This window comes from Heterocephalus glaber, unplaced genomic scaffold (assembly GCF_053883595.1).
Source record: "Heterocephalus glaber isolate CG9 unplaced genomic scaffold, H.glaber_assembly_v1.0 deba00001460, whole genome shotgun sequence".
Lineage (NCBI taxonomy): Eukaryota > Metazoa > Chordata > Mammalia > Rodentia > Bathyergidae > Heterocephalus > Heterocephalus glaber.
The window spans coordinates 498924-550296 of NW_028258307.1; the positions used below are offsets into that span (position 1 = coordinate 498924).

The 51373-nt window shown below is 38.2% G+C and overlaps 2 protein-coding genes and 2 pseudogenes across 2 annotated transcripts; 1 reads left to right on the top strand and 3 right to left on the bottom strand.

Annotated features, from left to right (window-relative positions):
* Positions 1 to 10256: 10256 nt before the first annotated feature.
* On the bottom strand, positions 10257 to 17503 carry LOC101711526 (beta-defensin 109-like; the record flags this gene model as incomplete). Its single annotated transcript, XM_021261130.2, has 1 exon — positions 10257 to 17503. A coding segment is annotated over one exon (234 nt), but the record flags the coding sequence as incomplete, so codon positions are not given.
* Positions 17504 to 23639: 6136 nt separating this feature from the next.
* LOC101711161 (cold shock domain-containing protein E1 pseudogene) lies at positions 23640 to 26579 on the top strand (annotated as a pseudogene).
* Positions 26580 to 30889: 4310 nt separating this feature from the next.
* Positions 30890 to 43109, bottom strand: Defb130b (defensin beta 130B). Its single transcript, XM_021261133.2, has 2 exons — positions 43047 to 43109; positions 30890 to 39632 (listed from the first exon to the last, which is right to left on the bottom strand). Exons 1-2 carry the CDS (start codon positions 43100 to 43102, stop codon positions 39449 to 39451), a joined length of 240 nt encoding a protein of 79 aa, XP_021116792.1. The 5' UTR covers positions 43103 to 43109; the 3' UTR covers positions 30890 to 39448.
* A 2518-nt stretch (positions 43110 to 45627) lies between these two features.
* LOC101710431 (mitochondrial Rho GTPase 1 pseudogene) lies at positions 45628 to 50276 on the bottom strand (annotated as a pseudogene).
* Between the last annotated feature and the right edge of the window lie 1097 nt (positions 50277 to 51373).

A 51373-nucleotide genomic window follows, 5' to 3' on the forward strand; every position in this document is an offset into this window, starting at 1 on the left:
ATATTTCCTCCAAGTTCTGGTCTCATGAATCATAAGCTATACACAGTAGATAACAAATGTTCTTATGAAATTTATGTGGCAAAAACATTAATCAAACTTTAAAACTTATACTACACGATTGGAAAAATATTCAGGAAAAAAACTTGTGAAAATTATCTGTGTTGTGAAGCCTACAACCATGAATCCCTGCATAGAAGAAACAAAATGACTGAATCTAGAATACATTCAAGCAAATGTCATCAAGGTGGTAAAAGCTTTCCAAGTTATGCTAAGCTTAGAGGTCACACCAAAACTAACATAGTAGAGAAGCCATATGAAGGTTGCATGTGCAGAAAAACTGTCAGTCCATCTTCTAAGTTTAGTCAGCAGGAGAGAACACAGACACATGAGAAACAGTATGAATGCCAGCAGTGTGGGAAAATTTTTAATAATTCATATAAATTCAGAAGACACAATCAAACACACACAGGAGAAAAACCATATGAATGCCATCTGTGTGGGAAAGCCTTCACTCAATAATCTACCCTTAAACAGCATAAAAGAACACACACAGGAGAGAAACCATATGCATGTTATCTGTGTGAGAAAGCCTTTACTTGATCCAGTCACCTTAGTGAACATGAGAGACCACACACTGGAGAAAAACCATATAAATGTCAACTGTGTGAGAAAGCCTTCACTCAATCATCTAGCCTTAGGAAACATGAGAAAACACACTCGAGAGAGAAATCATGAACATTCTCTTTTCTTTTTGGAAAACCTTAAGTAAATTATGTTACTTAGTCTTCCAGAGAGAACTCACACGAGAGAATATGTGAGTATCCTATGTGTGGGAAAAATTTCAATCAATGGTATAGACTTAATATTCATTAGAGAACACAGTAGACAAATCAATCATATGTCTTCTAATTAGAAAAGTCTTCATGTATTCATCTAACCTTAATGGGCATCAGAGAAATCTCACAGCACACAAATCATACTGAGAATATATGTGTGGGGAACAGTCATCTACTTGTAATAATGATGAGACAGTTCATATACCAAAGAAAATACATAAATGTCATCTGAGTGGAAAAGCTTTAGGCCAATCTTATACCTGATAGAAAAATCTCACAATGGAGATAAACTCACCATAGACATAAGAATCTCACCTGCATGAAAAAAGATTCTCCCATCATTCTGACCTTTGTTGTTGTGACAGACTGCTCACAAAGTACTACAATGAATGCCTGCAGCACACAGTCTCCCTTGTTGTGCAAAAATATAAATAAAATGAATAAGAAATCTACTTCAGTGTTACCTGCAAAATGTGAAACTCAACAAATACACAACCTCAGTTAATGATATGGAAAATTTTTCAGTGGATGTGCTCCTCCACCAACATAACTAAGGACTTGGGGAAAGTAATTATATATGTCATGCCATGATGCAACATCTCAGATATTTGTCTGACAAACAAGGCTTCTGATATTTCACTCTAGAAACTAACATTCATAGAATACTTCAATCATATATATCAGCTTAAGGCACAGTAGAAAATATGACTGGAAAATTTCTCTCTGTAATGAATGTTGCAAAAGTTCTGTTCATAATTTCTCTTTAAACGATAGTGGAAAACTTCACTTGCAAGAACTTCTAGATCTCCAGCCATCACTAAGGACCATTATTCTAAGTACAATGCTTAGTTGACACAAGAATATGTGTGAATAGATAACAACTTAATAGTTGATAGGTGGTTAAATATTTTTGAGGACTATCAAATCATTAACCTGAGGAACTGATTTCTTGCAAAAGAATGATCATCTTTTTACTCAACAGCATGTATGGAAATGTGAGCATGCACACAGGACCAGATGCTCCATGTCATGTATAAAGCAAAGTTCAAAATGAACACTTGCTCACATCACATGAAGGTTCTTGCCAAGAAAAGTTACCCGCTTTATAAGCCATTGGAAGAAATATTAGAGAGCTTTTACTTAGAAACTCTATGAAAATATACGTCCACTCTGAAGTACAAAACAAACTACAAGGCAGATATTTCAGAATACTGACATAATTATTTATGGACAATGATGCATATTAATATAGGGTAGTGTGATTACCTACAAATATCAAATATGGAAGTGTGGGAGAAAGCAATTAACTTTCCAAAACACAAATTCAATACATCTTACGTACAGAATAAAAAACTGTGATTTTAATTATTTAATAAAACATTAGGAAGAAATCTGGGAGTTCTTTTGTAATATTTAATGCAGTTTTGAATGAATGGATTTAGGCCCAAAAACCTTGTCATGGCCATAGTTATTGAGGGTCCCTTACTAATCTTAATTTTTAGAGAATTTCTTCCACCCAGGTGGCTTCACCACTCCATGGCTTCCTACCAATTTCAGCAGGTCACATACATGGCATGGGATGATATGACAGAGAGCTTGACTTTCCTCTCCATTTTCCTCAGGTTACCAAGGCACAAGATCCAGAGGCAATTACTGAAACAACTGATTGGAGCATTTTGCTGTCTTGTGACCCTAGTTTTTCCTATGAGTACACTGTGGGGATAGATGCAGGATCTCTCACTTGTTATCTAAAAATACCTGAAATTTCTCCCAAAGGTACAGAGTTGAATTAGTTTGTTCAAAGTCACATCCACAACCCTTTTCATCATATAAATTGAGCCAATTCTTTGATTATTGATATTCAATATCTCACAACATATTCTTTGCTACAATAAGAGCAAGCTGCAAATAAATAACTTACAAAACTTGAATATTCAGTATATTTTTTAAATGTAAAATAAGCACTTTAATGAATCAATTTTGTGCTTTATAAAACTTCATGTTTATTAGATTTCTGTAAGAAATATTACAACAAGTAATAATTTCTTTGGGAGCCTTCATTAAATGCGTTGTGTGCATCCTATATTTGAAGAATCCTTATTTTCATCACATTTGAATGTACAAATGGGAAAGACAACTTTAAGCCACCTGTGAGTGAAAGTAGAATTTAATTTTGTGAAGGACATCAACTTATCAAATTTTATAATACAGAAAAGCATTTAAAATATACATGGGTATATATTGGCCAGGATTCTGGATGAGGCAAGAAATAAATACATGAATAATATGAGAGAATTTAAATTTTTCTAATGACTTCAAATATTTCACTTGAATATCACCTGGGCTCAAGGAAGAAATTTCACAATGAAAGTGTGAGGTGGATCAAACGTGCTCACTTCGTGGCAGTAAGGGACAGAAGTGGGGAATAACTCCCATGAGGAATTCTCTACAAAGCTGTGTTTATATTGTTCCACACACACAAGTATGAATCAGCAAGTGCAATACAGTGTGCTGTGTGATTTATTCAGTAACTCCTCTAATCTGGCACACTGAAGCACTGTCATTCTTGCTAAGCTATTACATGAGGCCAGAACAAAAACACAGTAAGTTAATCTAGATCATGAAAAGTTATTTCACTCTGTATGGGAAAATCTTTCAGGAGAAGCTCAGCAAAGCCTCCATCTCAGGCTTCAGGACAGGAAGCAGAAGCAATTTCTAAGAATAAATGCTGTCCTAAGTCTTCCATAGTTCAAGAGGGAGCCGCCTTCAGAGGGGTCTTGTAGAAATCACATTCCTGTTTTCCCTGGGTCACCATGGCCCACTTACTGGCCCAGCTCCAAGCTTGTGGTTCAGAATGGTCTGAAAAGTGAAGTTCGCCTGCCTCCTGCTGTCCGCTGTGGGGAAGTGCAGGAGAGGGCTCCTGATGTGAGGGAGCTGAGGCTGGAAAGTAACAGGTGAGAGGTCAGAGAAGAGAGGATAGAGTGGTCCATGTGTTCATAGAGTTGGGGACCTTGGTGTGAAATACTCAGCTACATTCACCATAAAATAAACAGGTCCGCTTCAGTGCATTCGTCTATGTGACTGTCTTGATCTTTGTCTATCTATTGATAGAGATATCTGTCATCTGTGATAGCAAAGTGTGCATACTAAGGTTAGTTTAACTCAGTTTAACTCAGTCTCCTGAGTGAGTAGCAGGTAAAACAGTCCCCCTTGGGAACTGTAGGATGGGCAGTGCTGCTTTGCCAACAGGAACATGGTATTGAATGCTCTTCTGATCTGTATTGGCAATCACATTGGCCCTCCATCCCTCTTATGACATCAGTGGTGATGAATATGACACAAACCTGACATTCTCACCCATTGTGGGAAGGGAGGATTTTAACTTCTGTCCTAGAGGATGGTAAGTCCTAGGCAGGCCCATTCATCCCAATGCAGCTAAATGGCTTCACAGAGGGAGGGGAGAATAAAATCCTTACGATCCCCCCCTTCAGATTAGGCACCTGCTTGCTCCATTTTTCCTCTTCTGTGAAATAAATAAATAAATGGACCAGCCACCAGGACAGGCTTGCCACCAGTCACCCAGACAGGCTTGCCACCAGCCACCAGGACAGGGTGAGGAGGACACCCCTGGGCAGGCCCACCAGCTGATGGCCTGGCCATGCGAGTGCCTCCAACAACACTCCCCCACCTGGTCTTTAGGCTTTTGGTTGAGCAACTACTTGGTTACACACTGCAGAGGCACAGAGGGACATAAAAGCCATTGTCCTGAGCACCAGAATTGAACAACAGAGAGAGCACATGTCTCAGGCTCCCTGATGAAAACAAGCTCACTGGAAAAGTGAAGGGAATCTCTGCAATAAAGGTGGACCAGACCACCGTGATTGGTAATTTGGAGGGATCATCAGCTCCCATCGGAAACTGGACTTTCTTCAGGGGAAAGGCAGCTGAAACCTGCAGTAGAATCTTGCAGAGCGCAATGCTGCAGGCAGAGAGGGAGCTCAATTTGAGACTTGCAACCAAAAATCTGCCTGAATCTCATGGGTCTGGGACTAGCTTACTGAGACTCACTGACTTGTCACTGCACACTGCTGCCCACATTGTCTATTGAGACAGCAGAGACACATCTTGAAGGAGGCCTGTTATTTTTTAAAGGTGATAGATTTATATCTACCATAAATTGTCATTCTCTAAGTGGTATTTGATGCTATGGTGTTGCTGATTGTATGACTTGGGCTAAGGTCTCATGATTGATCTAAACAGTTTTCCTTCCTGGTATAATGAAAATGAGATAGCCTCAGAGGCATTAGAGACTCAAAACCTAAAGACCAGCTATGTCTGGAAGACACCTCCGAGAAGCAATCATTCCGTGAGGGTTTTAAATACATCAACAAAGATACTTACAATAAACTTCATAATATCAACCCAGGAACTAAACCAAGGACAGTACCAAAAGCAAAAATGAGAAGGCATTTAAGCAAGTCACAAACCCAGACTTCCACCCCACAAAAGGCAATTTCTGGGGGAAATGAGGTGGAATACTCTGATAATCAACCACCTGGACACCCTGAACTGATAGCACAGGAAGTAACAAAACAGATGAATGAGGCTCTAGAAAAATTCAAAGCAGAAATTATCTCCCAGATAACTACAGAGATGGTGAGCAGAGGGAAAGACATGATTAGAGGCCCTAGAACAGAAACTGAAAAAAAAAAAATAGATGAGCTCAGAAACATGCTGGAAGGCACTAAGGCCCAACATAAGAAAGAAATGGAAATCATGAAACAGATTCAAACAGATATTCAGGAGATTAAAAACTCCATTGAAAGCATGCATATCTGATTAAGAGAATCTGAAGGTAGAATATCAGATATAGAGGACAGGATTGTGGTGAAGGACCATGAAAACAGAGATTTCTTAAAAATAGTAAGGGACAATTAGAAATCAATTCAACAGCTGCTAGATGATGCAAAGAAGAATAACATAAGACTAATAGGAGTCCACGAAAAAAACAGGAGAAAGTACAATTGACATAAAAAAAAAGACTGTTCACAGAAGTAATAGTAGAAAACTTCCCAGACAGTGGTGGAGAATTGGACATACAGATAATTGAGGCATATAGAACTCCACCCAGCCATGATCAAAAAAAATCTGCACCTACACATATAATAGTCAAGATACCAGGAACCCAACAGAAAAACAAAATCCTACAGGCAGTTAGAGAAAAGAAACAAATCGCCTATAAAGATAAGCCCATCAGAATCATGGCAGACTTCTCAACACAAACCTCAAATCAAGGAGAGCCTGGAGTGAAGAATTTCAAGCCCTAAAAGAAAATAACTTCCAATCTAGACTGTTGTATCCTGAAAAGTTACCTTTCAAAATCGATGGGGAAATTAGATACTTCCATGACAAAGAACACCTGAGAAATTTCATGAACAAGAAACCAGCACTCCAAACAATTCTAAGCAATATCCTAGAAAAAGGCAATGAAGCTCACAACTCCATGAGGCTCAACAAAGGGAAGCTGCCAGACAAGGTAAGAAACTAAAGGGAAAGGAGAAAAAGAAATAAGAGCCAACAATAGTAAAACATCATGACAATGATGAGTCAATATCTCTCAATTATAACTATCAATGTTAATGGCCTCAATTCACCAATCAAAAGAAATAGACTGACAGAATGGACTAAGAAGCAAAACCCAGCAATATGCTGTATACAAGAAACACACCTAACTCAAAAAGAAATTCATAGACTGAAAATAAAAGGATGGAAAATGGCTCTCAATGTGACAGGAATCCAGAGAAAACAGGGGTAGCAATCTTATTTGCAGACAAAGTAGATTTCAAACCAAAACTAATTAAGAGAGACAAAAATGGTCACTACATCCTTGTGAAGGGAACAATCCAAGAAGAAGAGATGACAATCTTAAATATATATGCACCAAATACGAATGCCCCCAACTATACAAAACAAATAGTAATGGACATGAAAACCCATATAAGCACTAATACAGTTGTAGTGGGGGACCTCAATACCCCACTATCACAAATAGACAGATCATCTAGACAAGAAATTAATGAAATTCTAGAATTGAACCAAGCTATTGGACAAATGGACTTAATAGATATTTACAGAGTGTTCCACCTCACAAAAGCAGAATACACATTCTTTTCAGCTGCACATGGGTCATTCTCCAAATTAGATCACATTCTACCTCACAAGACATGTCCAGGTCAATGTAAAAGAACTGAAATTACCCCCAATATATTATCAGACTGTAGTGCAATAAAATGGAGATCAATAACATGAGAAACTGCAAAACTCCCACAAACACCTGGAAATTGAATAACACCCTCCTGAACAAACAATGGGTCACAGAGGAAATTAAAGAAGAAATTAGACAGTTTCTACAAGTAAATGATAATGCCAGTACAATGTACAAGAATCTATGGGACACAATGAAGGCAGTTCTAGATGGGAAATTCATAGCAGTGAATGCCCATATTAGGAAAACACAAAGAACTCAGATAAGTGACATAATGCGGAACCTCAAACTCTTAGAAAAAGAAGAGAATAACAAATCCAAAGCCTGCACAAGAGAGGAAATTATAAAAATCAGACAGAAATCAATGCAATGGAAACTAAGAGAATGACACAAAAAATTAATGAATCAAAGGGTTGGTTTTTTAAAGAATAAATAAAATAGATAAACCTTTAGCCAACCTTATCAAAAATAGGAAAGAAAAGACTGAAATCCATGCAAATAAGAATGAAAAAGGGGAAGTCACAACAGAACCAGCAGACATCCAGAGGATCATCAATACCTACTTCGAGAACCTGTACTCTAATAAAATGGAAAACACAGAAGAAATGGACAGATTCCTAGATACATATGAATTGCCAAAGTTAAATGAAGAAGATATAAAAATTCAAAACACCCCAATTACAATGAGTGAAATTGAAAATGTAATTTAAAAAATTTACCAACAAAGAAAAGCCCATGTCCTGAAGGGTTGACTGCTGAATTCTACAAGACATTTAAAGAAGAACTAACACTATTACTCTTTAAACTCATCAAGGAAACTGAAAGGGAAGCAAGGCATCCAAATTCATTCCTGGAAGCAAGTGTTACCTTGATTTCAAAACCAGGGAAAGACCCAACCCAAAAAGAGAACTACAGGCCAACCTCCCTAATGAACATAGATGCAAAAATCCTCAACAAGATACTGGCAAACAGAATACAGAGGGTCATCAAGAAGATCATACACCCTGACCAAGTTGGATTTATCCCAGGGATGTAAGGATGGTTCAACATACATAAATCAATAAATGTAATGCATTATATAAACAGAGTCAAGGACAAAAACCATATTATCATCTCAATAGATGCAGAAAAGGCATTTGACAAAATCCAACACCCATTCATGATAAAAACCATACAGAAAATTGGAATAGAAGGTCTTTATCTCAAATGGATTAAGGCTATCTATGAAAACCAACACCCAACATCATAGTAAATGGTCAAAACCTGAAAACTTTCACGGTAAAATCAGGAACAAGAGAAGAATGCCCACTATCACCACTCCTGTTCAATATAGTTTTGGAAACATTAGCCACAGCAATTACACAAGAAAAGAAATAAAAGGAATAAAGATAGTAAAGGAAAAAGTTAAACTCTCATTATTTGCTGATGATATGAACCTTACATAGAAGACCCAAAAATCTCTACCAAAACACTTCTAGACGTAATTGACAGATTCAGTAGAGTAGCTGGATGTAAGGTCAACACTCACAAAACAATAACCTTCTTATACAAAAATAGCAGACTCATTGAGAGAGAAATTAGAGAAACAATTCCTTTTACAATAGCATCCAAAAAAATGAAGTATCCAGGAATCAATCTTACAAAGGAAGAAAAAGATCTCTACACTGAAAACTACAGCACCCTGAAAAAGGAGATCAAGGAGGATATAAGAAAATGGAAAGACATCCCTTGTTCCTGGGTAAGAAGAGCCAATATAGTGAAAATGGCCATACTTCCAAAACTGCTGTATAGATCTAATGCAATGTCAATTAAAATTCCAACAATATACTTCACAGAACTAGAGAAAAAAATCCAAAAATTTATTTTGAACCAGAAGAGACCTAGAATAGCAAAAGCAATTCTGGGCAACAGAGACATGGCTGGGGGTATCACAATACCGAACTTGAAGCTATACTACAAAGCTACTGTGATTAAAACAGCATGGTACTGGCAAAGAAACAGACCTGAGGATCAGTGGAATAATTCGAAGATGCAGAAACAACTTCAGACATACTCAGCCACCTTATCTTTGATAAAGGAGCCAACCACCCTCATTGGAGGAAAGATAGCCTATTTAATAAATGGTGTTGAAAAAACTGGATTTCAACCTGCCATGGATTGAAACTAGACCCATGTCTATCACCATGCACTAAACTAAGATCTAAGTGGATTAAAGCTGTAAATATTAAGACAGAAACACTAAACTTGCTGGAAGATAAGTTAGGTAGAAATCTTGAAGGTATTGGCAAAGGAAAAGACTTTATGAACAAAACCTCAATAGCACGGGAACTAGCAGAAAGAATCAACAACTGGGATTTCATCGTATTAAAAAGCTTCTGTACTACAAGAGAAACCACCAACAGAGCTAAGAGACAACCTACAATGTGGGAAAAAATTTTAGCAGCAGTATCTCAGACAAAGGGCTACCATCTAGAATATATAAAGAACTGAAAAAAATCAGACCCCCTCAAATTCAAAGACCCAATTCAAAAATGGGCATCTGAAATGAACAGACATTGCTCAGACAAAGAAGTAAAAGCAGCAAATAAACCTATGAAAAAATGTTCAACATCACTCTTCATTCAAGAGATGCAGATGAAAACAACAGTATGATTCCACCTCACCCCAGAAAGACTGGTTGCTATCAAGAAATCAACCAGTAACAAATGCTGGTGGGGGTGTGGAGAGAAAGGAACCCTTCTCCATTGTTGGTGGGAGTGCAGACTGGTGCAACCACTATAGAAATCAGTATGGAGATACCTCAAAGAACTAGGGCTGGAGGTCCCATTTGACCCAGCTATGCCCCTGCTGGGTATTTTTCCAAAAGAAGTAAAAGAATCATACCACAGAGATATATGTGTACCCATGTTTATTGTGGCACAGTTTGTAATAGGTAAAGCTTGGAAACAGCCCAAGTGCCCATCAACTGGAAACTAGATAAAGAAGATGTGGATTTTTATAAAATGGAGTACTACTACTCAGCCATAAAGAATGAGAAACTAGAGACATTTATAGCTAAATGGATGCATATTGAGGCCAAACTCTTAAGTGAAACAAATAAGACACACATGTGTAAATACCAAATAGCTTCTCTAGTGTGAGAAACTGAGAGTGTAAATAAGGACTAAAAGGATTAATAACTAATAATTGATACTTTGAAATATGAAAATGTCCAAAGGGGTAGGGGTGGTGGGAGGAGATGGGGAAAGGAAAGAATGGAAAGGAAAAATTATGAGGAAAGGAAAAAAATGGAAATGAAGTATGTAAATAGGGAAGAGTGGAGGGGTGAAGGGTGCACAGGTAATGGGGAAACAATAAGAACCAAGATACATCATGTACAGGTACAAACACCCAATGGTAAATGTAAATGTATTGTATACCTAAAATGTACCAATAAAAGAATTTAAGCAAAAAAAATTAAATAAATAAATAAATAAATGTATGGAACAAACAATAACTTCAAAAACAAAAATCATATAAACATGGAGTGGCACTTCTCTAGACAACAAGTAGTTCAGTGGAGGAAATTGTGTAAATCCTCCATGATCAGAGAGAAACTCAAAAACTGCCCTGTCTGTCCATTCCACCCCCAGACAATGCCCCCAGCAGAGACTGTCCTCATTCTCCTGAGAGCCAGAATGGACTCATCCTGGCATGGGGGCCCTGTGTGTGGAGCAGTGTGGTCTGCTGCTGTCCCTATGTGTCTGTCCTGTGGAGCTCAGCTCATAATGCCCCTGGCCCAGGAGCCCTAAGAAGGAAATGCTTCAGACCTCTGCTGCCCACCTCTCACCTCCTCCCTGTCCTTCATCTGACCCTGCTACAGGACCTGAGGGGAACCAGCAGAAGGGCATTGTTTTATCCTTGATTGTGTTTTAGTGTGTTGAAATTATTCATGTATGGTATTTCTGGTAGATTGATTTTGGACCCCATATTATCTTTAACACATTTGTTGTATCAAAAAGATTTCCTCTCCTTTCATTTACATTTCCTACACAAACAAAATCCAGCTAGTAGCAAGTATTCATATTTTATTTCCTACCACATGTGGTGCAGTCAGAATTCTTCAATCAGTGCCCACACTCTGTGTATCACCTTGTCAGAATGACAGGGACATGTGTGCCCCTCATTCATTCCTCTGTCTACAGGCTCAGAGCAGTGATGGAGAAGCTTTTAGAAACCCAGTGCCCACACTGCAACCCCAAATCCCACTTACAGATCACAAAATGCCAACACTGCAATTGAACCTGAATCCTGAGGTTTAGTGCAGAAAAAGCAACTCACACATTAATATATTTTTTCATAAAAGAAAAAGACACAACACACATGCCATAGGTTCTCCATATGGCCTTAGAGTTTTTGCTTAAGAAATCTCTTGTGGTACAAGAACATACAGTGAGGAGTTTCCTTAGCCAACATTCCACCACTCCCAGGGCAGAGGAGGTGAACCAATCCGAGCACACAGGAGGAGGCTCTCTGGCCACCATTCCACCACTCCCAGGGCAGAGGAGGTGATCCAATCCCAGTGTCCAGGAGGAGACTCCCCGGCTGCCATTCCACCACTCCCAGGGCAGAGGAGGTGACCCAATCCCAGTGTCCAGGAGGAGACTCCCCGGCTGCCATTCCACCACTCCTAGGGCAGAGGAGGTGAGGCACGTGGGTGCTAGCAGCATCCCCACCCCTCAACGTGGAAATGAGAAGACTTGTAAACAACCCTCAAAAACAGACTTCCAAATCACATAAAACAACCCAAAGGGGAAATGAGATGGAAAACTCTGATACTCAACAACATGGACTCCCTGAACTGGCAACAAAAGAGGATTTGGAAAAAAAGGAAATCAGAAATAATTTCTCTAATGACAGCAAAGATTGCGCCCATAGTGCAAGACATGATCCTAGAGAGGCTACAGGCAAAAAAAAAAAAAAAAAATAGAGAAGCTGAAGAACATGATGGAATTCCAAAATAGGAAACAAATGGAATCCATACAACACATACAAACAGATTTTCAGGAGATTAAAAACTCCATTGAAAGTCTACACAGCAGAATGAACCAATGTGAAGACAGAATTTCAGACATAGAAGATAAAATTGCAATTAGTGACCAGGAAAAGAAAAATTGCTTTAAAATTGTAAGGGACCATGAGAAATCAATCCAGCAGCTGCTACACGCTGCAAAGAAGAATAACATAAGACAGATTGGAGTCAATGAAGAAGCAGGAGAGAGTGCAGATGACATAAAAAAATAACTTCACAGAAGTGATGGCAGAAAACTTCCCAAGCAGGGGGAAAGAACTAGACATACAGATAAGTGAGGCATATGGGACTCCAACTAGCCTCGATAAAAAAAATCTACACATAGGCATATAATAGTTAGGAATCCAGAAACTCAACAAAAGAACAAAGTTCTACAATCAGTGAGAGAGAAGAAACAAATCACATACAAAGAAAATCCCATCAGAATCACAGCAGACTTCTCAATGCAAACCCTCAAGGCAAGTAGAGCTTGGAGCAACAAAGGAAAACCACCTCCAACCCAGACTGATGTACCCTGCAAAACTATCTTTCAAAATTGATGGAGAAAGAAGATACTTTCATGAGAGCACCTTAGGAACTTCGTGAATACCAAACCAGGACCCCAAAACATTTTAGACAACATTCTAGGAAAAGACAATGAGGATCACAACCCCAGGAAACCCAGCAGAATGAATCCGTTGGGCATGACAAATTAAACACAAAAAGGGAGAATCCAACGAAAAGAAAAAGACATGACAAGGCTTTTAAAACTTTTAACTTCATCTCCCTAATGACTGTATAATTCAATCTTGTTATTGTACTGATTAGTATTTTTCTGATTCTAGTGTTGCACACCATTCCTTGTGCTGTATTGGCTGTTTATCATCTTCTTGTGTCTACTTTTTAATTGGGTTGTCTATTAATGAGCTGTAAGAGTACTATATATATTCCAGTCATAGGTTATGTGCATTGTAAATATGGTGTGTTTAAGGACTACTTTTCATTTTGATGATGTCATTTAAACTTCTAAATTTTGATGGAATTGCTTTTGTCAATGTTTTTCTTTTATACATTATGTCTTTTGTATTCTAGGAAGTTCTTGCCTACCCTAAATTCATAAATATTTTCCTCATAAATTCTTCTTAAAGATTTATAGTTTTAGTCTTTCATGTTTAGTTTCATAGATCCTTTCAAGTTACTTTTATTTATAGAAATAAAGGGTTGAGATTAATTTTTTATATACAGATACCAGGTGTTCTAGTGCCATTTGCTGAAAACATTATCTTTTCCTCTGCTCTTGAATTGAGTTTATGTTCTATAAAATGTTAATGTTTAATAATATTTCAAGACTCAGTGGACCATATATATGTGGTTCTATTTCTAGATTCTCTGTGTTATTCCAATGATCTATATGTCTTCCCTTACACCAACACAGCCTTGATTACTGAAGCTTTTGAGGAAGTCTTAAAATTAGGTACTAAACATCCTCCAACACTATTTTTCTTTTTTTTTTCTTTTAACTTTTCTAGTTCTTTTGTATTCCTATGTAACTTTTAAATTTCAATATCCAATTCTTCATTTATAGCAAGTATATATAGGCCTGAATTTTTATATATACCTTGTGTTTTCTAATCCTGTTAAATTCAAATACAAGTTCTAGGGGCTCCTAGAGATTTTTTTTAGTATTTTCTCTGTATATGATCATATAAAGATTTTGCACATATAAAGATTTTGCTTCTGCCTTGCCAATCCTATCCTAATTCTGTCATTTTATTGCCAGACTATTTTGGTTTAGGCCTATGTTTCAAAGTTTAATGGATAGATGAAGAATATGCATATCTTCCCTTGTCCCCATTTCCCTTTGGGGTTGCTGTAGGTGATCTGGAAGTCTGGTTTTGAGACTTATTTAAGTGTTTTCTCATTTTGACTGGTGGGGGGGGCTGTTGGCACCTGCATGGATTACCTCCTCTGAACTGGGAGAGGTGGGATGGGGCTGGGAGCGGCGGTAGGGATGGTGGCCCAAAAGCCCTTTCCTGTGGGCTGGGAGCAGCAGGAGGGATGGTGGCCGGGAAGCCCCTTCCTCTGGTCCAGGAGCAGTGGGATGGTGGCTCCGAAGCCCCTGCCTCTAGGCTTGGAGCAGTGGGAGGGATGGTGGCCCAGAAGCCCCTTCCTCTGGGCCAGGAGCGGCAGAACAGAACATGGCCCAAAAGCCCTTTCCTCTGGGCTGGGAGCAGTGGGAGGGATGGTGGCCGGGAAGCCCCTTCTTCTGGACCATGTGCAGTGGGACAGTGGCTCAGAAGCCCCTACCTCTGGGCTAGGAGCAGTGGGACTCAGTACCATGGTCTCATGGTCTGGTGACCTCTCCATCTTTGTAGTGTGGAACCAGGTGGCTGTACAGAGGAGTGAGGGTGGCAGTCCAGTGGATTGTTGCCAGGGTGCTGGCTGATTCGGTGTGTTCCACATGACTTGGGACCTCGGTAGGGCATGCGCAGACCTGCCTGTCTGCAGCTGGCTGATTCGGTGTGTTCCAAGTGACTCGGGACCTTGGTAGGGCATGCGCAGATCTGCCTGTCTGCAGTGGGCTAATTCGGCATGTTCTGCATGACTTGGGACCTCTGTGGGGTGTGTGCAGACCTGCCTGTCTGCAGCAGGCTGATTCAGCATCTTCTGTGCAACTCTCTAGATATTTCTTAACAGTAGGACAGAAATCCTCCCTGATCCCCTCAATGAAAAGTACCCTTGTTACCCAGGCTTTTGCATTAGATCTCCACATCTAGCCTATTCTTCATGACTTTATGTTTTCTGAACACTTTGGGGGTTCAGAGGGCTAAACCAAGAGAGGCTTTATCTTGAGGTCACCACACGTATTGGCAAATGGCAATAAGGTTAGCCTATCCTTCATAGGCTTGTAGCCTGGCATTTTCTTCTCTTCCTGGGTAATGTATGTTCTCCTGGGCATTTTCTTCCAGAAAAGACCAGCTTCATCTCAGTTGAAAATTTAATGAGAGAAAAAGCCATTTCTCTGTGTCACTGTCTTGAGGTGGTGTATGTAATTTTCAGCAGCCCTTTTATTAGCACTGGCTGCTTCATCATTCCTTGTTATGCTATGAACTCCAATTACTTTAAAATAGTGAAACCACCCCTTAAAGGCCCAAAAGGTTCACCAGTATCACTTGTTGATATATTATTCTTTACAAGATCTGCATTTATAGCCCTAGCTTTTTCAAAAATTATAGATGCAGATAGGCTGTAACCTGCCACCTTCCTTCAATTTATCCACACTGATAATAGCCTTTCTACATTGACTATCACTGTTCATTGTTACTCAGTAATTTGAGTAACACTTTTAGCAACACTAGTTTCCTCATACCAATCTTTTCTCTGTAAGATTGTCAAAGATGGTAGGTTTCAACATGCTGTACATATTAGCAAGATAGGTCACATGAACACCACGCTCATATTTCTCCTCAATTTCCCTCTTCTTTTTTATTGTGATTGCTTTCTTTACTTTATCTTCCTTCCTTAGCTTCTTTTCTAGCTTTTTTGGAGGTCATTTTGATAGCAGTAATTGTAGCGATTATATAAAGCACTAACTGAAATCACATCCACAAATATGCACATCTGGGCTCAGGTTGATGCTCACATACACTTTTATGGCATTGTGAGTCCTTGTTTACAACTACACAAGCAACTGGTATTTGGGTCATAACTCAAGATGTTGGTCATGAGTTAAAACTAAAATTCCAGTCATAACCTAAATTGTTTGCATATGATCCCAGTCATAAATTGAGGGTCCACTGTAGTTTGTCCAGAGTAAGCCTCTGTTCTTTAGCCTTCAACTCAGAGGAATTCACGGGAAGTTAGTCTAGTTGAGCCCCCAATTATGTACAGTCCAAATATTGATAAGCAATGAGAAGCTGGAAAGTACTCAGTTTATAGCCTCTGTCTGAAGGAGAGAGGTGACCTTGTGAAATAAGAGCATCTAAGGTGTGGGCCTTGGCCATGTCCTCTGCTGGGAGGGCAGAGGGAAGCAGTGAGGAATGAGAGAAAATCACTAAGGTCACTCCACATGTACACACTTAGTCTTGTTCTGTGACATACTCCCAATATCTTTAAGCATTCTTTCCCCAACTCTAGTCAAGGCTGTTCTAAATTAATGTGGAAAATAACTACACTCTGATAATTTAAAAATAAATTAGATGCTTCATAAACATTGCACTCTAGGCAGAAAGAACGTGACTCCTCAGTGTCCAATCATTTTTATAGTCCTCAAAATCTTACTGACGATGTAAACTAAGACTTGTCCCAAGAATAGGTTTGAGTCATGATGTACAGTTGAAGTCTTGTCACTTTCAGCAAAGGAAAATGGGACTTCCTTATAAAAAGAAGAGAATGAGCCTGCAGTCTGGATTAACAGAAAGTCAGAACTTGTAGTGGATATTGACAGCATGTACTTCAATAGGTGACTGTATTTTTACTCTAAAATGTCTCATTTCATTGGAGGGTAATATTTTGTCTACTCTAGTAAAATAGAGATTATCTCTAAATGATTACAGTGTTTGGTCACATGAGGAAAGCTTGGTTGGGTTTGAACTTTTACAGCACCTAACACTCATTATATTGATCACAGAGGCTACTCTCTTCTTCAGCCTCTCTCCCTCTCTCTCCTCATTTTCATCTCTTTCTGATTAAGTCTTGGAGTTAAAATTTTTTGTATACTATCCCAAATTTTGTTGGCTTTATCTCATCTTTTCCTTCTTTCTCCCTACATTTCTCCCTCTACTCTGATATATCCCAGAACACTTCTACATTTTTGTTATTTTCCCATGCTTTCTTCTCTGTACATTTAATTGTTTTGTATAATTTTACATTCATTATTATAACTTTTTGTTTGCATTTGGGTCTTTCTGTGATAGTAGGGAAACACTTTCTTAATGATTGTGTTACAATCTTTGTAAAATTCATAAAGAAATATCATCTGGTTATATTTCAAATCAAAATTTATTTATTGTTGTTGATGTCAGCAAATGAAAGCTGGCAAAAGAGCTGGAAATGTTTCACCTGCATGTTTATTGTTCTTAGAGACATGGAACTTTCCTTTTGATGGTTTTGATGGTTTCATTTTATCCTAGGCTTAACAGGTTCTTGATAGTCTGAAAAGATAACCGGTGTTGGAATAGGTATAAGAATCCACCATGGTCTACAGCATTTCCACCTTCTCCGGCAGCCACCAATTTCATCTTCTGTTAGTTTGCAGGTGGTTCTTCTGCAGATGCCTGATAGATTGACACAGTGGCTTTCAGCAGGACCCAAACCACTTCTAACGGCAGAAGAAGAAATCTGGTGAAATGGTCAGCCTGTGGATGGAATGTTAAAGCCATAACAACTCTTATGTATGAGAACAGAATAATTCTGGTATGAGTTTCTGTATGGGGAAAAACCCAGTTGAAAGATTTAATTATCAACTGTATCAACCTTCTAAGTTTGCTCTCTTTACTCTGTACAGAACTGCTCAGGTACTGACAACCCCTTCATTTGCTGTCTAATAAACTCAGGATGTCTAATTAAAGTTTCAAAAATATTTTGATAAATATAAAAGTAGAACTAATGTTGGGTAGACAAAATATGTCCTAAATTCATTAATTTCTTCATTACTTTATTCTATTATATAAATTTTCACCAAGTATTTACTGAGTGCTCTTTTCCAGACATTTTTCTTTATAAGAATAAAAAAATAGAATGGAAAAAACCTTCCTTAATGACACAGAATATATATTCAATGAACAAAATTCTAACTATACAAAACTAAAACTAACCATACAAAACTAGAAAGCTGTAAGTGCTTAAAACATAAAACACAATAATGGACCAGATACATTTTGAAATATGGAATTGGTAGAAGGGGCACAGAATGCTTTAGGAGACAGCATTTGAACTGATTTCAGAATGATGAGAATGCAAAAGATAACAAAATGTATGGTGAAGCCACTGCATATATAGAATAGCAACTTTAAGGTCATCTGCTAAGTTTATTTAGAGAACAAAAAGGGAGGATTTTGTAGAAAAAGCAAATTGGAAAATAAATTAATTTTATAAGAAATAAGGTGAGATAAAAATTATTTTAGATAAAAATAAAGCAGAATGCATGGCTTGTAAGCTATGGTCAGGTTACAGGTTAACATGCATCATATTGCAATTGTCTTGCATCAACTTCTTTTACAACTCAACTGGAAATTCTTGTTTTTAAATGATACTTTACCTTTTCCGTATCCTTTTTTCACTCTCTCCCTTACCATAGGGCTAATTTCAAAGTTTCATGGAACAATACTGTGCAGTGCTATGGCTTGTGTCTAGATGTCCCTCCAAATCTTCATGTGCTCATAGGTGGGCCAGTTGTTTCCAAGAACCAGATGTTTCAGGTGACCTTGGACCACCTTGCAATTACTATACTCAGGCTTACCTTTTACCAGGCTTCTCTTACTCATTATTTTTATCTTTCCCTCAAGGCCCTACCTGCCTAGAGTCTCTGTAAGTGCATAAACTCTGTTGGACAGTTAGAAAACAGCCAGTAATTTTTTTACTCATTGTTCATTATTTAATCTTTAAAAATGAACTACTTACATTTTTCTTATGATTTCCCCCTTTTCGTAACTTTTTAGTTATTTTATCTTTATTTAGATTTTTTTGTTTCTAAGTCATATTTACTGTTGTTTTCATCAATCTTGGTGCTAATCTTTGGATGCAGTAGATAATGTAGCACTCTACTGTAGTCAAGACTCCTGTCACAATCGTAAGAGAAGTGAAGATTGAGGTTATCATCACTTTTCACTTTTTAAAACCATGGCTTTTAACTACTCCATGAATGGATCAACAATTTTAACATGTTTTGTCAATTTATTGGCCAACATTGTTTATCCCTATAAGAGTTTTGTGACAATTCCACCTGGAGCTGTATTATTGGGAATGACATATTTCCCACTCAGCATGACATTGACACCTTTTTTATGTTAGCATCATAGCTAGTGTAAGTCTATTTTTCCAGACCATCTGACTGATGGCATTTAGCTGGCTGGATACTCCTTGTAGGCCCTCTCTCATATAGTTGATGAATCTGTTGATTATTATATATAATTAATCTAATTTACATTTTTATTAATGGTGGGCCACCAGAAGCTATCTGATTTTGTGCCTTAAATGTATTGGGAACTCCTCTGGGCACCCCGATTGAATCAACATATGCATGAGTGTTAGAGGATCCTGGTAAAGGTCTTTGAGTTTGAGAAGTCTCTTGTGTTGAGACCTGACAGAACACCAGTGTTAAAGGGATAGCCAGCTGGACTAAGGCACACATCCTACTCAAATTTGGTGGTAGCAAACCACAGAGGTTTCTTTTTTTAAAATACCACCAGACATCAGCCTGGGGAATTAGATGCATAGTTGCTTGGCCAACCAGTGACATTTAGGATATGGGTGCAGGTAGTCCAGCCTCCTATGGGTTCAGTGAATTGTTCTTCCCACCTAGAGAGACAAGAAGAGTAATTCACATTCCCTATGAAAAAGGAAGGATCTCCTTTTGATCCATTTCCCTTGGCACAAGGAAAAGCAGTAACAGACTCTTAGAAGTCTCATTTCCCCGAGCGCCCTTTTCCTAATGTAAGGTCAGCTTACAACACATTTCATCAGGATCAGTGTCCCATCCTACAGGGAAAGGAGCCTCCTGTGGCTGTGACACAGCAGTCATTGTTGCAAAGAGTTTGCACTGAAACTTTTACCCACTCAACCCAGGCATCCATCACCCCTCATCCTGTCTCAATCTCTAAAGTCTATCTTAGGTTCCTTATTTTAACTGCTTTTATCTTTGTAGGATCATTTTTCTGTGAGTTAGGATCTAAGGCTGGAGTAGCTGTTAACTGTTACATTTAACCCTAAGGCCAAACCTGCCTACAGCATCTGATCCTGTGACATTTGTTCCTAACCTGTATTCTCAAGGAGCCACTTTGTCTTGGTCTAGAATGGCTGGGTTGTTGATAACTATGAGTATTCTAGGTCTTGGCAGTTATTTGGAGGAGAGCCCTTGGATGTGTGTAATCCACCTTTTGGGGGTTTCACACTTGGTGTTTCCCAATTGTCACCTGCTGTCCATCCCTGATATTGGGTGATTGATCAGACATCATTCCAGCTGACACAAGGAGAGTTAGAGTAACCTGAACTGGGTTTGGGGATTTTCCACCTGTGAGAGTTGTCTTTGACTATTTTAACTGTGATAAGATAGAACTTGGCAGGTATAAAATCTCAAAGTTAGATCTATGGTTTTAGTTACATTAAGTATCAGCCCAATGGGGTAATAGAGATTCCCTTTAAAATTTCCCAGGCCACCCCAACCTCTAGTTTTTTATATCCCAGCCAAATTAGCTTCCAGAAAGGAGACCAGATCATATTTTCTTTCTTTTATAGAGTCATTTTTAACTTTCTTAGGTGACCACAATAACTCCCAACGTTCCGCTACGTGTCCCTTGAAACAAATACAGTTAGACCACCCCTTTCTGGAAGTCCTCATGGCCATCTCAGTGTTCAGGAACACTTATTGATAAAGGTATTTATTGCTGTGAAATTTTCCTAAAAACTTTTTGTTGCATCTCATAAAATCTGGAATGTTGCACTTCCATTTTGGCTTTCCTCTAGACATTTTTATTTTTCATTATTGACCCATGCTTTTTCAAGAACATGGTGTGTAATGACCATACATACAAGAATTTTCAATACTTTCTTCTAGCAATGATTTCTACTGAAATACTACTTGAAGATTTCAACATTATGTTTTTAAGAATTGTTTTATTGTGTTACATAGAATCTCTTATGGAGATCCACATGCACTTGAGAATAATGAGTATTTTGCTGCTGTTGAGTGGAATCTTCTCTAGATGTATGTAAAGCATGTTTGATTGAAGGTGTAGTTCAACCTTTACATTTCATTACTGATTTTTTTCTGGATGATCTGTCTTTGTATTCACTCTTTCTTCTGCAAATTAATGTAGAAAGCTCCTTGTTACGTTGTTCATTTCACCCATTATATTCATGTCCAGAAATTTTTTGTGATTTCATTTTCTCTGTTAAATATCACATTTTACTCACTATTTATTTTCTGTTTTTGTTCAACTGTTTCTCTATATTTTCTTGATGTTTCCTGAACTTACTTACAGCTATTATTTTGGATTCTTAATCATATAGTTCATACATTTGGGGTCAGATACTGAAAAATCATTTGCTCTTTTAATAGCATTTTATTTCCATGGCTTTTTAATGTTTTTGTTGTCTTATATTGAAGTCTGCCCTTTTGATGGGGTGGTGACCTTCTTCAGACTTCACTGCCTAAGATAGTCCTTCTCTGTAGAATGGTACGAGGACACCAGCTGGATGGGGATCAGTAGCTATTGCATTGGTGAGAATGCAGCAATGATGCTTCTGTGCAGCCCTGTCAGAGGTCACCATTGCTGAATACTGCAGAGTCCCATGGCAGCCAATGCTCTAGATGTCCACAATGGCACCAATGGCTGTTAGGGTCCCCTCAGTTACTTTTGTTCCAAAAAAGCAGACAAATCTGTCCAGGAAATCTCTCTTGCACTGGGTTGCCTATTTACTTGGCATTGGTGGTGGCCCTGGTGTCTTATCTGTGGACTCAGTAAAGTGGACACAAAGCCCACACTTGTAGCATCTGATTGTGTGTTGACTACAATACTGGGGTTCTGGACTGGTAATGGCATGCACATTCAGGGCACAGGCACCTTGCTGCCATGTTGGTAATAGTATGTGAACTAAGGCTGCTTTTGAAGAGGCAAGAAGCTGAAGTCAAGAGCAGGAACATGAATGCAGTTACAGTATCTGCAGGGTTGGATGAAGTGTAGAACTCCATGTGACTGAGATTTATATCTGTAGCATAGTTATGCATAGAAGGAATTGAGTGCAAAATGCCAGGCTAGTGTTAGCTCACTATAGAGATGTGGAGAGTAGCACTGGTGCCAGAAGTATGATTTGTAGCATGCACAGCCATAGTGGCTGCCTTATGTGATGCCTAAGTCAATTCCCTATGGTGTCTAAGCTGGTAAATGTAGCACAAGCATGCACAGAGAGACCTTAGCTCAGAGGAATGGTCTGTGACCTCAATGTAACAATATCTCCAGTGTCTGAGTTGTGGATAGGGGCTGTGCAGAAACAGGTAGTTTCTGGGTGTGGATGTGCTCAGAGGAATGTGTTTGTGAGACAAAGCATGTCCAGAATTAGGGAAGGTGACATCTCTGATACTGGAGTGGCAAAGCTGCAACCGTTTATTTGACAGAGGTAGGAATTCTGCAGCCTCATCTCCATGTCTGGGGTTCCCTGGTAGGGCTGGTTGTTCATTATCTTAATAGAAAAATCTTCTAGTGTCTGTCTTTCAAAATCAATGGGGAAATTAGATACTTCCATACCAAAGAACACCTGAGAAATTTCATGAACACCAAACCGGCACTTCAAACAATTCTAAACAATATCCTAGAAAAAGACAATGAAGGTCACAACTCCATGAGGCCCAACAGAGGGAAGCCACCAGGCAAGGCAAGAAACTAAAGGGAAAGGAGGAAAAATAAAAAATAGAAGAGCCAACAAATGTGAAACATCATGACAAGGATGAATCAATATCTATCAATTATAACCATCAATGTTAATGCCCTCAATTCACCAATCAGAAGAAATAGACTGGTAGAATAGATTAAGAAGCAAAATCTAACAATATGCTGTATACAAGAAACACACCTAACTCAAAAAGAAATTCATAGACTGAAAGTAAAAGGATGGAAAACAGTTCTCCCCACACCACAAGAACCCAGAAAAAAGCAGGGGTAGCAATCTTATTTGCAGACAAAGAAGATTTCAAACCAAAACTAATTAAGAGAAACAAAGATGGTCACTACATCCTTGTGAAGGGAACAGTCCAAGAGGAAGAGATCACAATCATAAATATATATGCAACAAATGTGAATCCCCTCAACTATACAAAATAAATATTAATGGACATGAAAAACCAAATAAGCACTAATACAATTGTAGTTGGAGACCTCAATACCCCACTATCACAAATACACAGATCATCCAGACAAAAAATTAACAATGAAATTATAGAACTGAACCAAGTTATTGAACAAATGAAATTAATAGATGTTTAGAGTATTCCACCCCACAAAATCAGAATACACATTCTTTTCAGCTGCACATGGGTCATTCTCCAAAATAGACTACATGCTAGCTCATAGGACATGTTTAAGTAAATGTAAAAGAATTGAAGTTACCCCAGGTATAGTATCAGACCATAGTGCAATAAAATTGGAAATCAATAGCATAAGAAACTGCAAAACCCCCACAAACACATGGAAATTGAATGCCACTCTCCTGAACAATCAATGGGTCGCAGAGGAAATTAAAGAAGAAATTAGTCAGTTTCTACAAGTAAATGATAATGCCCTATGTACCAGGCCATGCTGCTTATGATGGTGCTGGAGAGGGGGCGCTGAGCAGTTGGGTATGAAGTGTAACAGAACAGACTTTACCTCCTGAAACTGCTGCTTCAAGTTCAGATCAGGCAAGGAACAAACCTTGTAACAACCAACAAGACCAAAGAAGAGTACACTTAAGTTGAAGACACAGCACTTGATCTGAAACAAGAAGTTTGTGCCTACTCAACAGCTTTGAAAGAACACTTCCCAACACTGCTAGTAGTCTTTTGTTTTCTTCAGTGCTGTACTGTGAGATTGCCCGGTGCAGCAGCAGTTGTATTCTTTATTAGCTTGGTAGATCATTTTCTCTTGCTTTTTTTTTTAAATACTAGCAACTTTCACCCTTTGAAACTTGTGCTGAAAAAGAAGAATCAGTTAATACTACTGAAAATGCAATATTTGATTATCACTGTGAGATCGCCTTTGATCCAAACCTTCTCCACAACAATGGCCATAATGGGTACCCCAGTGGTACTTCAGCAGCACTTCGTGAAACTGGGGTTATTGAAAAACTGTTAACCTCTTATGAGTTTATTCAGTGTTCAGAACATCAAGCTAGACTTTTCTTCCACTGTTCACAATATAATGGCAACCTGCAGGACGTAAAAGTAGGAGATAATGTTGAATTCGAAGATTCATCTGACAGGCAGACTGCCAAACCAATTGCTATTAAATTAGTGAAGATGAAACCAGAAATCCACCCTGAAGAACAAATGAATGGACAAGTTGTGTGTGCTGTTTCTCACAACTTAGAGAATAAATCTCCAGCTGCCCCCGGTCAGAGTCCAACAGGGAGTGTATGCTACAAACGTAATGGGGAAGTGTTTTACCTGAATTACACCCCTGAAGATGTTGAAGGGAATTTTCAGCTGGAAACTGGAGATAAACTTTGTAATTGATAACAGCAAACATATTGATGCTGTAAGTGCTCGTAACATTATGCTGTTGAAAAAGAAACAAGCCTGCTGTCAGGAGGTAGTTTGTGCCATGAAGGAGGCATTGGGCTTTATTGAAAGAGACAATGTGGTAAAAGAGACATTCTTCCAGTACAGTGAGTTCAAAGGTGACCTGGAAACCTTGCAACCTGGAGATGATGTGGAATTCACAATTAAAGACAGAAATGGTAAAGAAGTTGCAACAGATGTCAGATTAGTGCAAGCAACAGTCATTTTTGAAGATATCAGCATTTTGAGGGAACTGTAACCAAAGTTATCCCAAAAGTACCCAGTAAAAACCAGAATGACCCACTGCCAGGATGAATCAAAGTTGATTTTGTGATGCCTAAAGAACTTCCTTTTGGAGATAAAGATACAAAATCCAAGGTGACCCTGCTGGAAGGTGACCTTGTTATGTTTAACATTTCAACAGACTGACGTGACAAATTAGAAAGAGCAACCAACATAGAAGTTCTATCAAATACATTTCAGTTCACTAATGAAGCCAGAGAAATGGGTGTAATCACTGCCATGAGAAATGGGTTTGGTTTCATCAACTGTGTGGATCGGGATGCTCGTCTGTTCTTCCATGTCAGTGAAATTCTGGATGGGAACCAGCTTCATATTGCAGATGAAGTAGAGTTTACTGTGGTCCCTGATGTGCTCTCTCCCCAAAGAAATCATGCTAATAGGATTAAAAAACCTGCCAAGGGCATGGTTTTGTTCCATTCTCATTCAGATCATTGTTTTCTGGGCACTGTAGAAAAAGAAGCCAGTTTTTCCAATCCTAAAACCACTAGCCCTAACAAAGCCACGGAGAAGGAGGCTGAGGATGGCATTATTGCTTATGATGACTGTGGAGTGAAACTGACTATTGCTTTTCAAGCAAGGATGTGGAAGGTTCTACTTCTCCTCAGATAGGAGATAAGGTTGAATTTAGTATTAGTGACAAATAGAGGCCTGGGCATCAGATTGCAACCTGTGTGCAACTCTTAGTTCACAATTCCAATTCCAAGAGGCTCTTGGGTTATGTGGCAACTCTGAAAGATAATTTTGGATTTATTGAAACAGCCAAACATGGTAAGGAAATCTTTTTCCATTACAGTGAAATCTCTGGTGATGTTGATAACCTGTAACTGGGAGACATGGTTGAATACAGCTTGTCCAAAGGCAAAGGCAACAAAGTCAGTGCTGAAAAAGTAAACAAAATTCACTCAGTGAATGGTATTACTGAGGAAGCTGATTCCACCATCTACTCTAGTAAAGTCCTCTGAGGAGTGTTGATCCAACACAGACTGAGTATCAAGAAATGACAGATTGTGGAGGAGGGGGATGTGAAAGGTGAGGTGTATCCATTTGGAATAGTTGGATGCCTAACAAGGGTGATTGCCTGAAGAAGGGGAGAGTGTTAAGTTCTAGTTGCAAGTCCTGGGCCAAAATACACAGACTATGGCCCATAACATCACACCCCTACATAGGGCCACCATGGAGTGTGTGAAAGATCAGTTTGGCTTCATTAACTATGAAGTAGGAGATACCAAGAAGCTCTTTTTCCATGTGAAAGAAGTTCAGCATGGCATTGAGCTACAGGCAGGAGATGAGGTGGAGTTCTTGGTGATTCTTACCCAACGCACTGGCAAGTGCACTGCCTGTAATATTTGGCAAGTCTGCAAGGGCGCCACTGCTATTGCAGCCCCCCAACCTGATCAGTTGGTCAATCGCTTAAAGAACATCACTGTGGATCATGCCAGTGCTCCTCACCTAATGGTTCTTTGTCAGCCAAGGGGACCAGCTAACTCAATGGGATTTGGTGCAGAAAGAAAGATCCATCAAGCTGGAGTCATTGACTACCCACATCCACAAAGCACATCCTTAATCCACTATGATCAAGCTGGGGAGATTCTGGTGAAGGAGTCTGAATATCTCCCTCTTCATCCTTCCCAATATCTGGAAAACTTATTCTATTGAGGTATTACACCAGTTTTAACACCTTCATCATGTTATGTTTAAAAAATAAATAAATTTAAGAAACAATTTTAAAATTATACATAGTTGCAGCCTGGAGAATTTAAGGTGGTGCCTTATAGTATCACTTTTAGGAGCTTTATTGGGTGCATTTAATACAATTGGTAATTGCAAAAACCACTTTGCCTGTATAAGAGAAAATAGACCATTACCTGTTGGCCCTGTGAAGTTCTGCACTGGATGATTTAGTGTATACTCTACCTTCGTTACTCCTAGCAAGGTTTTGTTCCTTAGCAATCAGTTGCATTCTTTTCCTTTTCTTTCCTGTTCTTATGCTTTAATTCTGAGGACCATAGGAGGGTAGACTATATGACATTTTTTAAATTACAAAAATTTGTATAGGCAAACCATTTTCCTAACTTGATGGCCAAATGTTAAAATGTTCTTTTTCATGTCATTTATAATCTTGTCACAACACACTTAACAAAGTTTGGTTAGATTTCGGTGAAAATTATCTTCCAGAGTAGTTTTCCCCAATGCAATGGGTGTTAATAACTTTACATTTATATATGTATGGTGCAGAATTTCATCCAAATGAAGTATGCCAGGAGTGTGATAATATAATCATATTTAAAGAAAAACAAAAAGATGAATGCACAAATTTGCTGCTGCTTAGATCACTGCAGCTTCTAGGACCCAGTTTCTTTTACTGATTTAAAAACAAAAAAATTTTAAATTTTTTTAAACAGTTGATAATCCCAGTAAAACATACAGGAATCTATGTGACACAATGAAAGCAGTTCTACAAGGGAAATTCATAGCAGTGAATGACCATATTAGGAAACTGAGAGAGCTTAAATAAACAACCTAATGCTGAACCTCAAGCTCCTAGAAAAAGAAGACCATGACAAACTCAAACCTCGTATAAGAGAAGAAATTATAAAGATCAAGGCAGAAATCAATGCAATGGAGACTAAGAGAATGATACAAAAAAATCAATGAATCAAAGAGTTGGTTTTTCAAAAGAATAAATAAAATTGATAAACCTTTAGCCAACCTTATAAAAGGAAAGAAAAGGCTGAAATCCATGCAATTAGGAATGAAAAAGGTGAAGTCACAAGAGATAAGGCAGAAATCCAGAGGATCATCAATACCTACTTCAAGAACCTGTACTCTAATAAAATGGAAAACACATGAGAAATGGACAGATTACTGGATACATATGAATTGCCAAAGTTAAATGAAGAAGATATGGAAATTCTAAACACCCCAATTACAATGAGTGAAATTGAAAACATAATTAAAAATTTACCAACAAAGAAAAGCCCAGGTCCTAATGGCTTCACTGCTGAATTTTATAAGACATTTAAAGAAGAACTATCACCATTACTCTTTAAACTCATCAATGAAATTGAAAGGGAAGCAATACTTTGAAATTCATTCCCTGGGGCAAGTGTTACTTTGATTCTAAAACCAGGGAAATCCCAACCAATAAAGAAAACTACAGGCCAATTTCCCTAATGAACATAGATGTAAAAATCCTCAAGAAGAAACTGGCAAACAGAATACAGAGGATCATCAAGAAGATCACCAGACCACGGTACTGGGTAACTTGGAGTCATCTTCACCTCCCATCAGGACTGGGTCTATCTTCAGGGGAAGGGCAGCTGGAACCTGCAATACAACTCTGCAGAGTTCAACCCTACAAGTGGACAGGGAGCTCAGCTTGGGACTTGCAGCCGGAAATCTTCCTGAATCTCATGGGTTTGTGACTAGCTTGCTGAGACTCATTGACTTATATCTGCACAATTCTACCCACATTGTCTATTGTGACAGTAGAGACATACCCTGATAGAGGCCCTACATCTTCATTGTTTTTTTTATTCTCAAAATTAGTATTATTAGTTTGGTTTTTTTCTCTTTTCTTTTCTTTTGCTCCTCTTATCTTTAATTTTTTTTCCTACTCATTGCAAATATTTGTTTTTCTCTCCTCTTTTTCTTTTCTTTGCTTCTTTCTTTTCTCTTTCCTTTCTCTCTTACACTCACTCTCTTGCTCTCCCACATTGTTCATCTTCCCATTTTGTCCCTGTTTTGGTCCTCATTTGGAGTTCTTCTTTATTTTCCTATTATTCTCTTTTTCCTTCTCACCTGTGTCCTCTGGCCACACTGCTAACCTTCCCCTATCCTTCTTCCCATCAGTCCCTCCCTCCCCAGTCCCTTCCAAATCCCTATCCCAAAGGGTAAAGTTGTTACATTGAAGAATTTATTCACTACATGTTGGGTTGGTCCTCAATCTTGATTTAATTCACACAGCTAAAGGTGATACATTAATAACTACCAAAAATGTCATTTTCAAAGATGTACTTGATGCAATGGTATTGCTGATTGTATCACTTGGGCTAAGGTGTTGTTATTGATCTAGTCAATGAACCTTCCTCATATGAGGAAAATGAGACAGCCTTTGAGTCATTAGAGACTCAAAACTTAAAGACCAGCTATATCTGGAAAACACATCTCAGAAGCAATCATTCCATAAGGGTTCTAATTACAAGCAACAAAGATACCTATAATAAGCAATTTCAAACTACCAACCCAGGAGTTAAACCAAGGACAGTACCAAAAACAAAAATGAGAAGACATTTAAGCAAGGCACAAATTCAGACTTCCACCCCACCAAGGGTAAATCCTGGGGGAAATGAGATGGAAAAGTCCCATAACCAACCACCTGGATACCCTGAACTGATAGCACAGGAAGTAAAAAAAACAGATGAATGAGGCTCTAGAAAAATTCAAAGCAGAAATACTCTCCCAGATATCTACAGAGATGGTGAGCGGAGTGAAAGACATGATTAGAAGATCTAGAACAGAAACAGATAAAAAAAATAGATGAGCTCAGAAACATGCTGGAAGCCATGAATGCCCAGGATAAGAAAGAAATGGAAACTATGATCATTCATCATAAGAAAGAAATGGAATCCATGAAACAGATTCAATCAGATATTCAGGAGAGCAAAAACTCCATTGAAAGTATCCACAACTGATTAAGGGAATCTGGAGATAGAATATCAGATATAGAAGACAGGATCATGGTGAGAGATCATGAAAATAGAGATTTCTTAAAAATAGTAAGGGACCAGAGAAATCAATCCAACAACTGCTAGATGATGCAAAGAAGAATAAGATAAGACTGATAGGAGTCCATGAAAGAACAGGAGCAAGCACAAGTGACATAAAAAAAACTGTTCACAGAAGTAATAGTGGAAAATTTCCCAGACAGAGGTAGAGAATTGCACATACAGATAAGCGAAGCATATACAACTTCAATGGGTCACACAGGAAATTAAAGAAGAAATCAGACAGTTCCTTCAATTAAATGACAATGACAAGACAACATATCGGAATCTACGGGACACAATGAAAGCAGTCTTATGAGGGAAATTCATAGCAGTGAATACGCATATTAGGAAAACAGAATGAGCCCAATTAAACAGCCTGATGATGAACCTCAAGCTTCTAGAAAAAGAAGAACAGGACAACCCCAAAGCTCATACAAGGGAGGAAATTATAAAGATCAGAGGAGAAATCAATGCAATGGAGACTAAGAGAATGATACAAAAAATCAATGAAGCCAAGAGTTGGTTCTTCGAAAGAATCAACAAAATTGACAAACCTTTAGCCAACCTTGTCAGAAAAAGGAAAGAAAAGGCCCAAATCCATGCAATTAGGAATGAAAAGGGTGAAATGACAACAGACCCAGCAGAAATCCAGAGGATCATCAATGCCTACTTCCACAACCTATACGCCAATAAGATGGACAACACAGAAGAAATGGACAGATTCCTAGATACATATGAATTACCAAAGTTGAATGAAGAAGACCTAAAAATTCTGAACAACCCAATATCAACCAATGAAATAGAAAATGTAATTAAAAACGTATCAACTAAGAAAAGCCCGGGCCCTGATGGTTTCACTGCTGAATTCTACAAGACATTTAGAGAGGAACTGCTGCCACTACTGTTTAAAGTATTTAATGAAATTGAAAGGGAAGCAATACTCCCAAATTCATTCCTGGAAGCAAGCATCACCTTGATCCCCAAAGCAGAGAAAGACCCAACTGAAAAAAGAACTATAGACCAATCTCACTAATGAACATAGATGCAAAAATCCTTAATAAGATAATGGCAAACAGAATGCAGAAGATCATCAAGAAGATCATACACCCTGATCAAGTGGGATTCATCCCAGGGATGCAGGGATGGTTCAACATATGCAAATCAATCAATGTAATACACTATATCAATAGAGCCAAGGACAAAAACTATATGATTATCTCCATAGACGCAGAAAAAGCATTTGACAAAATCCAACATCCATTTATGATAAAAACCCTACAAAAAATTGGAATAGATGGTCTCTACCTCAAACTGATAAAAGTCATCTATGAAAAACCAACAGCCAATATCATACTAAATGGTCAAAAACTGATATCCTTCTCACTAAAATCAGGAACAAGACAAGGATGTCGACTATCACCATTCTTGTTCAATATAGTTTTGGAGACACTAGCCATGGCAATTAGACAAGAGAAAGAAATAAAAGGAATAAAGATAGGAAATCAAGAAGTCAAATTGTCATTATTTGAAGATGACATGATATTCTTCATAGAAGACCCCAAGAACTCCACTAAATGTCTTCTAGACTTAATAACCAAATTCAGTCAAGTAGCTTGTTACAAGGTCAATGCACAAAAATCAATAGCTTTCCTCTACACGAATGACAGACTCACTGAGAGAGAAATAGGGCAAATAATTCCTTTCACAATAGCATCCAAAAAACTGAAATACCTAGGAATCAACCTAATGAAAGAAATCAAAGACCTCTTCTCTGAAAACTATGGCACTCTGAAAAGAGAGATTGAAGATGATATCAGAAAATGGACAGACATCCCCTGCTCCTGGGTAGGAAGGATCAATATAGTGAAAATGGCCATACTTCCAAAACTGCTATATAGATTTAATGCAATTCCAATTGAGATCCCAGCAGCATACATCATGGATCTTGAGAAAACAATCCAAAAATTCATTTGGAACAAGAAGAGACCCAGAATAGCAAAAGCAATTCTAGGTAACAGAGACATGGCAGGGGGTATAACAATCCCCAACCTGCAACTATACTACAAATTTACTGTGATAAAAACAGCATGGTACTGGCAAAGAAATAGACCTGAGGACCAGTGGAACAGATTAGAAGATGCAGAAACAACGCCAGACACACTCAACCATCTCATCTTCGATAAGGGAGCCAAACATCCTCACTGGAGGAAAGATAGCCACTTTAATAAATGGTGCTGGAAATATTGGGCTTCAACTTGCCAAAGATTAAAACTAGACCTATATGTCTCACCATGCACTAAACTAAAATCAAAATGGATTAAAGATCTAAATATTAAAATAGAAACTCTGAACCAGTTGGAACAGAGGTTAGGTAGAACCCTTGAAGACATCGGTGTAGGAAAAGATTTTATGAACAAAACCTCAGTTGCCCGTGAATTAGCACAAACAATCAACAAGTGGGATCTCTTCTTATTAAAAGCTTCTGCACAACAAGAGAAACCACCAGCAGTGTGAAGAGACAACCCACAATGTGGGAAAAAATCTTCACCTGCTCTTCCTCAGACAAAGGTCTACTATCTCAAATCTATGAAGAACTTAAAAAGATCAGACCTCCCAAATTTAAAGACCCAATCTGAAAATGGGCATCTGAAATGAACAGATATTTCTCAGACAAAGAAGTAGAAATAGCAAATAAATACATGAAAAAATGCTCAACATCACTGGTCATTCGAGAGATGCAAATGAAAACAACGCTGAGATTTCACTTCACTCCAGAAAGAATGGCTGTTATCATGAAATCAACCAATCGCAAATGCTGGCAGGGCTGTGGGAAAAGAGGAACCCTGCTCCACTGCTAGTAGGAGTGTAGACTGGTGCAACCACTGTGGAAATCAGCATGGAGATACCTAAAAGAACTAGGACTGGAAGTCCCATCTGACCCCGCTATTCCACTGCTGGGGATCTTCCCCAAAGATTTAAAAGAATCATACCACAGTGATATATGTGTGCCCATGTTCATAGCAGCACAGTTTGTAATAGCTAAAACTTGGAAACAGCCCAAATGCCCATCAACTGGAAACTGGATAAAGAAAATATGGATTTTTTATAAAATGGAGTACAACTCAGCCATTAAAAATGAGAAATTAGAGACATTTATAGCTAAGTGGATGCACATTGAGGCTATACTCTTAAGTGAAATAAGTAGGACACACATGTGTAAATACCAAATAGTTTCTCTGGTGTGAGAAACTGAAAGAGTAAATAAGGACTAAAATGTATAATAAGTAATGTGAAATAGGAAGAAAAGGGGCAAAGGGGAAGGAAGTGGGAGGGCTAGGGGAAAGGATAGAAGGGAATGGGATTAATATGAGAAAATGGAAAAATAGGAAAAAAATCTTTGTAAATAGGGAGGGATGGAGGGGTTGAAGGGAGGGCTGGGCAAGGGTGAAAAATAAGAACCAAGAGAGATTATGTAAAAGTGCAAATTTCCAATGATGATTGTCATTATATTGTATACCTAAAATGTACCAATGATTAGAATGAATAATCGATAATGCAAAATAGGAAGAAAAGGTCCAAAGGGGTAGGGGTAGTTGGAGGGGCAGGGAAAAGGAAAGAAGGGAAAGGAAAAATGCTGAGAAATGGAAAAAATGGAAATAAAATCTTTGTAAATAGGGAAGGGTGGAGGGAGTGAAGGGAGGGCTAGGAATGGGGTAAAAATAAGAACCAAGATGCATTATGTAAAGGTACAATTCCCAATGAGAAAGGTAATTGTGTTGTATACCTACAATTTACCAATAAAAGAATTTAATAAAGTGCAAAAAAATGAAATATCTAGAAATCAATCTAACAAAGGAAGCAAAACTCCTCTGCACTGAAAACTACAGCACTCTGAAAAAAGAGATCAAATAGGATACAAGAAAATGAAAAGACATCCCTTGCTCCTGGGTAGGAAGAACCAATATGGTGAAAATGGCCATACTTCCAAAACTACTATATAAATTCTAGGCAATACCAATTGAAATTCCAACAATATACTTCACACAACTAGAGAAAACAATCCAAAAATTCATTTGGAACCAGAAGAGACCTGGAATAGCTAAAGCAATTCTAAGCAACAGAGACATGGCTGGGGGTATCACAATCCCCAATTTGAAACTATACTACAAAGCTACTGTGATAAAATCATCATGGTACTGGCAAAGGAACAGACCTGAGGATCAGTGGAAAAGAATAGAATATCCAGAAACAACTCCAGACATGCTCAGCCACCTCATCTTTGACAAAGGAGCCAACCCCCCTCATTGGAGGAAAGATAGCCTATTTAATAAATGGTGTTGGAAAAACTGGATCTCAACCTGCCAAAGATTGAAAGTAGACCCATACCTATCACCATGCACTAAACTAAGATCGAAGTGGATTAAAGATATAAATATTAAGAAAAGAAACACTAAACTTGCTGGAAGATAAGTTAGGTACACCTCTTGAAGATATTGGCATAGGAAAAGACTTCAAAAAACTCAGCAGCACAGAAACTAGCAGAAGGAATCAACAACTGGAATCTCATCTTATTAAAAACCTTCTGCACTGCAAAAGAAACCACCAACAGAGCTAAGAGACAACTTACAATGTGGGAAAAAAATTTTAGCAGCTGTACCTCAGACAAAAGACTACTATCCAGAATATATAAAGCACTGAAAAAAATCAGACCCCCAAATTCAAAGACCCAATTCAAAAATGGGCATCTGAAATGAACAGACATTGCTCAGACAAAGAAGTAAAAGCAGCAAACAAATATATGAAAAAATGTTCAACATCACTCGTCATTCGAGAGATGCAGATGAAAACAACAGTATGATTCCACCTCACCCCAGAAAGACTGGCTGCTATCAAGAAATCAACCAGTAACAAATGCTGGCAGGGGTGTGGAGAGAAAGGAACCCTTCTCCATTGTTGGTGGGAGTGCAGACTGGTGCAACCACTGTGGAAGTCAGTATGGAGATACCTCAAAGAACTAGGACTAGAGGTCCCATATGACCCAGCTATTCCCCTGCTGGGTATCTTCCCAAAAGAACTAAAAGAATCATACCACAGTGATATATGTGCACCCATGTTCATAGCAGCACAGTTTGTAATAGCTAAAGCTTGGAAGCAGCCCAAGTGCCCATCAACTGGAAACTGGATAAAGAAAATGTGGTTTTTTTATAAAAATGGAGTACTACTCAGCCATAAAGAACAAAAAACTAGAGTCATTTATAGCTAAATGGATGCAGATCGAGGCCATACTCTTAAGTGAAATAAATAGGACACACATGTGTAAATACCAAATAGTTTCACTAGTGTGAGAAACTGATAATGTAAACAAGGGTTAAAATGATTAAAATGAATAATTGATAATTTGAAATAGGAAAAAAGGTCCAAAGACGAAGGAGTGAAGGGAGGGGAAGGGGAAAGGAAACGAGGGAAAGGAAAGACTATGAGAAAAGAAAATAATGGAAATGAAATCTATGTAAATAGGTAAGGGCAGAGGGGGTGAAGGGTGCACAGGTAATGGGGAAAATAAGAACCAAGATATATCATGTACAGGTACAAACACCCAATTATAAATGTAAACGAATTGTATACCTAAAATGTATGAATAAAATGTACCAATAAAATTAATTTTTTAAAAAAATAGATACTGAAAAAGCATTCAACAAAATGCAACACTCGTTTGTGACAAAAACCCTACAGAAATTTGGAATAGAAGGTCTTTATCTCAACCTGATTAAGGCTATCTATGAAAAACCAACACCCAACATCTCAATAAGTGGTCAAAAACTGAAAACCTTCACGCTAAAATCAGGAACAAGACAAGGATGCCCACTATCACCACTCCTGTTCAATATACTTCTGGAAACATTAGGCACAGCAATTACACAAGAGAAAGAAATAAAAGGAATAAAGATAGGAAAGGAAGAAGTTAAACTGTCATTATTTGCTGATGATATGATACTTTACATAGAAGACCCAAACAACTCTGCCAAAAGACTTCTAGACTTAATTGACAGATGCAGTAGAGTAGCTGGATACAAGTTCAACATTCAAAAATCAATAGCCTTCTTCTACACAAATAACAGTCTCACTGAGAGAAATTAGGGAAACAATTCCTTTTACAATAGCATCCAAAAAAATGAAATATCTAGGATTCAAACAAAGAAAGCAAAAGACCTCTACACAGAAAACTGTAGCACCCTGAAAAAAAGAGATCAAAGAGAATATAAGAAGATGGAAAGACATCCCTTGTTCCTGGGTAGAAAGAACAAATATAGTGAAAATGGCCATACTTCCAAAACTGCTATTTGGATTTAATGCAATACTGATTGAAATTCCAACAATATACTTCACAGAACTAGAGAAAACAATCCAAAACTTCATTTGGAACCAGAAGAGACCCAGAATAGCAAAAGCAATTCTAGGCAACAGAAACATGGCAGGGGGTATTACAACCCCCAACTTGAAAGTATACTACAAAGCTACTGTGATAAAAACAGCATGGTACTGACAAAGAAACAGACCTGAGGACCAGCGGAACAGATTAGAAGATGCAGAAACAACTCCAGACACACTCATCCACCTCATCTTTGAAAAAAGAGCCAACAACCCTCACTGGAGGAAACATACCTATTTAATAAACGGTGTTGGAAAAACTGGATTTCAACCTGCCAAAGATTAAAACTAGACCTATACCTATCACCATGCGCTAAACTAAGATCCAAGTGGATAAAGATCTAAACATTAAAACAAAAACACTAAACTCGCTGGAAGATAAGTCAGGTAGAACTCTTGAAGACTTTGCCATAGGAAAAGACTTTATAAACAAAACCTCAATAGCATGGAACTAGCACAAAGAATCAACAACTGGGATCTCATTTTATTAAAAAGCTTCTGCACTGCAAGAGAAACCACCAACAGAGTTAAGAGACAACCTACAATATGGGAAAAAATTTTAGCAGCTGTACCTCAGACAAAGGTCTACTATCTGGACTATATAAAGATTTGAAAAATCAGACCCCCCAAATTTAAAGACCCAATTCAAAAATGGGCACCTGAAATGAACAGACATTTCTCAGACAAAGAAGTAAAAGCAGCAAATAAACATAAGAAAAAATGTTCAACATCACTCGTCATTCGAGAGATGTAGATGAAAACAACACTGAGATTCCACCTCACCCCAGAAAGACTGGCTGCTATCAAGAAATCAACAAATAACAAATGCTGTCAGGATTGTGGGGAGAAAGGAGCCCTTCTCCATTGCTGATGGGAATGCAGACTGGTGCAACCACTGTGGAAGTCAGTATGGAGATACCTCAAAGAACTAGGACTAGAGGTCCCATATGACCCAGCTATTCCCCTGCTGGGTATCTTCCCAAAAGAACTAAAAGAATCATACCACAGTGATGTATGTGCACCCAGGCTCATAGCAGCACAGTTTGTAATAGCTAAAGCTTGGAAGCAGCCCAAGTGCCCATCAACTGGAAACTGGATAAAGAAAATGTGGTTTTTTTATAAAATGGAGTATACTCAGCCATAGAGAATGAAAAACAGAATCATTTATAGCTAAATGGATGCATATCGAGGCCATACTCTTAAGTGAAATAAATAGGACACACATGTGTAAATACCAAATAGTTTCACTAGTGTGAGAAACTGATAGTATAAACAAGGGTTAAAATGATTAAAATGAATAAATGATAATTTGAAAGAGGATAAAAGGTCCAAAGATGAAGGAGTGAAGGGAGGGGAAGGGGAAAGGAAAAGAGGGAAAGGAAAAACTGTGAGGAAAAAAATGGAAATGAAATCTGTGTAAATAGGTAAGGGTGGAGGGGGTGAAGGGTGCACAGGTAATGGAGAAAAAAATAAGAACCAAGATATATCATGTACAGGTACAAACACCCAATGATAAATGTAAATGAACTGTATACCTAAAGTGTACCAAGAAAATGTACCAATAAAATTAATTTTTTAAAAAAAGAGCACAAAGTAATAAGATGTAAGAAAACTAACACAAAATAGAGGACAGCAGCAAAGAAAGGCAGTCTCGTATGCAAATAAAAGAAGAAATAAAACAAAGCAGGAAACATTTAACATTTAATTTTCATTTCATTTTCATCTCATTTTAATTTCCATCCTAGAGAGTGTTCCATGTGCTTATGAGATGAGTCCAAAGCCCTAGAATATTGTGAAAAGTGCCTGCTGTGTGATGTTAGCCAGAGCTCAGAAGACCAGAATGCTGATGAGAATGCAGACAGTGAAGGTGAGGCTCAGGAGGGTTCAGTTAACAAGCACTCCTTTTCCAGTAAGAGTAGAGCCCATGAGTGTTATGCCCTGGCAGAAAAATTGTCTACATTTGCCCATGTCTGAGATTTGACAGAAGATTGAGATTAAGGGTGGTGGATTAATTAATCTGGCAGAGGAAATGTCAAGGCAGCTCAGTATTGAGGAGGTGGCATGGTTAGTGCTGGCTACTTTTAGCCAAATCTACAGTGAGAAGCAGAAATATATAGCAGAGCTGTATAGTTTGAAAAGTTTGCAGGTTGACCAGAAAGGAAGTGTTTGCAAAGCTGGGGAAAAGGGTAGCATGGGTGCTGAAAAGATTAGCATTAAAAAGAAACCAAGTACTTTGCATCAGGGCAACAGAAAATATGACTTGAGAACATCTCAGAAATCAGCAAGACCCCACCCATGGAAGACTCAAGGGTGCAAAACTGTAAATCTTTCATTTGAGAAGCCAGTCCTTAGGAAGGCTCCTCGTTCAGTGATGCCTAGATGAGTGTATTCCCATGTTCAGCTGTCTTGGCACTCAGAAGACACTTCAGCCATGGTCAAAGGGGACCCAGCAACTGCTCAAGCTGATGGTTGGCCTTGACACCACCCATGTGGTGTTCCTTCCTCAGGCATGTAGAATGTAAGACTTATGAGGTCATGGAGGCCTCCACTCAGATTTTAGAAGGCCTGGGAGGCTAGGCAACAAAGTATGCCACAGTTACAGTCCCTGCCAAGAGCCCTTGAGAGAGCAGTGTATGAAGCTGTTAGAGAGAAGGCAAAAGTGCAGCGGAGACCTCATTGAGGTGCTGGGGATAGAATCCAAGACCTTGCTTATGTTAGGCAAGTGCTCTACCACTGAGCTATGGCCCCAGCCCCCAAAATGATGGTTTTTTTCCCTGATGAGATGAAGAAGAGAGTTAATACTCCATTTCAGACAATCAAACACTATCTATTTCATACTCTTAGATTGGATAAAGAAGATGTGGTTTTTTTCATAAAATGGAGTACTACTCAGCCATAAAGAACAAGAAACTAGAGACATTTATAGCTAAGTGGATGCACATTGAGGAGATACTCTTAAATGAAATAAATAGGACACACGTGTAAATACCAAATAGTTTCTCTGGTGTGGAAAACTAAAAGTGTAAATAAGGATCAAAAGGTATAATTGATAAACTTTAACATATTTAAAATTTCATTTTTTCCTAAAAACTCATATTTTGTAAAAATATGTTCAGGGTATGAAGTTCTTCTATTATTTAGACAATTCTTGTAGTTTATAAGAGGTTTACATGTCCATCATGAAGAAATGCCCCAGAGATCAGTACCTGTGGAATCAGCACAACATTTATTTCCAGCTAAGGGAGAAAAAAAATTTTTTGTTCCACAGAAGCATTCAAAACTTATCCAAGTGTTCTGGAGTTTGAAGGGCTTACAGCTTGCTTCCATCTAAGGAGATTTTCCTTTGGGAACTGGTGTTGGATAGGGCTCAAGTATCCACCACTTCCTACAACATTTTTTTTCTCCCTTACATATACCAATGGTATCTTCTGTAGATGTACATGATCTGTATTTGCATAATCCTTTCAAAAAAATACATTGCTTCTCTCCCGGGATAACACCAGTTTTTCCTGCACAGGAAGAAATTTTACAGATTAATTCACTCTGAAATTATTTGAAATATATATGATGTCCTAAACCCCCAAAGGATGGCTTCAAGATATCAGACACATACCGTCTACATGAAAAGTTCAGACATTTCAACAAAAGCAGGGCCTTTGGAGGGAGAGGAGCTAGGAGTATGGGATAGTACCCACCTTGGAGGGCAGGCTGATGTCTAACAGACTTTAGAGATGTGGTCCTCACATGGAATAGTAGATTTTGAAATGTATAAGACTATTGACACAATAAAAGCATAGATATCTTTAGTATTTAGTTGGTAAGGGACAGCATTGCTCATTTTCCCATATAATGAATTGTCCCTTGCCAAATGCCAAGAATGTCTCCACTGAGATGCACTGTTGGAAAGAAAATACCCTACCCACCTTTCCACCTCCCACCTGCACTTAGTCATCCTCACTGGATGGTACGTGTCCTCATCCCCATTTCCTTTCACGGAAAGACTGTCAGTTCTTCAGATACCATCGTAACTAACCCCCTTTTCAGAATTATAGAATAAATGACTTTCTTGAGTTATTTAATGCCCCTACATGTAGCTTCTTAAGAGATACCTCTTTAGAGCTGGAGAGAGATTTCTCTTAGAGCTGGAATTCCTTTTTCCCTAAATGTGCTTGTAAAGTTTCCTAATTCATTTGTTGCTGAGGAGCCCAGAGGTAAGTGTGTGCTTCCATCCGGTAGGTTTCTTTAGCTTCTGTGTTCTCCCTCTTGCTTCTCTAGCATACCTAACAGTTCATTCTCTCCACTGGGGATGACAGTGTACATTACATGAGAATGACACTCCTACTTATATCTCTCAACACAAATCAGTTCCTGGCCATCTTATTAAACCACTTTGAGATCATTTTGATCCTGTAATATACTAGTTCTGACTGGCTTCTTTGAGACAAAACTTCCATGGCTACACTAACAATTTGAAGGGTTTTTTTCTGGCTTTGAAAGTTTTTGTTGTTGTTTTAAAACACTAAGCTATCATTATTGTTTCTTTACTCTGAAGAAAAATATCTATAGTCAGATAAGACAGTGCAGACTTTTGAAACTGAATGTTTGTAGCCAATGTAAGACTGTCTTTTACCCTTTAGATAGAGATCTCAACCCAGTGCAGTCTGGTGTTATACTGTGCTACCACAATAACAGTCTATAGACTCAGCGTCTCAGTGTGACAAAAATAATGGAATGATGAAGGAGTTAGATAACACACTGCAATACTACCTCTGCTTTGCCTGAACTATTCTGAAAGAGAGAATGGCTCGCTTTCAGGGAAAGAATTGAAGTCTCACTAGGCATTTGGAGGAAGGTGCTGGCTCAGCTGTATTGTCTACACAGAACACAGACTTAATTCTCAGCAGCATAGCAGTCCTGCTCCCTGCTCTTTTTTTCCCTTGGAGAAGGGGGAGGGTAAGAGTGGGAGGGGGAAGTTAGGAGACAAAAAATTATCAAGATATATTACCTCTGGGTGGGGAGGGAAGGAAGGGGAAGTAAAAAGAATCAATATGCATTATGGACATGTACCAAAAGCCCCATGATGAATGTAATCAATCAAATAAATCTGATTCTGGGAAAATAAAAGGGGGTAAAAGGGGAAGAAAAGAATTGAGATGTCTTATATACATGTACCAATTCCCTACAATGAATGTAATAATTATACTGCAAACATGTACTGATAAAAATTTTTTAAATCTGTCCAGGGATTTAGCTCAGTGGTTCCAGCACCTGCCATGCAAGTGCAAGGTCCCGAGTTCAATACCTGGTACCAAAAAAAAATTTTTTTTAATCTAAAAATTAAAAAAAATATGTTACATATATACACATATGAATGTAACTTCAATATGAATGTAACTATTACATATTATAAACACAAACTAATTTATAAAAACACTTAACAGTAGATCTGCCTTCAATGAATTTTTAAGTCCTATACACATGATGTACTGTTGATTTCTAGAATATTTTCATTTTATATAACTGAAATTTTATACAAAACTTCTTGGTACACCCCCAGTACCTACAAAACTTCATTCTAGTAACTGTTTCAATGAATTTGACTATTGTAGATACCTCCATCCAAGTGGAATCATGCAGTATTTGTCTTCAGTGCCCAGCTTATTTACTTAATGTCCCCCAGGTTTATCCATGTTGTCACACATGGCAGACAATTTTTTTAGTTTCCTCAATATCTAACTAGAAGAGGTTGAAGCAAAGGTCTGACAGAAATCAGAGTTACCATTTTATGTACATACTCACACTGGTGGGTTGGTAGGAACAATGATAACTCAGATTAAAGATACATGCAGTATTGCCTTTATCTGTGTGACTTTAGCAAAATCATATTCCTTGTGTGGACATAGTTTCCGTTATGTAAAATGGAAGACCTGACCAATAATGTGCCTTCTAACCTTAAATAATTACCTATATCACATGTTACTACAAAGTGTATCTTACCTCAGCTCTGTCTTCTGACCAAAGCTGAGAAATGAAATGAGAATTTCATAAACCATTCTTAGCAAAAGACAACTATATACCAGGTAGATCCCAAGATGTTCATAAATTAGGCAACAAATGAGTAGCTTTCACTGTACTTAAAATCTCAGATGTGAACCAATGAAGAAATCATTGACCATAGACATCATTTGATAAATATGGGTGTCCTGCTATTGACAGTGGAGTAAAGAATTTTTACCAACTATTATGAGGATATGGATGAAACATTTAGATGGTGACTATATTAGATTTTAATTTTGAGTCTACATGTAAATGTTCAAACATCAGAATTATGGGTTCTAAAGATGCAATTTAGATTATTAAATGCTTGTTACACTATTTGCCCTGTGTTTAAAATTTTGAAAAAAAAAGGACAATTAAAATTTTGCCATTGAAGCTCCATTCTATTGTGCATATTTTCCTCAATTTCCTCTGTTCCTAAATTTTTAATGATTGTTTATAACTGATGCAACCCTTTCTGAGCTCTGTCTTATTTTTGTAACTTCCACCTTCACATATATTTCTCACCAGGGAACCCTATATACATTCATTCACTAACCAAGTCACAACCAATGCCTGCCATCTTTACTCTCTTTTTGACAGATACACACTCTAAATACTAACTCGTAAGTTTCATGTCAAGTGTTCTTTACCTCTATTTCTCTAGGTAGACCCTGTTTTAATCATGGACCGCTTTGGCTCCATTTTGTATTTGATGAAACTCCTCATCTCCTTCTCAATTTTGACCTCACCAGTTCCAAATGAGAGGTTGAACTTCTGAATTTCCAAGGCTAGCATTGGCATATTAGTTATAATGGCCAATGAGTAATTGTGCATCTTAGTTGGCCTCCTAAAAACCTACCTCTACAGGCATCTTGCCATCTTATCTTTTGTTATTACAGTTATAAAGAAGAGGAGAATGGCAAGAAGAGAATGGAATCTCATGGTTCAATATCCAGTAAAGTGGTGATCTCTCAGTGGTGGTGAAACACAGGGTTTTTATTTACTTCTGGGAGCCTGAGGTTCCCCTTGGTCAGTGAAGCTTAACAAGGAAAGAAATAAAACAATTTCTGATGGAATATTTCCAAACCTTGGAGTGTCTAAATTTGGTGAAAAATTAACCTAATTACAGGAAACCACATGGCTAATTCTTTCCTGTTTCTATGGGTTTTCAATTTAATGAAGGTTAGTACTTTTAGCCAGTTTTCATTTTGTGAAACTTTTTTAAATAATTTTTTATTTCTGTTTTTTCTCTAAAATTTTAAATTGGCATATAATATTTGTATGTATTATTGTGGCACAGTGTTGTAATTCATTGCATGTATCAATGTATAATGATGAAATTAGGCTATTTACATTTCCACCTCATCAAATATTGTCATTTTATGTTAGGAAACTCCAAAGTGTTCTGCTTTAGTTTCTTTGAAATGTATACTTAAGTGTTGTAGACTATTGTTACTTTCTTGTTTACATAACATAAGACCTCCTTTCCCAAGTCTAATTGGATTTTGATACCATTTATTTGCCTTTGGACTATACCCACCTACCTTGTGCATTTGATTTACATATTACTTATGATTGGTGATGATGAATACATTTATAATATAGTTATTGGCCATTTATGTATCTTTTGTTAAAGGATGAATTGTGTGCTTAAACTCAAAACACTGATAATATACAAATTGTTTTTCTCATCTGATTGAAAGAATTATACAATTCCACATACTGACAAAGAAAGCAACATCATCACATAGACAATGTATCTGATAATTGCATTTACCTTAGTTCTTCCTTAAAGGAGAAACCCATGTGCTCAGCTGTATAGTTTTCTGGACTGAACAGTGGCTTCAAAACTGCCTTACCATGGAAGGATGAAAGCAAATTGTGTTGGTAAGCTGATGTTAACTCATGTTTATAAAATAGAACCTAAGGGATCATTCTGAGTAATGTGAAATCAGTAAGAGATCCATGAGTAAATATAAAATCTGCTTTAATTAAATCCAGGAGAGGAGCCAGTAAGTACTAATTACATCATAGGAACATCAAGAAACATTTACAGCTCTAAACATCTAGAGCTCAGTTTGGGAAACCACATCTTGCTTAGATATGTACAGTGTTCAAAAATATTCCCTTATGAACCCTGAAACTCAGCCATTTAAGTTTGACTGTTGAGCTGATTCTTTTATTATTCTAGTTGATATTGTGGTTATTATCATCCTTAGAATACTCTTATGCATGATTATAAATACTAATACTATAACTGCAGTATAAATATCTCAACATTTCTGACAGAATGTAAAGCACTCAGAATGTACATAAAAGTATCTGTGCTTCAGGTAATGGGAGAAAAAATAAAAACTAAGATGCATCATGTTCTGGTACAAACACCCAATGATAAATGTAAATGTATTTTATACCCAAAATGTACCAATAAATATATATATTTTAAAATTTAAAAAAGTATTTGTGCTTGGGGGGGCCTGGTATTTTAAAATTATTACTCTTTCAATAATACTTTGTATATAGCAAAGCCCAAAACTGCAAAATCAGTAGCACCAAAACTTGTTCAAAATTAAGACATGGAGCCCTTGGGGTGAGCTTGTGTTGTGTGTGGGTACCTGGCCATTACTGTCAATTTAACACAAGTATACCTATTAGATGTCTCAGCAATAGGGTAAGTAAAGACTTGAGGTAGAGATATTTTGTGTTCTTGCACACCTGCATGTTTAACTCCATGCAGGTCTCATTTTTCAGTTGTGACTAGATAGGATATCAGAAAGTGTCACTTAAAAATCCTTGGCTCAGTATTCAAAGGATTTGGATTAGTGATATCATATACCATGTGCACAACATCCTAAATAATATCAGACTCAGAAATTCTGATTCTGAGATATCATACAACAACCTTTATCCTGTCCATACACACAGTGTTAATCACATAGTAGGATTTATTATTATACAAATTTTACTCTGCCTCACTAAGTTTCTTTCAAGTAAAGCCTGCAGGTCTCCACTTTTTTGAAGGGATTTTAAGTCCAATTCCATTGCATATGAACACATTTCTTTGAGTCTTTTTTGTTTGTTTTTGCATATCCATCATTTTATTTCTTGTTACCATAATGGCTGAAGTTTGAGACTCTTGTTAGTCAAGGAGGAATAGCACAGATAGCCCAAATACCCCCAGACATTGCTGTCCATTGAAATATGTGTGAGCACCCACAGGAAAGGAATCCTTGTGAGGTCACTCCTCTTTCATTTGTGAAAACTCTTACTTCTCTCTGGTTGCCAAGGTATACAACGGAAAGCTTTAAATAAATCTTAAACTCCTTATGTGACAAAGCAGTCTTTTGCAAAGCAACGGTACTTTAGAGAAACACACATGTGATGATTTAGTTTGGTGGTGCAATCAGGAGGTATTTTTAGCAGACAGATTATTCAGGCATGAAACCCACATCATCAGCATAATCAAATCATTGGAACGTAGTACATGTAGTTCTGTGTCTCCCTCTCTGGATAAAAGCATGTTTAGAAAGAGAAAACTATTCAGTGTCAATCCACTGTGAGCCACGGTGTTTTATATATTTTCTGACTACATTCCTAATATCTTCCAGAGCATGAGGAACTAATATAGGATCAAATCAAATTCTCTGAAAGAAGTTGAATTCACCATCACTAAGAGTACCATCATTATTCTGATCACATATTTTTTTTATATAGGAGTAAGGACTTTTACATAGGCTGGGCAGTACTGGTGTCTTGTAGGATGAATAACAGCTTTCTGTGAATAACAAAAGAGTTCTGCTTTATTCTTTGGGTTTGTTTTTTTTTTTTTTACTGCAGTGTCCACACAGTTTTCTATTTCTGAATACTGATTCATATAGGGAGGATGATTTCTACACTACTATGTTCCACAAGGTCAGATTTATCCCCAAGCAATGTCTTTATGAATAGAATCTATTGACTTGTCATCTTATCAATAGAATGCTTGCTACTAACAATATAAATTATGCATATGACATTAGCTTATGATATTTCTTGATAAAATCAGTCATCACACTCTCCCACTTCTGAATAATCTACAGTGTGTGCTGGGACATCCTTAGGGGTGACATCAGCTGGAATAGTGGTTTCCTTTGCCAGAGGAGGAAACTCTTCTGGAAACTCTTTACTGACAGAGATATAATCAGTGATGTCTCATGGACCATTCTGCCACCAGTGGGATCCATGTATCTTTCTTCATCATGGTGGCTTTCCAGGCTCAATCCAAAGACGTGGAGTGAACTTTTGCTCCACACACCACAAGATGCAGCTTTCCTCCAGCTACTGTCAGCCTCTCTAGCTACTCTGTAAGTCCTTGGTACTCAGCACACTGCATCACTTTCTTAGCTCCATCTGGCTTGGGTGCCATTGTACAAGTTTTTTGTTCAGAAAGATCTATTCAAATGATTTCACAATATTTAAGTTGTTTCACTATATTTTGCTGTTGAGCTGTTTGAATTCATTAAAGATAATGGATATTTGTCTTTTTTTTGCTGGGGGATGATCAGGTCCTCGGATACCTGGGGGGAAGGTTGGGGGGGAGAGGAACAATGATGTCGGAGAATAAAGAGAAACAGAGGCAATATTCAAGGTACAAGGGGACTGGGAAGAGTCTGCTTCTAGTGGATAGGCTCGACAATCTCTGCCGCTGACCCATCTTTATTACCAAGCAAGAAACATGGGGGGAAGGAGTGAGTCAAGCATCATTCGTGGAACAGCAACGGTTGAAAAGATATTTTGAAAAACAGGGAACAGGGTAAACTTTTACAAGGGGAGTATATGAAAAGGGAACAGGTTCTTCCCTATACCCAGATGCCTGCCCAAATTAATAAGGAACTAGCATCCTTTACATTGTTCTCAGAAGATGTTATCTTGCCATGGAGTACTGTGGTTATGAGCATTCCCACTAACCAGAAAGCACACAGCCTTCCACATAATTTTCTGATTCCCAAGGCAAGTCACACTGGCCTCCGGTGTGTGGGGCATAAATCACACATTCTGACCTCCAATATTTCCTCCCATAGCCTGGTCCCCAACACTTTGTCAAAGAGTTTGCAATACCTTCTTCCATTCTATCGGTTATCTCTTGACTGATAATTGTTTACTTTGCTGTGCAGATTTTCATTTGTATAATTTCATTTGCCTAGTTTTGCTGTTATGGTCTTTGCTTTTGGGGCCTTATCCAAAAATTCTTTGCCTGCCCCCAAATATGGAAGTATTTCCTCTATGTTTTCTTCTTGTAGTATCATAGCTTTGGGCTGAGTTGACTTTTTTTTTAATAGGGGAAGTGGTAGGGATCTACTTTTCTTCTTTTCCATATGGATATCTGGTTTCCCCAGGAACATTTACTGAAAAAGCTGCCCCTTATCCAATACATGTTTGTAGCAACTTGTCAACAGTTGAGTGTAAATGCATGGAGTTATTTCTGGGCACTGTAATATGTTCCATTGGTCTGTGTAGCTGTCAACATCATACTGTCTTTTTTTTTTATGGTACTGGGGACTGAACTCAGGACTTGCACTTGGGAGGCAGGTGTGGCACCACTGAGCTAAATCCCTGCCCCAACGTCATGCTGTTTTATTGTTGTTGTTTTTCTGTTTTTTGTTTTTTGGTTTTTTGCTTAAATTCTCTTACTGGTACATTTCAGGTATACAATACATTTACATTTATCACTGGGGTGCTTGTACCTATCCATGATGTATCTTGGTTCTTATTTTTTCCCCATTACCTGTGCGCCCTTTGCTCCCTCCACCCTTCCCTATTTACAAAGACTTTGTTTCCATTTTTTCTTTTTCTCATAATTTTTCCTTTCCCTTCTTTCCTTTCCCCTCCCCCTCCCACCACCCCTACCCCTTTGGATCTCTTCTTCCTATTTCCAATTATCAATTATTCATTTTAATCATTTTAATCCTTATTTACACTTTCAGTTTTGGATGTTCATATTTTCCCCCAGATTTGAGAAGTTTCAGTCATTTTTTTAGATAAGCTTCTGATCCTGTCTTTCTGTCTTCCTGTGCATGACTCTTGGAAGGAAAGTATTAGCTGTGTGGATGATATCTTATAAATCTCGGAGGATATCTTCAATCATTTTACTTTTTTCTCCTCTGAATACGTTCAAATGAGAGGTCTCTGAGTTGACAGATTCCTTCCTCTACTTGATGAATTCTGCTTTTGACACTCTATAGTGGACTTCACTCACTATAGTGAATTTGTTTGATTCTTTTTTTGTTTTTGAGATGGGGTCTCACTATATAGCTCAGGCTGGCTTCAAACTTGCAGTGAACCTCCTACCTCAGCCTCTTAAGTGTTTGAATTACAGGTGGGCACCCCTATGCCTGGCTTGTTTGATTCTCTTTGATGATGTCTATCTTTCTGTTAAACTTTCGTTTTATATTATTTTCTTCATTTCATTTAATCACCTCTCTATACTCTCTTGTAACTTGCTAAAATTGTGTAAAGCAATTATTTTGGATTCTCTGCCAGTCAATTCATAGATATATATCTGTTGAGGTTCATACTGGAAAATTGTGTTATAATGGTAGAAAACTATTGCATAGGAAATGATTGCGGTGTCAAGTTTCTTCAGTGTTTCATGCCTTCTTTGTTGTTGTTTTATACTAATGTTAGTACATTTGATGAATAGTCACCTCTTGCTATGGTTTGGATCTACAATGCCTCCCACCCAAAGCCTTGCATGTAGGTGGAGTTTTTGAAAGACGATTGGATCATAGTGTGCTATACACATTAATGGATTAGTCCATTGATGATTTTGTAGCTGAATATGCTTTGGGGAGGTGAGGCCTTGTTGGAGGAGAGGGAACACCGAGGGTGTTACTGTGCAGGGTTTATCTCCTTCCCTGGCTCCTTTCTGCTGCTTCCTGGCTGCCATGAGTTGAGCACTTTTTATCTTCATCTGTCCCTCTGTCATCTTGTTCCTGCCTGGTAGCCAGCCAACCATGGACTAAAACCAGAGCCAACATAAATTTCTCTCCCTTTACGTTGTGGGTTTCCAATATTGTGTCCCAGCAATGGGAAAGTGACTGAGACTTTACAGGCTAATATTTGTGGGGGGTAAATTCCCTCTTATGGATGTATGGATCTCATCTTGTGGATGGTGCTTCATGCACAGAGTGGCAGTCTGAGTTCCAGTGATGTCACAATGGCATATTCTATATAGTTTTGTCAGCTGTTGAGGTTGGTGCTTGTGATGATTTCAGGGTAATCTAGTAACCATGATTATTGGTGTCTACAGTGGCAATGAGTTCTTTTGGGATCTCGTGGTGACTGCTGATGGTATTCTCCTGATCTCTTTTTCTTTTACAGAAATATTTGCGACTGAGTAAGGTAAAGAACCCTAACCAACTAGGATTCTGGTTGAGGATAAAGGAAATGGGAAATAGTGGAAAAAGAAAGACATAAATATTTGATATGTAAATCTGGGTCTGGTAGTGGTCCAAAATCTACATTGTAGGACCCCAGGGAAAGTTGTTCTTGGAAGGTTTCAATGAACTAGAACAATAGTAACTTGGCAGGTTGGCAGTTTGCCTGTGATATATTATGTCTATTTGTGTATACTGACCATTTTCTCCTTTTTCATTCTTCCCTTTGTCATCTTATATGTAAGTGAGTGGAATTTAATTTTACTATTTAGTCTGCATGTAACAGTATTTATGGTAACTGTGACTATATTAAAGAGTAAGTATCACATAAAATTATGGTGATACTAATAATTATTACTATGAGCACTGCGTGTCTCCTGATTTGGGAGAATGAGTGAGAAAGTCACTTGTTAGAGAGATAATAACATATTTTTAAGCTTAGGGATTCCATACATTTTACCATACATTGTATGGTAAAAGCAGTGGACTTCTTATCTAGAATTCAGTGGATCTGGATTCTGTAAAGGTTGTTCTTTTGCCAGGTGGCAAAATGTTGAACTTTGTCATAGATGGCAATTTAGTAACATTGCAGGAAGAAAGAGAATTTGGTTCCTGAGGCAGTGCACCTGCTCACCAGCACCCTGCGTTGTCATTCCTCCACGGTCTCGCTGCTGCAGAGGATGCTGCTTCCCCAGCACCATCTCCTGGAGTGCAAGTGACCTCCGGCCTCTGCCTACTGCAGTGTGGGTAGCGTCTTCAGAATCAGGCCCTTGCAGGGCACCCAGCTTTCAGCACTCATCCGCCACAGCACATGGGAGTCAGCAGCACCCAACTGTGCTTTTTGTGGTGCAGTTTTGGGGGTAGATCGCTTCTGGTGAGACATCTACATTTCCTCAGTTTTTTGTGACACCCTGGATGGTAGAGGTCTTAGATCAGTTTATGTTGATATAACAACTTATGTGTGGCTGAAGAGCTTACTGAAAAGGTTGTTTCAATATTTGGGTAGCTGGGGTCCAAACAGCATGACTTGAGCCTTTTGGTGAGATGCCCACCATGTCACAACATGGCCAAAGGAGCATGAGTGCTAGCAAGGAAGCAAGAAGTTCTGAAGGTGAGTTTTGAGTATTGGATACTCGTAAGTTCTCAGGTATTCTACTCTCACCCAAGCTTCTGCAAAGTTTATTTTATTACCTTGTAGAACTTGACTCATAAAGAAAGAGAATGGTAAAAAGCAGTACTACAATCTTCAGGGCTGAAGAAATACAAAAGCCTGGCCTCATTTTCTGGAGGCCGAGGAAACTTCTGTCTGTGACTCTCTAGAACCAGTGGCATGTTCTTGGATAATAACTGCCCTTTTGTACCTCATTGCGGATAGTTATGGACAGAGGTAGTCTTTCTATGCCAAATGGCCTTCACAGGAGAACGAAAGGTCCTAGTTTTGTTGGACACTCATTCATTTCAAGGTTGTGGGTGTTCAGTTTTGAACAGAAAACCTAGTTAAATAGGAACATAAACTACAAACATCTTGGCAACAGATTAAAGCTGATGAGCAGAGTGCCAGCTGTATTATGTTATAGTGAGTGGCCGGTGTTGAGAATCCAGTTGATCTCCTTAGTGACCAGATACTTAATTAGAGAGTACTTTCAGACTCACTAGCCTAGCTCGTATTCAAACCAATTGCTGCTGGTCTGAACCTCCATAGTGCTTTGTGTGTGGCGGAGACCGTGCTGCATTGCATGTTTCCTGAACATATCTTTGCCTCCAGCACTAATGTGTAAACTTTTTGATTGCTAAGACC

Coding starts and splice junctions, on each gene's coding strand:
- Defb130b (XM_021261133.2), bottom strand. CDS start 43,102: ATGAGATTCCATTCTCTTCTTGCCATTCTCCTCTTCTTTATAACTGTA. Junction 39,633..43,046: donor TTTATAACTGTAATAACAAA/AGATAAGATGGC, acceptor TTCTTCCTGTGC/AGGAAAAACTGGTGTTATCC.